The 72,089-nt window shown below is 40.5% G+C and overlaps 2 long non-coding RNA genes across 2 annotated transcripts; one reads left to right on the top strand and one right to left on the bottom strand.

Moving 5' to 3' along the window:
- Window positions 1-17,974: 17,974 nt before the first annotated feature.
- On the bottom strand, window positions 17,975-43,942 carry LOC143685514 (uncharacterized). The gene is made up of 5 exons (XR_013176710.1): window positions 43,773-43,942; window positions 39,570-39,696; window positions 34,840-34,916; window positions 20,432-20,568; window positions 17,975-18,285 (listed from the first exon to the last, which is right to left on the bottom strand). It is a non-coding gene; the product is annotated as an uncharacterized LOC143685514 (long non-coding RNA).
- A 51-nt stretch (window positions 43,943-43,993) lies between these two features.
- On the top strand, window positions 43,994-49,496 carry LOC143685503 (uncharacterized). The gene is made up of 3 exons (XR_013176709.1): window positions 43,994-44,159; window positions 46,771-46,916; window positions 48,326-49,496. It is a non-coding gene; the product is annotated as an uncharacterized LOC143685503 (long non-coding RNA).
- The last annotated feature ends 22,593 nt before the right edge of the window (window positions 49,497-72,089 follow it).

Raw genomic sequence — 72,089 nt, 5'->3', positions numbered from 1 at the left:
GACTTATTTAACCTTCAGCCTCATCAAGACCAGAAGAGCTTCTTCCTGGAGTCCAGAACTCCTGAACCTATGAGAAAAATTCTGAATAAATGTTCATCTTATGTCTGGAAAAAATCCAAGAAATTTTGGTTGAGAATATTTTTGTGTTTAACTGTTTGGATATTTTTTAAGAGTCTATGTATTCATTTCTTATGCATCTCTATTAAATTTAACCCACAATGACCTTGTTCTTTGAATAAAGGATTGTCTTCCAAATATTGAAAGCAGAAGTATTTTCCTCTGTGTCTTTTAATTTTCCATGTCTGGATATCTGGTGTTAAAAGGATGAGTGGTCCAAACAGGTACCACCATGACAGCCGCTGGAAAACATTCTTGCAAATGCAATCCCATCTCAGGATTGCAAACCGATATACTTAAAAGGGGATACAATTATTCAGGAAAGACATGCAGAATGTTCTACAATAATAATGTCAGGGCAATTCAAGTCTTCACTTCTTTCATACCCACAGTCTCCTTCCTTCAAAGTCAGGATCCTGTTGAGAGCTTCTGTGAAAATATAGCTTTCTGCCTACTTTCCTAAGAACTTGCAGCTGCTATATACCATAGCATTCTTATGCCCTACATATTTTCTTCCTCCTGCTCTGTAATTAAAATGTTCAGCATTTAAATGCTTTGTATCACTTCCAGCTTCAGCATGATTATAAAGGTTGTAGTTCTAGGACAGACCTAATTGCATACTCCATGTTCGGTTGTGTGCCAATCATAAGCTTTTCCCAGAATTCTACAGTCTTGAGCTCCAAAATTTTCCATGTGGACATCCGCACACATTGCTGGCTCCTGATTTTGCCTGGACAAGGTGCCAATCTCTCCAACACATAAGGATTTAATGAATATATTTAGAGAACCTATGGTGGGTCCAGACTGACCCACTTAAGATATTACTTTTCTACTGTACTTGTTACTTCAGCCTGAAGATTGAGGGGGCACCTGTGGTTGTTTCTCCACTCTCTATCCACCACAGGCCTTACTCTCCAGCTCCTACAGGTTGTTCCTGGGCTTTATTTACTCATCTCCCTTTTGCAGAAATGGCTCCTGGATGAATGGCTGTAGTTATCAAAGTCACACTAGCTACTGTATAAGAAAAACCCAGAAATCTCAATGGTTTCGCAAAAATGAAAGCTCATTTCTCACTCATGTCACTGTCCACTGAGATTGCTCCCGATTGAGAGGCTCCTCTCCACAGGATGATTCCGGCGCTTTCCCTCTTGTGGCTCAGCCATCCTAAGGAGCTCTGCTCCCAACGCTCTCCTAGGAGTCATTTGCACCCTAATCAGCCTGAGGAGCACTGTGCGTGGATAGGCTGATGTGAGAGGGTTACTCAGCCAGGCCGGAGAGTGGCGCACAGCATGCAGCTTCCGTTTCACAGGCCTGAGTCACCCAATTGCCCCGGAGGCTGGGCCATGGGGTTAGCTGTACAAGCCTGAGCAGGTTTTGGTGATTGCTCAGCAGCCTCTGCCACAAAGGCTTTTATAGCCCTTTTGAATATTCTTTCACTGAAGGCGGATGGCAGAAAGAGTGAGAAATTACTGAAGGGCTGCTGCAGCCACTCTCTCATTCCTAGCTTTCTGACCTCTTGGTAAGGTGTCTCCTGCATCTGCCCATGGAAAGGTCTTCTAAGAGAAGAGAGGAAAGAAAAAAAACTGACAAGAGAAACTACCAAGAAGTCATAGCTCCTTTGTTACTATTGACATGGGTGCATGAGGTCATAACAAGCAGACATGACAAGAAGTTAGGTGTTCACTTTGAGAAGCCCAGAGAAGTACCTGGTAGCGCAGCAAAATGTTAGCACCTCCTTAGTCCACAGCTGGGGCTGGCGAGCTGCTTATAGACCTGCCATGTCACCTGCTAATTCCATTACACATTCTTTCCCTGATCGCCAGTGTCAGAGGGAGGCTCATCTAAGGAGTTTGATCTTGCTGAGCTGCATAAAGCAATTTTCTGGTGTCATCTCATTTGTTAGAATGGTGAGATGTCAGTGCCACGGGTTGGCATGGACCCAGCTGAACCTGTCCACGTGTTCTGGGAGAGCAGACAATGAGATATCTGAAGATCTGTGAGAAAGTTTCCTTCCGAGTAATGGCTCTGTGTGATGCAAGAAACCCAGTGATTTAACAGTCACTGAGGTCCTGGGAGTAATTTGATTTTTATGGTAAATGCTGGAAGAGATTCTTCCTTACTGTTGCTATTTTTAGTGTAACTTTATCCTGTTTGCTTTTATGGACGCTAAAGGCTGGAAACCCTTAACACCAAGTAAGAGTTCTCAGATTAGATTTGGTCATCATTTAGCCAGATTTGCCAATCTAAACCGGATGCCAGGATCCCACATGCACATCACCCCTTCCTCCAAGACCACATGGCCAGCCAACAGAATGGAGGTGGGTCAAAGAAAATGCTGTTTTCTGCTTTTGGTCCAGTTTCACTTCTTAGGAGACCCTAAGAAGGGTCACCATATGTGGGCTTGTCCCCATCTTAGTTTCCTAGGGCTGCTGTAACAAGCTTCCACAAACAGGGTGCCTTAAACAATATAAATGCATTGTCTCACAGTTCAGGAGGCTATGAGTCTGAAATTGAGGTTTTGGAAGGGCCATGCTCTCTCTGAATCCTGGAGAGAAGAATCTGTTCCGTGCTTCTTTACTGGCTTCTGGTGGTGGTCAGCAATCTTTTCTGTTCTTTGGCTTGTGGTATGACTCAATCACCGACTCCATTGTTACACTGCCATCTTCGGTCTGTCTGTCTGTATCTACTCTCCTGTTCTCATCCGGACACCAGTTACATTGGATTAAGGCGCCACCCTACTCCAGTATGATCTTATTTTAACTTGCCTAATTCCATCTGTAACAACCTTCTTTCCAAACAAGGTTACATTCTGAGCTACTGGGAATTATGACTTTAACATGTCTTTTGGGTGGGAAGAGGGAGGGACATAGTTCAACCCGTAACAACTCATTGTCCCTAAACGTAGATGAATTGGATCCTGGAAGAGAATGGGGTTCTGGCAAGTTCTGCTCTCATTGATCTGAGGGCCCACAGCCTTCTGTCCATAGAGAAATGCCTGATTGCTTAGGTGAGAGAGCTCACTGGGGGCCTACAGTCCCCCTGGTGGCAAAGCATCTGGGCCATTCTGTGTGGTGCATAGGATTAAATACTCAGTATTCAAATGTTTGGAAAGATTTTCCACATTATTACAGCTCTCTATATAGTTGAACTGTCCAAGATCCATTTGTATATTTGTGGGTTTCTTGCTTTGCTTCTTTCTTCTCCTCTCTGCCCTCCCATCTGATGTTTCTTTCACCAGTTATTGCCCTCCCAGTCGGTGGGCAGCAACAGGAAATTAAAGAAGCTGTCCACTTCCTTCAGTAAAAAGAGGGCCTCCCCCAGACCTTCCCTGATAGTCTCTCCTGGGAGACATTCTATTCCAAGTTGCTCATGAAGGTCTTAGTTCACAGTCAACACCCCCGGGCCTATAAGGCAGCACTGAAATAGGGAGTTCTCGCATCAGTGATGACTAGGACAGCAATCAGGGAATTTCAAGTTGCTCTACAGTACGGTCAAGGTCACATACTCAAAGGCAGACAGGGGTCAAGGAGGTAAGGAAGAGTGAGGCCTGCTGAGTGGAGACTGAGGCAAAATGAAGAGCACCTGCCCCTTCTGAGAGGGGAGGACTCCCCAGCTCCCATGATGGCTGTCAGGTCAAGTGGGACCCAGGATGGCCAGCTCTACCAATTTTGCAAGAGAAATGGGGAATAAAGATTTCTATGTGAATTATCCCAATTCTGCAATGTTGCAAACCAATTCATACTTTAAAAAATGAAAACTTTGTTGGCCAAACACATGTGCTGTTGGATGCCCAATAGGGCCCCTGGTTTGCAAGCTCTGTGAGTCGACCCCCTTGACAAGTAGTCAAGAACCAGCTATAACTGAGAAACTCTTCTAGTTCATGTCCAGAGCACAGGATTTCCATGAGCAGTAGCAAAATAAAACAACCCATGTTCAGAAAGTATATGGATTAGGGATACAGATAAATTCAATTTACAGGGAGAAGTGAGTTCTTACAAGCCTTAGTTTATTTCGTTTTCTCTAAAAAGATTTCTTTCCTCAACGTAAAAGTTACTTAGCATTACCAGATACACTTTTCATTGAAAAGATATGACGTAAGAGATTCTTAAGATCCAAGAATTTGGTCTTGGAAAGCCAGACCACAAACATGACTAATTAGCAGCCCTGGGCAGGGGTAGAGAATTTCACTCAATTAGAACTCAAGAAAGATCTGTGTTGATTGACTGGAAAATGGAGACTCGCTTAAACCCTGCTTGGGGAGGGGTAGGGAGAGAGATTTTGAATCAAGTTGCTGAAAACCTGATACAAAGCAAAACTCCTGTAAATAGCCTAGAGAACCAAGCAGACAGGCCTGTTTGGTTTCTGAAGGAACAGGACCCATCTGTGACTGCATCCCATGAAGGCTGGATGAGGCTTTCAACAGGGAAACTTCCTAGACACGCCAGTAGCTATATGCCCCTTTGGCTCAGAACCTGGGCCAGACTAGTAGTGCATAAAATTTGGACTTGGGGATTGATTATTTCAAACATAGATACTTATGATACTGGAAGCTTATTCCTTATTGGAAATGGACTCTTCCTCCATCCCACCATGACCCCCAAACTCATCTCTAAATTGGGAATTAATAATATAATTAATTGGCTGAACTCATAGCCATGGGACAAGGTCATTGTACATCAGCTGCTGATTTTATCACATATCTCTTGAAAGATTTTCATTAAACCAGGTTTTAATAGACCACACTTCCTCATACCTAAAGAAATGAAACTGGGGCAACACTGAAAAATAGCAGCAGAGAACTTGATGATTTTCCATCATTTTAATTTCAAGATAATTCATGTGATTGTTTCATAGCTCGTCAGTGGGGATACGTGGGGTCAGGCACCTATAAAACAATGCAATCCTCCCTGCCCCGTGACAGTATTCATTCATACATACGGTATCTAAGTATTCATTTTTATGTATTTCCTGATGGAGAAATTCTCTCCTTTAAGGCTTGTTTGCAGTTCATTTGACTTTGCTGTGAAGTTAGAGAGTCTGGGGAAGTAGGGCTTCCTGGTTCCAGCTGACAGGGGGGCAGCTCCTCTTCACTTGAGATCTGGGCCCCAGCGGTGGGGAGATTTTTACTCCTTCTATTGTTCTTATTTGGGGGTCACGGTGAGAGTGCTTCTGTCTTGTTTAAAAACCCTGATGCAGGGATTTAAAGATACGTAACTAGTTATCACTGTAACAGCAATTTCTTTGAAAAGTTTACAACAGAGCAGAAAGCCCAAAATATTCACAACAATATAAAAAACAAATCTCCCCAAAATGCTTAGAAAAAAATTATTACTAAAGAAACATCAACTATTAATAGCAACTTTCCCTGGATGCCGGTTATAGGAGCTTTTACAATCTCCTTTCTACACCAAATCAAAATGAAATGTCTTTTAACTTCATAGGCAGAGGGTTGTTGTTTTTTTCCTCTCAATAATTATGAAAGCAAAGAATGGAAATTAGTTAGGAGCAGTTCATTTTATTGGGCTCAACTTTTCTATGCTGAGCATCAATTCTTTTTGTAAGTCACACATTTCTAATTCATAAAGTAGGATGATAGGTCACCTCAGCTCAGTCAGCAGTATAGGGGGCTGGGAGGAGTTAGGGTGCCATGAGCTGACAGGACAGGTGATGGTCCTGGCCACCCTGAGGTGGCAGACACGGGGGCCCCTCTGCAGAGTCAGCCTCTGAGCTGCTTGGGCTCTAAGAGGAGTAAGTGATAAGACCATTTCCTTCCACCATTTTTAAAAGCCAAGTCCCTAATGACACAGGGTGGGGGATGTTCATCCCGTCACATTTTCCCATTTTCATCTATCATAATTTAGATCTTTACATTTCTGGAGTTGGTGATTGATAGCCTCCAAACACATAAACACTCTCCACCTGTACAAATGCACCAGGGACTTTGCTCTCACAAAGGCAGGATCAAGGCGGGAGTGAATAAAATGCTAAAACCCTCTCCTTAGCGGGACTAAGTCCCAGGATCGGCTGTGGCCACGGAAGGTGACAGTTTCTGGATGCTGTTAGTTTGCAGCAAATTGAAGTTTTGTAGTTTTATCTATTACCAGAAAAGCCCTCCCCCCCCACCCCCCAAAAATGTAGCCGGTGGGGGAGAAAGCAGGAGCCCCACCGTCTCATTTTTAACAAGGACCAGCTGAAAAATGAAGGCGAGCACCACACAAGCCATCTTATGTCTGCCAATTCATTTCCTGGCCCCAGAAGGAAAAAAAAAAAAAAAACCCGCTTGTTTCCTCTCATGCCGGCCAAACATGGCAAAGCACCAGGGGAATTCTGAATGGAATCAATTGCACTTGTTACTAACTGAGTTTTCTTTTATTCTTATATTACCAAGGGCTGGATACTCAGCTGCAAGCAATTATAATGAAGAGTTACTGAGTAATGGTTTCCAGATTGCTCCATGATGGGGCATTAATTGAAAGGGACAATTTAAGAGCTTAGGCCATGTAAATGCATTTCTTATTCTGTCAGATTGAGAAATTTCTGGATACAAAAGGCTGAAATGCTCAGAACTGATAAAGACTTAATAATGTCCATTTAAACCAGCATTTTCAAAACGAGTTTCATGTTTTTAAGAGAGCATAAAATGGTGAACCTATGGGTTTGTTCATTCAATCAGGAAAACATTCTAAATAGCCCATTTGCACATTGCACTCATATTATAGGCATATAGATTGCTCAAAACATTACTTAATTAGTCTGTTGCACTGCAAAGTCAGTTAAGCTTTAAAGTAAACTTTTATTTTTCAGGTTGTAAGCCATTATAATGCATATTTAGCACTGTTATCTCTCCCCACGCCCATACATATGCTTTAAAATTTTAAACAGCATTTTAAAATCCGTGAGTTTTATATACTTGCTTGTGATTTAAATTTGAAACAGCACTTTAAACAGACTTGCATACATATGAAAATGGACCTCTACTGAAATTAACTATCAAGTCCATACCAGAAGGATTTGTCTTTTTAAAAGTGGACTTATATTTATTTCCTTGAGCCCATTAAATAGCAACATTTTCAAGGAGATTCTCTGATATGTCACATTAAGGACAAGTATCATAAGAGAGTAGGAGTCAAAGCCAAGAAAGAAAGAAACTCTTCACCCCCTAAAAAAAAAAAGTCAGTGCTAGCCTTTAAGGTTTAATTTCAGACTTTTACATTAATCCTATCTTTATTCTGAAAAAGAAGGAAAGAAGGGAGAGAGAGGGAAGGAAGGAGAGAGGGAAGGAGGGAAGGAAAGAAGGGAGGAAGGGAGAAAGATAAAACAGAGAAAGAAAAGAGAAGCAGGGATAGATGATAGATAAAGGTAGAGAATATGGCAGAGTAGATGTAGATAGGTTATAAGTGCTAAATTTAAAGTTGAAGGTGAAAGTTAAGATGAGATGGCCGCCGCCACTCTTTTTCATTCTATTATCTAAATCTGAACTGCCATTTGAAAACTGAACTTTTCCCCTTCCTTCTGCCTGAGCCTCTCTCTTTCTCCTGTCTTAACTTGTGCAGAGGTGCAGAGCTGATGGGTTTCCCCTAGAGCCTTGACGCAAGCCGTGGAAGAGAGGCAGAAGGGAAAAGGCATACACCTTTCATATCCTTTATATATCCTTTATATAGAAAAGCATAGAGATGTCCAATCAAAGAGAATGAGAGGGAAAGTCCTCATCACTAATGCTGTATTATTACAATGCCCATTTTCATTCATTTGATCAAAATGCTATTGTGTGCCTCCCCGCCCCACTGCCACCTCTCCACGGAAGACATATCTTTGTTTATTAGGCAATTCAGAGACTAGTCCTTGGGTCAAAATCTTCCCTATTGGACTAGTCATTCGGAGAATGAAATCCCTGGATTCACATGTGACTCTTAACTTTGGACTGTCGATTATTTGACGACAGTGATGGCAAATTCAGTCAACAGTGTAAACGTCAGGGGGTCCTTTCTGCTCCTCTAATGTCAGGGTCAGACCCCATCAGAATGTCTCACGCAGCAGTTCTTACACCAAGATGCCTGGAGACGAAAACAAAACACTTGGAAAGCGGATGGTCAATTTGGGTCAATAGTGAATACCATCACAGGTAATATTTTATTATCTAATATTTATCTAAATTAATCCCTCAGATGGAACTGTCAATCTAAGATGAGATAGAGGAAAGCATTCTCTACCACACAAAAAAATAGGGGTGTCTTTTGTATTTGCATGGCTATTGCTAACAAACAGCACTTTCTAAAACGCTGCCTTTTTATTCAAAAAATCTACACCAGGTATCTGCCCTTTATTTCGCTACGCTTTCTCCTTAACTTTTTCCAGTCATGGCTGAAATTCAAGATATTAACTGGGAGGTTCAAAACCCCATTATTTATTTCTCAGATTTGAGGGGAAAGATTTCTTTTTTAATATCCTAAATTTAAAAATAATAAACTAAACACGAAGACACAGGCTGTCTATCTCAGTTGCCCTGGTGATTTCTCATTTTGGATATTGTCCTGATAAATTATCTTAAGTCACATCGTGATTTTGCCGAAGAAGTGTAAGCATCTTGGGATGTTTTTAAAATATAATCAGGGCACTCTTTCATCCAGACGGTCCCTGGACGGCTGCTATTCCAAACAGCAGCCAAACACCTGAACAAACGGAGAGAACTCCAGGCCAAGTGGTTCTGACAACTGCAGATCTTGGGCAGGATTGATTTGGCAAAATAACTCCTTTAAAATGCAGTTTCTTAAGTGTCTTTTATTCTCAGTAGTCCAATTAACTGTAGAAAAGAGCGTGAGGACACATTCTCTTTCAGAAACAGAGTTCATGCTGAACAAAATTGGGACGAGTACATACGCACGTGCTCGAATAACACGTCAGCATGATTATTACACAAAAGGGGCATCCTTCTAACCTCGCACCCACCCTGGACATACGCTTCAACAGCTTATAGAAAAGAATTCATACTGAAATCATAGGTGCGCAGCCAAAGTTTAGAAGTTGATTTAGAGAGGCTGATTTTTAAAAAGAAAACTGTTTCAAAGTTGCTAAAATGCAAATAGTCAGCAGAAGAGACCTGATTTTTCTGCATGACCAAAAATCCAGAGTCAACAGCTTCATGTTTCCGCTGAGCAGTTTCGCTTGAATCAGTACCTGAAAAACTAAGATAACTCCTGTGTTTACAGGCACCATTCAAGCACAGCAGAAGCAACATCCGAGAGGGATTAGCAATCAAAAAATTGGAAAATCTACCACGGCTACACAAACTTGCCTTTTCATTTTGTACAGATCGTAAAACATAACATGGACCAGACCCTTGTCCAGCAAACATTCAAATGCTAATTTTTAAAAAAGCCTTTATGCGAGATTGTTCTCTTCTCAATAAAACAAAGATGTGTTTATAGCTACAATTTAATTAAGACCCTTTTCCAAGAGGAAGATCTGGAAACCAGGGTCTTTTTTTTTTCTCCCCCTTTTCCACTCAGCTTGTTTGTTTATTGGTTTAATTTTCCCTGAAGTAAAAATACACTTTGAAATGTAACGTGTCATTATGCAATTTGTAGTAACAAAATGCAGGCCCTTGCACACAGGGCCCCCCCACCCCCGGCTCACAGGCAGTCTGCACGCCTGCCCCCACCTTCCCTGTGTAAACATGCAGCCAACCAGAACACCCAACAGTACACAATTCCGTCAGCCGAAAAACTGCCAGCCCAACACAGACTGGGGGGTTATGCAGAAATCTCAACTTGGGGGAAACGATCAAAATCAGGACAGCATGGACCCAGTGAAGATAGCAGAGGGCTGGCCTTTATTTTCACTGATGGCCCCACAACGGGAGCGTCACCCCCACTGAAAGTGAAATACTGAGTAAGAGGATGGCAAAAAGAAGAGTCTGCAGAAAGCCTGGTCAAAAGCAACAGACCCTTAAAGGAAAATCGAGGGGAGAAAAAAAAAGCTTCTGTTTTAAGGGAAATTTTTTTTTTAATTTTTTATAAATTAAAAAAAATTACAAGAAACAAACATTCCCAACACATACACTCAGCAATTCACAATATCATCACATAGTTGCATATTCATCATCATGATCATTTCCCAGAACATTAGCATCAATTCAGAAAAAGGAATAAAAAGACAACAGAAAAATATAACAAACAGAAAAAAAAAATTTTACAGGCCATACCCCTTACTGATCCCTTTCATTGATCACTAGCATTTCAAACTAAATTTATTTTAACATTTGTTCCCCCTATTATTTATTTTTATTCCATATGTTCCTCTCATCTGTTGACAAGGTAGCTAAAAGGAGCATCAGACACAAGCTTTTCACAATCACACAGTCACATTGTGAAAGCTATATCATTATACAATCATCCTCAAGAAACATGGCTACTGGAACACAGCTCTACATTTTCAGGCAGTTCCCTCCAGCCTCTCCATTACATCTTGTATAACAAGGTGATATCTACTTAATGTGTAAGAATAACCTCCAGGATAACCTCTTGACTCTGGATTCTCTCAGCCATTGACACTTTGTCTCATTTCACTCTTCCCCCTTTAGGTCGAGAAGGTTTTCTCAATCCCTTGATGCTGGGTCTCAGCTCATTCTAGAGTTTTTCTCAATCCTTTAAGGGAAATTTTTAACTGTTTGAGTTGTTTGGAAAAGTCCTTATTTTCTCAAGTCCAGGTTGGAGTCTCTGTATGGGCGTGTTTTCTGTGGGTGCAAAGAAAACTAATATGTGTTCAGATGGTGCAGAAATTAATGGACTTTACACAAAAGGGTGGGGTGAGGCTTTTTTTTTTGTTCCTTGCTATGATTCTCGTTGCTCTTGGCAAAAGAAATTAGACACTTGGTATAATGGAAAACTCAAAATGTTCAACGTAAATCAAATAATTAGTAAGAAACAGGTTTTTAAAGTTTAAAAAAATTTTTTTAAGATACTCTCACAAGATGGCTTACTTGTTTTTTCTGGCTTAGGGCAATACTACATAGCTCACTCTTGAGGCTCTGCAACATCCAACTTTTAACAGAATTGAAATTTTTTTTTATTCCCCTCTTTTAAACATCTCCTGGTGGGAACGGTAACGATGGAATTAACTGTAACAGAGAGACATTCCCTTAGCCTGAGTTCTTCTCCTTCCCACTTGTTTGGCAAATGGTTACTATAAGGAACTGGGGTTCACATCAATTCCTCAACCTGTTCACCTTTGTTCTAGTAGCCCCTTAATTGTGAACCTCTAAACTGCTTGAAATCAAACATGGACACCGATTCTATGTTCCCATCTAGGGTTATCTCCTTCTTTGTTGTACTCCAGTAGTGCTTTCAAAGTGTCTCTTTTTGCTTTTCATAAGAGCCTCTACATTCTATTCTGAGTGGTTTTATGCTAAAGAAATTACTAAACGTTATTCAAGCTCCAAATACTCTGAAAAATGTATAGACAAGTTGAACCTTTTTTTTTTTCCCAGGCACTAGACAAAGCACTTTCCATCTCATTTAATATTCATATAACTTTATGCGTTGGGTATATGAGTTCGGTTTCATAATCTTTTTTTACAGATTAGGAAACTGAAGTTCAGAGAATTTCAGTCATTTACCCAAGCCACACAGCTGGGAAGCAGCCGAGTTAGAGTACTAGCCCAGGCAGCCTAACTCAAGCACCCGCTCACGCCTCCTTGTGGCTTTGGCATGGCCGCCCTCGTCAGGAGGCAGGTGTGCGCGGCCCCTGAGGATGGGGTGAAGCCTGGGTGGAAAGCTCACCACAGTGATTTCCCTCCGGTCGTAAGTGAGGGAGCCTGTTGAATTGAAGGGACGAAGTTTGAAAGCCAGGGGTTCCTTTACCAGCTCTCCCACTGGTTACTTGTATGAACATGCAAACACATACACCTCTCAGCATCTGTCTCCTGGTCCTGTTTTAATGAAGTAACATTTTTTAGTGTTTAACACATTACGGTTCTCAGGCCTCTTTTCTCCCTCCCAAGCTTATCAGTTTCCATCAGTTTGGGTAGGCTTTCATCATTACAACTTGACTGAAAACAACTAAAATCCAATTCCCTGGGTGTAACTTGTTGGAAAGGGTTTCTTATCTTCTGAGGGATGAACAAATGTTTAAGCAGAATCTTTTGCTATGTTTTCGTTAAACTCTGTGAATCACACTGAATCATGTGTATTCTAACCCTAAAAAAATGAGTTGGGCCTTCTAAGTCCGGTTAAAAGACAGACCCTCGGCTTTCACTCCAAAACTCAACATGGTTAATTTTTAACATTCATTTCAAAAGTGTATACTCAGTGCACGTGGGTCACTGTTCTGCCAACAGCTTAAAGAAGAGCAGTGTGGCAAAGAAGTTTCCCCTGTCGTTGGACATTTAACACTCCCCCCCACCCCCCATATCACAGCCTTCCCTTGACCGATTCCCTTTGGTTGGTGGATTACGAGAGGAAATGTGCATAAACTACATGACATACTTTAAATTGTTGCCCCAAATACTTTTCCAATTCTGTAAGTAGCTTAACCCTGAACTATCTTTATAATCACAAGAGATTTTCATCTCTCTGAGATGACAGAATGAAAGAGGATATTCTAAATGAACTTTTCAGACTTAACATCTCTTTCAAAACATTTCCCACTCTTTCCCACTCTGTTCCCCCACCTGCCCCCTGAACACTTGCACCAAGTAGGGCCTTAAATGTTTTTGATGATATGTTAGTAGTCAACACATAGACAAGTTACTTTTCCCAAAGTCTCCTGGGGTAAAAACATATTCTACTTTCTCTCAAAGTCCCTAAAATGACTGGTGCATTAGCCAGCAAATGATTTCAGAAGAAAATTTTTATTCACAAATTCAAATTACATGAATCTGTTGAAAGAAGGGTAGATTCCTAAAGGGGATTTCATATAATCCTTGCCTTTGAAATCATCTGGACTCGCAGCCCTATCTTTATACAAGATGAAATGATTTTCAGATTCAGGCCTGGAAAACTCCACAAGGCAAGAAGCTGTTGCCAAGTCAATCGCTCACCCCTCCACAGAGACTTTTGTAGTCTCCACACCGTTAGGAGACACGGTCCTCCATCCAAGCAGAGGAATTGGTGAGAAGGTGGGGACCTCACAAGCCACACACCCAGTGTGAAGAGCTGGGGTTTTTGGCAGGGCACTTCCACCCCAAAAGCAGACCAAGTCCTGGAAAGACATTCACATAAACAAACCCTGAGACCGTCAGCTCTGCAATGAGGCTCATCCTTTCCCAGATCAAAGCCTGTGCCAGACACAGCCCAGTGGAACAGAGCGTCCTTTCTGGAACATTCAGCTCCAGGGGAGAGACTTGAACTGGAGCCATGGCCTGGCCACCTATAGCCAGTGGCTTAGCCTGCAAAGGTCCTTGTGGGGTGGGGGGCCTACAGCTGCTCAAACAACGGACCATCGATGGAAACATAAGACAATCCAGGGAAGAGAGGTTTTTGCCTTGAATCATTGAATGCTTAGATCTGCTAGCTTGAATAAAAGTTGCATCAGCCAACCCTCGCTTTCCATGCCATGTAGAAAGGGGAGGGAGAGCAGTATAGGGGAGTGGTTAAGAGCACAAGAGATGAAGCCAGACTCTTTGGCTCTGACTATCTATTTTGCTGCTTACTAGCTATGTGACCTTGGGCAGGCTAGTGGACTTCTTTCTGCCTCAGTTTCCTCATCTGTAAAATGGACCTAATAGTGCTTATCCCATACCAAATGACTCTAAGTGGCACATACGCAAGCCTTCGAAATGTTGCAGTTGTTACGTGGAGCCACACAATCCAGGGTTTGAATCAGGTTCTGCAGCTTGGCAGTTTCATGAGCGCGGGGAGATGACAATTTTTGTGTGACTTCCCCATCTATAAAATGGATATGAATACTGCTCTTGCAGTGTTGCCATGGTGATTTTGTTTTGCATGGCACACAGTAGGCGTTCAGTAAATGGTGCCACTGCTGACTATTTTTCCTGGTTTCTAGTAGAGAAAAACCACAGGATTGGTAAGACTGGAAGAAATACAGTCAGTAAAAATTTAGAATCCTCTTACACCTCCAAAGCTTCATCCATATGCAAAAGAGATACATCCCTGGAGATGACTGGATCCTGGGTGTTTTAAACACACCCCTTATTTTATTTGAAGAGGGAAAAGGGAACCTGGAAATGTTCCCAAACTGAACATCTGCAGGCAGGGAGGATGACTAAACATATTAGTACTGAGGAATAACTTTCTCCCATCTTCTCGGAAAACATCTGGGGTATTACCAGCTCCTCCCCCCCACCCCACACACACACACTCATTCTCCACCTTCCACCCCAAAGCTGACTCTTTGCTGATGGTTTATCAGAGATAAATGGAAACACCTGGGAGCCAGATAAGGCCAACTAAGTGTGATCAGCTGAGGAGCCCTTGGGGCAGCATGCCACTCAATATTTCTCTTTCCACACGGCAGGGTGGGAGCACAGTCTAGCCCCTGACAGATGGAAAGGCTCACATGCACATTCATTCCTTCCTTCAAAACAACTTCAGGAGGTCAGCTGGCCCAGCTTCCTGCCTCAGGTAGGGCAACGCCTAAACCACCAAGTGAGGTAGATGGGTTTTGATCCTGCTTTTAACCATTTCAGCAAAAGGACACTCAGAGGCTGACTCTGTATTTTGCTCAAATATTTAATCACTCTCTTTCTTTGTCAACCCATATACTCTCTGGCTACAATTTCTATTCTCTGCAGAGATGCAAGCCCTATTATAGTCTTTTGCACCCTGTGGTTGTTCAAAAATATTTTTATTGACATCTCCACTATAATAATCTCCCCTAACTTGAATATTTTAATCTTCTTTTCTTCCCATGTCCCCACACCATTCTTGACTAAACAATCCCCTCTCCTTTTTCTCACAGATCCTGCTTGCCTTCTGTTTAATTAGCTTGCTCCTTTTCTTCCAATTTATTGGAGCTTCTACACATCATTTAGAGACCAAAACTTGACACTGAACTCTAATACTTCACACAGATCTAGGGGCTCTTACAGTGAGATTACTCCCAGGTGTATTTCAGCACAACCAATACATGGAAGTAAGATCCCCAAGCAAGTTACATAATGTCTCTGGACCTCAGTTTCCTTAGCTAGGACATCAGGAAGACTTACCAGCAATTAAAGCAGACTTTCTAGAACAAATGAATTCAGAAATACACAAAGGAATTAACTAAGAAAAAGAGAAGAGAGCAATCCTAAAAACAACTGCATGTGCAAAGGTCCTGGGGCCTGAACTTGTATGACTCAGAATGATTAGGTCCCAGAGAGCAAGGGAAAGAAGACTTTGAAATGAGGCTGGATAGGGAGATAGACGCCAGCTAATATAGGGCCTTACAACCATGGTAAGGATACTGTTTTTATCCTAAAGGCCCTGGGAAGATTTATTAAAGTTATAAGCATATTTGTTTTTTGTTTTTTTGTTTTTTACAGAACACTAGCTGCAGAATGGATTGGACAGAAGGGGGATGTGGGGGAGTAGGAGGCTTTTGCTATACTCCAGAAGCAAGCTGGTAAAAGCTTGGAGTGATGATGGCAGCAGTGAAGATGAAGAGACATGGACAGATTTAGAAATTGAGAATCAACAGCACTTACTGATTAAACAGATACGGCAAAGAGGGAGGGAGAAGTGTCAAGAATGGCTGCCAAGTGTCTGGCTTGTTCATCTTTGGATGGTGGTGTTATTTACTGAGAGTGGGAATCCTGGGGGAGGAATGGGTTTGGGGGAGAAGGTATGAGTTACGTTTTTGGACATGCAGAGTTTGAAGTGCCTGTGAGATGGCCAAGTCGAGATGTTGGATAGGCAACTGGATTTATGGATTGGGAGCTCAGAGGATAGTCTAGGCTGGAGATATAAATTTAAGAGTCATCAGCATATAGATGATAATTAAAACCATAAGCATCGACGAGCTCACAGAAGGAGGGTGTAGAATGCGAAAGAGAAGAGGGCAGTGGATCAAGTCTTGAAATCTTTCCAACATTTAAAAGTCGCTAAGAGAAGGATGAGCCAGGGAGAGGACTGAGGAGAGAGTTCCAAGGGGTAGGAGAAAATTAGGAGAATATCAGGTCATGGGATCCAAAGCAAGAGGGTGTTTTAAGAAGAAAGACATGTCAACAGTGAGGCTCTTATATTCTCTTATCCTTGATGACCTAATCCAGGTCACATTCCTATTGGATTTTCAGGTTTGTGCACAGTCCTGGGATTTTCCTACTTGGAATCTTGCCATCTTTCCTATGCAAAAAATAAGGTTTATTATTGGGTGTTGAGACGAGACTTTCTCTCCAATGAGAAGATTTTAGCAAGCCTGGGTTACATCTCATTTATGCAGAAGCTTCTGCTAGCCAAGAAACATCATGAATTAGGTAAAAAGAAGAAAAGAAAGAAAAAAAATCCATGAAAAATTCAATGAATTCAATAAAGTCTAGACACTAATATTTGTATATTAACTAATATGAGCCCTTATTTAGTTTTCACTTAGCTCATGTCAACCTTTATTTCATAAGTTCTGAAAAGGTTTTTCAACCTACAGTAAACTGGAAAGAGCTTGGTGTGGAGAGGCCGGGGAGCGGGGAGGGGGGTGAACAGGCAGGTACATTGCAGAGACCTACAAAAACTGTTACATACAGTCCATGATCAGTAGAAGTAGATTAAAATCTGTAAAAAGCAGGCAAGAGAACTAAAAAAAATCAGTTATAGCAGTCTGAATCCATTCAGTGTAGGGACAAATACACCCTAGTCCTCAGTAATCCTTGGGAAAAACATCAAAGTATAATGCCTGATAAGAACAGAGGGATCAAATAAATTTTAAATAAATGTTTGCTAAATTAAATACAAGAGGTGTTTAAAACACCTGGTGTGGTTTGTCATGGACTTTCATCCCTTGCATTTCTGATAGACTGGTAGGGAGGACCCAAGCCTCAATCAAAAATCCAAATTTTTTGAAAGAACTCATCACAGAAGGTGACATGAACATCAGAAAGCGTCTGATGTCACTGGTCTTCTAGTCTGTGATAACAAGATCGATGGGGGGGTTCAGATATCATCAGCCTTATCATCCATTATAAAGTTTCCTAGTGGCCTTTCACCTAATAGTTTTGCACATTGATTATCCTTGTCTCAATTTATTACTTCATTAAAAGTTGGTAAAAAAAAAAAAAAGGAATGTGATAAACTCTACAATACAAATAACCTAATTTCTTCAACAAATAAATAGTGAGGGGGTTAAAAAAAAAAAAGGGAGAGATCCACAGATTAAAAGAGACTTCAGAATCACAACAACCAAATGCAGTATGTAAGCCTTGACCCATTTTAAGCACACAATCTGTAAATAAATGTTTAGGAGGCAGCTGGGGTTGGAAATGTGACCCTGTTTAAAAGGTATTGTCATTTTTTAGGCATGATAATGGCATTGCAACTATATAGTTTTTAGAGATGCATGCTGAAGTGATGACATTTACTAGATGAAATGACATGATGCTGGTATTTGTTGCAAGATAATCCATTGGGTGGAAGCAGTGGGCGGCAAATGTACAGAAAGTGGGTTTGTTGAGAAATGAAAGATCTGCCATGAGCTGTTAACTGTTAAAGCTGATGCCCATTCTTTTTACCATGTTCTCCATTTTGGATAAATGCTTGAAATTTTCCATAAATTTAAAGTAGAATGATATTTTATTATAGAAATTAAAGTCATAGAAAATAAAATAATTTTAAATTTACATAGTTTAAAACTAAGAAAAAGTCATTTATTTTCCATCTTATTAGTTTTGAAGGAACTATTTCTAAAATGTCTTCTCCAGCAGGGTGTACTGCACAACACTTAAGACATTATTTTGGAGGACACAATGGTGAATACCAAGAAAAATTAGAAGAGATATGCCTGGGGCAGCGGAAGCACATCTGTATCTTTATCTCAGTTATTGAAACAACCAAATTAAAGCAAGTATCAGGAAATAACTCGGTTAGAGAGCTTCGACATCTCCATTAGAAACTGACTTCTCCTTGAAAACACTCCTGGACTTCAGGTGAGGAAGCAAAAGCATATGACGTGGGCGGGCCACGGTGGCTCAGCAGGCAGAGTTCTCGCCTGCCATACCGGAGACCCAGGTTCGATTCCCAGTGCCTGCCCATGGAGGAAAAAAAACAACCCTGTGACATGGGAAGCATGACTCAGAACTCAGGCTTCTAAGAGGGAAGGGCTCTGTGCCTCAGTGGCACCCTGTTTGAAACCCAGTTCTGTCATCCATCTCCCTCCTTTGCTCTACATTCCTCTGTTCCACTCACCTGTTTCTACAGCGCTAGCAATGCCGGTAGATATCTGAAGGGAACTTAAGGAAGGAAAAGAAATGTTCATGGCCTCTTTGCAAATGACTTCAGACAGTACCATCAAATCTCTTTTCTCTGGTACTTGTGCTTGGGGTTTCTAGCCAGGTCCCCGAGCACTCAGTCAGCTCCCCTACCAGGACACCCAGGTGGCGATATGACAGGGTGGCCCAGGCCAGGTCAATGTGACTTCATTTTGACCCATTGAGTCAGCTGAGGGCACATGCCAGGGTTACACACAGCCTGAAAACATCAGGGGCATGGGGGGGTGGCAAGTTCAGCAAATACCCAACATCCCCTTGAGGCTTTCTGCACCCATCCTGCCACCCCCCACCTGGGTGCTCTCCTAAGCCACTGCCTGAATTCAAGAAGCCCATCACCTACTGGACTCTACTTATCTCTTAAAAGCCAGCTTAAATGCCATCAAATCCACAGACCTTTCCCCCAACTCTTCATCCCTCCCTTTGATTCCCACAGCCCTCTGCCTGTAGAGCTTTTGTAACACATTGAGGCATCTAGAACCATGACTGGTTGGTTAACTCGGGCAGGGCTGGGCTGTACCCCCCTGGCATCCCCCAAGCCCTGCCCCGCCCCAGACGCCGCCTCAGGGCCTCCTGCTCCTGCGCCTCAGGTGGAGCAGCCCAGCCCCCAGCCCCCAGCCCCCCACCGCAATCCCTCCACCTGTCTCTCCCACCCACCCCCCCGCCCCCAAGCCCTCCTGCCTCTTTCCTCTAGCTCTCCTTTTCCTTACTCTCCCTTTTCCACACTGCTCCTCTTTCCCTGAGCTGAAAACTGAGAGCCTCAGGGAAGACAGGGATTGTTCTCACACCGGGGGCTTTCTGTGCATCTCAGTAAATTTCACTTTCCCAGCTGGAGGCCTGTGGGCTGGACGGACCCCTCCCGAGTCCTCCTGCTCGTGCTGCCCGGTGCTCATGACTGCTTTCTGGGTCAACAACCCCCCCTTTCAGTCAATATGAGCTTTGTGAGCCAAAGAGCAGATGCTGGCAGGGCCTCGAAGGCAAATAAATATGGTTATCCAAGGTTCTAGGGCCCTGCATATAATTCAGGAAATTCAATTATGGTTTCCCAGCAACAGGAACACAACGTCAGGCCTGGGGCACTGGCCTTGTTCCCTGGTGCCCACAGGGTTGACCCTCCCCTGTGGTTGCAGGCACTGCCATCTGGCAGACTTAGGATTGCCTTGAGAAACCTCACTGGGTCCTCCTAAATACTAGGCTTCCAAATTTAACAGTTTTTCAGCGTTTGGTATAAAGACTGGGGGTAAAAAATGTGCTAACTTAGCCTAAGACATGTACAGGTATGGAATGATTAGGCCTCACGGGCACAAATCCAGAGTCCGGATTCATTTGAGACACAAAATGGCAGAGCTAGACTGTCTTAGAATGTGAAGGGGGAGGATCAGGTCTTCCTACCACCTAAGCAGGGGTTATTCTCCTGGAATCTAGGACCCCTTCCCCCAAAAGAGATGGCACGCTGCTTAGAAGCATGGACTCTGGTGCCAGACTTTGCAGGTTCAACTCCCAGATGGCCCATCTAGTTAGCCATATGACTTCAGGCAAGGCACTTAGTTTCCTGTGCCTCACTTCCCTCATCCATAAAGTCAGGATGATGATATTGGTAGGAAGAACACAGGGTTGTTGGTTAGTTTGACTTTGGAGCACAGGGTGTTAGACTTCTCAGCAGAATTTACCAATGACAGCACTGAGCAATTTTTCATGACTCCGCTTGTAATTCTGTGCCTGCGTCAGGCTCGGAATTGGGACATGTTACACATGGACTGCTTTGTGTCGGTTCTCTTTTATTTTCTTAGCAAACGTATTTCTTTTTCCACTCCTCATTTTTCTGTGAACTTTAATGAAGCCCTCTCCCATCTAGAGAGTAAGGCAAAGGTTCAGTTTTGTTTTCAAAAAGACTCACAAACTCACACGGCAGCAGGTTTTTCCACAGTTTGACAGTTCCAGTCCAGCTCCGCACCGCTGATTTATAAGACACTGAGCTCATTGGCTTTATCCTCTGCTCTCCCCCAGTCATTTCTCAACCGAGTCACACGGACTGGAAACATCTGAGAAAGAAATTTACTGAGATGCACAGACAGCCTATTCACATTTCATACTTTTCAGGAGCTTTCAGCAGAGGACTCGGTGGTAGCTGTTAATTCAGGCACAAATCCTAGCCAGTGCCCCCCACCCCATCATTCCCCTCAGTGGTGCAGACAACGCCGGGTCCCCTCCAAGTTCAGCCTCTTTGACTTTAATACTAAGTGATGGGGCTAACACTGCACACACTGTTCTCCAACCTCGCCCGGCCTCGCCTGAGACAGCAGGATTAGACAGGAAAATATGGACGGAAGGCACCCGATGGATTTAGTGATTTAATTGTTAAAGCACTAAGAATTCAGGATTAATTCCACTTTTCAGTGCGGTTGCTTCTTCTCATTAACAGGATTCTGTTTAAAACAATACATTTGAATAAAAACCTAATCCAGGCTCAGAACAATGCCGTTGCATGACTTTTCTACCTCCTCTTTGCCCTTCTCCTCCAGCCAACTCCTCTCCCATTCCCATTTTGTCTTAACATACAGAAACCTCTAATCTAAAACTGGTGTTTCCCACTGAGCTCTCCATTTGTGCTTGAAACAATTTGCAATGGGCACTTTCTGCTTCTTGTTCTCAGACGTGTCTTGGTCAATTAGTGCAATGTCACAGCCATGTGTAGTTATTGTAACTCCAGCTGTGAGCTGTTAATAATAAACTTACCCACAGGACAATCCTGCCATATGGCTGATGGTCAATCAAGACTAAAATATGCATTAGGAAAAAAAAGCTCCTGTCAACAGTAAGTGGGAGGAGGTCATTGGTTGGGGTGCTGGCAGGTACCAACTGAGCTCGAGGCAGGGTTGTATCTCTGGCATCCTTGTCTTGCTCCTACTCTACAATGTTTGTCCTGAGACACAAAGGAGTGATAACTAAAATGACACAGCTGGAATCAGAAGACAAGTAGACAAAACATGGTGAAATGTATAATATGGGTTGGGGAATAGGGATTTGTTGAAAAGAAACATAGCTCAGATTCTTGACTTGGAAAAGGAGACAGAGCTGCATTTTGGTCATGGGAAATGATCTGTGTGCTACAAGACAACTTTTATTTAATGGGGGTTTTGAGACAAATAAAAACAAACTGATTTGTGGCAAATGAGTGAAAGAGGAGCGTTAACCCACTTGGGTGTTTCCAATTAACTTACTCCGCATGACGGCGGGACTTGTTGATTTCTTTGGTTTGGTTTTGAATTTTGGATTTGGGGGGGTGGAAGGAGGAACTGGTTCTCTTGGCAGATAGCTGAGCCTTGACTTCCTGGCCCTGAACTGTAACGGAACAGAGAGCAGATAGCAATGCCAACACAGCATCTGATTGTTTTACTGGCAAAACTAATACTTATACATCTCTGTCAGTTTCATCTGAAATGATGAAAAATCAGTGCAGAAAGGGGTCCAGTATGCAAAAAAAACAATTCTTTCATTCAGTCTGTGCTTTTTTTTGTTGTTGTTGCCTATTTGCTTAAACAAGCTAGTAATCTAGTATCTATATAGATAACCTCCACGTAATATGTAGGGGCCAGATCCAAAACAGAATACAGCAGTTCTCCATTCTACATATTCTAACTGAAACCCCAAGTTAACACAGTACATGCAACTTTTCCTTTGAATTCAAACACTTTTTACAGCATCCAAGAAGGGATCTTTTCTACTTCCTTTTATATTTTTTCCTTTTGGCCAAGAAGTGAAACAATTCCATCCCTACTAACATCCCTTTTCCATATAAAGAAAGAAGTATTTTACCCACTAAAACCAGATCTTTGAATTAATTGCCATTCAAAGGGTAATTACACAATAAAAACCTTAACAAAAACCTGGAAAACCACTGACTTTCTATGACGCCTGACATTAGAAGAACCCTGCTAATGATAGGTATTGGGAGGTGGTTTTCCCTAAGAGGGTTCCCAATTCAAAGTAAGCGTTATTTATTGATAGACTTTTGCCACTGGGGAGGCCAACTGCCCACTTCTCCTTCCACTTTCTTTCTAGATTTGCCTCAAAATTGTTTGAATCCAGGGAAGATGGTTCCATAGGATACACACACACACACACACACACACACACACACACACACGAGCTTCTCCTCTCCCCAATTAATTGGTTGCTAGCGTTTACCAAATTTCTTCTCATCCTGAAGTTGTTTCACTAACTCAAAATTCATGTGGCAATTCTGTCCCGCTGGAAACATTTGGCAACATCTGTAGACTTTTTCTGGTAGTCACAGTTGGGGTTGCACTGCTGCTGGCATCAAGTGGACAGAGGTCAGGGATGTTGCTAGACATCTTTACAATGCACAGAAGCGTCCTCCCACAACAAAGAATTTTCCAGCTCCAAATGCCATTGGTGTTGAGGCTGAAACACCTTGAGCTGCAAACTCAGTGAACTTAATTGAGGTAATAGGGGGTTATGGATTTAAGTTTAGCAGGAGAGAAAAGAAACAGAGGGGTGCCAAACTCCTCTCCTTCACTCACCCCACCAAAGACCCACCCTAATTCTGCCTAGACCAATCTTCTCTGTGATGCTCTAAAGTGAGAGTTGGCAAACTCTGGCCTGATGTGGCTGCCACCTGTTTTGGTACAGCCCACGAGCTACAAATGGTTTTTAGATTTTTTAAATGATTGAAAGAAAATTACAAGAATAATATTTTGCAAAATGTAAAAGCCATATGAAATTTAAATTTCGATGTCCACAAAGTTCCCCCGGAACACAGCCATACCCTTTTGTTTATGTATTCTCTCTGACTGCTTTGGGGCTACAAGAGCAGAGATGAATAGTTGGAATCAACAGAGATCTTATGGCTTGCAAAGTCTAAAATATTTGCTCTCTGGTGCTTTACAGAAAAAGTTTACCAACCTGTGCTATGGAACCTAAAAGCCAATTATTGGACTATGTAGCAGACAGACTAACAATTCCTGGAGGTGTCAGCCACACCTGCAAGTGACTGTGATCTGTGTGTAAATAAGCATGCATTACTTTTGCATATATAGTACTCTCAGATTTGACAGGCTGCTGGGGGTCGCTTAAGTAGAAGTTGTATGTTTTTCTCATCTTCCCATTCATTATAACTTTCTTCCCCTCCAAAGAACTTTCATCATTGTGGGTTCAAAGCTGGGCTTCTCTCTCAGTCCCCTTGCCCTAAGTTGAAGCAGGGTCAGGAAACCAGAGGCAGAAAGCAGGAGGGTCTGGATTATCCCCCAACTGTACCCTTAGCCATGTGTAATTGAGAAAAAGAAACAATAAACATAGGAGCAACTACTAGCCACAAATTCTCAGACATCCCTCGCGTCTGACATCTTACTATTTCAGAAATATTTGGGCATCCAACAAGAGTATCCTTCTGCAAAAATGGGTGTTTAGAGATTGTATTAGTCAGGGTTCTCTAGAGAAACAGAATCAACAGGAAATATCCATAAATATGAGATCTATAAAGGTGTCTCATGCAACCTTGAAGATGCAAGAGTCCAAAATCCGTAGAGCAGCCTGTGAGGCTGGCAGCTCCAATGAAGGGTCTAAACGAATTCCATTGGAGAGGCTTGCTGGCTGAAGAAGCAGTGAAAGTTCTGTTCTCCTTTAAAAGTCTTCAACTGATTGGATCAAATACAGCTGATTGGATTATCCCATTTGCCAAAGACACTCCCTTAGTTGGTAGATGTAATCAGTCACAGATGCAATCAACTGACTGATGATTCAATAAGCCAGCCTTCGGATTTATCAACCAGCCATGAAATATCCTTGCAGCAATGGTTAGATCAGTGCTTGCCTAACCAAACAACTGGGCACCATCACCTGGCCAAGTTGACACCTGAACCCAGCCATCACAGGGATGTTTGCATATAGCCACATGTACCCACAGAGACACAAAAAGCTTAACTAACGTGGGATTCCTCAAATGCAGGGATCATTGCAGTTTAAGCTCACCAATTTAAAAGAGAAAGGAATGCTGTGCAAAGACCATCTCTGACAATCCTGAGTGCCAAAGGGGTTAAGCAGCCACATATACACACACACATACACACACACACACACACACAGTTATAATTTGGAGACATGACATGGACATACATAGAAGGTTGTGGGAATCCAAAAGAAGGTGAAATCATTTCTGGACTTGAAGATGATGAATGATGATAACGATAATGAGAACATCCACTGTTTACTGGGTGCCATTAAGTATTCTGAGGACGTGACACAAATCCTCACAGCAACCTGAAATGTTGATAGTACCTGACCCATTTTACAGACACAAAACTGAGCTCCAAGAAGTTAAGTGACTTAACTCACAGAACTGGTCAGGCAAAGAAGTTAGGATCCAAACCATGTTTGCTGACCACCCTTTCCTCCATGTTGAGGGGATATAAGATGGAAGAGGTAGAATGTGAAGGAGTCTAGGAGGAGTAAGATTCAGATTGGCAGTGTAGAGGGAAGAAAACATTCTAAATAGGGTAAAGAATGGGAATGAGCGAACAGACTCTGGAATGGGTGGTTCAAGGATGGCATGGCGTAGCATCTTGGAAGCACAGAGTGTGCACAAGGCAGATCCTATTGGAAAGACTGGATAGAGGCCCAAACATTGCCAAATGCAATCACTTTTAGGAAGAGAGCTTGCAAAGTCTGGACATTTGATGTTGAGATCATATGGAAGGAATGAGCTATGGTACAAAGATTACTGGACTAGGCCCAGATTGGAGACTTGGCTCTGCCACTAACCAGCCCTGTGACTTTGAGTAAATCACTGCTTCCGTGGGACTTCCAGACCAAGAGATGGACAACCGGCCCACCCAGTTCTGATGTCTTACATAGAGTCATAGCCTAGAGTGGCTAGTGGACTTTTGGCCCACTTTTCTCCCTTGGTTGAGGAGTGAAGAAAGGGTCCAGGCACTTGGGCCCAGGGCTCATGAATTTAAGCTCTGAGAGGGTTTGGGTTTTTGCAGTAAGAGATCAAGATCCATTATTTCACTTCCCTCTTCTGCGTGAAGTCAGTTTGCATTCCAGGGCCCCATCCTCTGGGAGTTAGTGGCTATTTATTTAAAACAGTTACCAAATCCCAATTTCTTCAAGCATGAGGAAAGTGTGGTTTTTCAGTGCTAAGTATTTTGTCGTATGATAGAAACTGGCACCCACAAAATGTGCTGGCTTTAAAGATGGAGACATGAGAATGAAAATGTCTTCCCTTCTCACTCGGCTGCCAAGCTTATGTGCCGAGCTCCCTGACAGAGACTTGGCCTCTGCCAACCCCCCCAGCCACCATGTCCATGTAAATGGCAGCGTGACAGGCAGCTGTCCCCAGGGTGAACTGCATGTACTAATATTTATAAGCTGAGACAGCCTCTGGTTTTGTGGAATAACCTCACGCACCTAGTTTTACTGTCACTTCCTTGCCTGTATCACAGAGAGGTGCAAGGTATGAGCTTATACCAGGGGCTTCCTTTTACCTTCATCCCCCCAAAATCACAATTGTATTTAGCGGATTTCAGCAGGCACAGCATAAACAATAGAACCATTCTTTAAGAATATAACTTATGAAGAAGGAGAATTTAAATGCCAAGCAACAACATCAATAATTTAACTGTAGATAAAAAATACGTACAGAAATATATATTTAGTCTTTAGAATGCGTCTAATTGTTCGATACACACAAACACACACATTTTTTAAACAGTTTGGGTAGAGAAAGTAAAATCGCCAACTTTTTCTTTTGTGTGAACTTTGTATATACAAAACTTAAACAAATGTGTGTGTTTATAATTTTAAAGATGCACATATGTAAAACATTCTATCGTATATTTATACACACAGCTGACTTAACTGAAGGACCCTGTATTTACATCTTTTAATTGTGTGATGTGGGACAGTGCTACACTGTTTATGTATGTGACATTTATGATTGAAAACCAAGTGGCTCGGTGGAAGTCAGCTCTTCATGGGTTTTGAAACCATTCCAGACGTAAAAATGAAGTCGAGTGCCACTGAGGAAAGGTGGTGGGGAACTGAATGCCTATTGATTCCAAAGTACTTAATGGGGGTAAAAGGGGAAAAAATATTTTTTAAAAAGCCCTGCTTCAGACAAATCGCAAGATCTGAGTTTATATTTCCCATTCAGGGAAAGAAAGAAGCTTTCTGCTCCCGTCGACGTGTGATATTTAAAAGAGGAAGAGGCACTGGGAAGGGCCTGGCCTTCTATGGAAGCTCCATCCAGCACTTCTCAATGAGGATTCCAGAAGTCACAGCCTGTAAATGCCTGTATTGTCTTTCCAATCTGCAGCCACAGGCAGCTGAACATTTTGCTTGGTATGTCCACAGAAGTTTTCTTCCTGCATCCAAGAGTTCAGGTTTTAATATCCCCTCTGTTTGGAAAAAAAAAAAATCTCCAAATCAGAAAGGATGTGGTCTGAAGGGTTGAAGTGTTTAGCCACACATGGAACACACAGTTCACGGGAATGAAATGGCACATTTATCAGGACTCAATGGGAGAGGCTCGAGTTCAGGGTCCTGGATGGATTTATTTGAGCCACACTGGTCAGGAGTTACTGAAATTCTCCATCCTCTTGAGGGGCTTGCCTTTTTGTACTGTTCTTTTCAACCGTATGGGTGTCTCTAGCCTTTGGCACATGTTATTAATGCCACTGACAATTCTGCTTATTTTCCCCTCTCTTTATCAGTAATTCAGACTTATGAATCCAATAAATACCAGCCTAGACTAAAAGGACACATTTGCGAATCCTCTGTCTTTCCCTCTGCTGGTTTTCAGCAGCTTTTGGGGTAAATTATCATACCAAGTAAGGCATAGTTTGTGTACAGATTAGCGTCTGCAGGGAGGTGCTGGGAACATTTATTAGGTCAGCTCAAGCCGTTCTGGAAATGCGTGCTGCAGCACTAATCTTCAAATACAGAAAGTAGAGGCTCCCTCAGAATTGACAATCGCCCTCTGAAATTCCAATGGCTATTAAAATCAACAAGTTAAGCAATTTTCTGTTGCACTCGGTGGGGCTGCCAAAGTGTCGGGGGCCACGTGATGGGCAGAGTGGGAGGGTGATGAGCTGGACGGGGACTCTGTCCCTGACTCCCACCTTGAGCACATTTATTCCAGTAAAATCACATTAAAATAATCATCACGGGCAGCCTCGAGGCTTAAGATGACTGGGGAGAGCGTGGGGGTTGGTTGCATGCCCAGAAACTTCAGGCCTCTACTAGCACCAGCTGGCAGATGCACCACCAGCTCCCTCACACGCACCCTCCTCAGTCACAACCTGGAGCACACCCCACCTCCCGCGCCAGGCCATCTCCCCATTTGGGGTCCAGGATGACAACGCCTCGGCTCTGCACACCTAACATCTAAAAAGCCCAGTAGGAAAGTTCTGACCTTTCTGTTAAAGACAAAGTGCATGGTAGAGACCCCAAAGTGGAGAGGGAACAGGGGCATCCAGAACCTGTGTCCAAGGGAACAGATCTCAGTAATAGTGGAAGGACAAATTAGATTCAGAAGGAAGAGGAGGTGCGATGAAGGAGTGTGGCATTTATACTGCAAGAGAAAAATGATGTATCGTCTTGCCCCCCTTCCTTGTCTCTTTCCCTCTGTATCAAAAGTGGGACTTGCCAAGAACTAGAGCTGCTCCCATTATTGAAGCTTTTGTCCACAGCCCATGAAGAGAAAGAGGGGGAAAGCAGGGGGGCCCAACCCACCTCTCCACCATCTACGGACACCACCACCATCATCATTATGTATTGAAAGATTTTCTCTACCCCTGCTAGCAGAAAGGGACAGTTTACCTGCAAGAACATTTTTTAATCTGAAGGTTTTAAATCTTATATATTTTAGGAAGCCTAAAAATCTTAGCTTACTAATGGTGTTAATAATGTGCCCTTGATCATGAGTTTCTGGGGCTTGTGGGAAGACAGTTCTCATTTTCACTTAGGATTTCTCAGGCTACTCTCTCATGACAAATAGGGTAAGTCCACTCAGGGAGGTTTGAGACATGGCTGATCGTTGCTTTGTGAGGAACAGTCGGGCTCTCTATTTCTGTCAGCCTGGAAGAAGGCTCAGTCAGAGATCTTTCTACACCCATTTTATTTGAGCTTCCATTTTAAATTCTCGAATGCCTTTGCTCCCTCATCCAAATTGCAAACCATATGGCCTGCTGTCTTTCCTCCTTTTCCAACTTGAGCTTCAGTACCTTTTGTTCTGTTTGCTTGCCCCATCAAATTTCACCCCGTTACACAAATGTACTGTCATGCACATTGTCGGAGATGGCACCTAGAGATGCAACTGCAGAGTCCTTTGTCCTTTCTATTTCTGAGAAGCTCATGGAGTATGCTCACTAGAACACTGGAAATTTGCCATGGAAAGGGGAAGCATGCTATGTGCTGTATTATACTCTTGGAGCTCCATAACACTCATGAGTCCACAGTAAAGATCTTGAGACTTCTCCCAGTAACAATAAATTGGAGTCACTGAAATTTATTTGACCATAGGACTCCATCTTTTGAGTCATGCCTTCTATTATTTTGCAAAACAGCTTTCTGGAGGAATATGTCCAGTGAAATGCTGCTGATCTGGATGGCAGGTCTATCCACGAACCAAATGCTCATTATGGATCATACCTCAGGAAATAAACTCCCTCTCCATCCTCCTATCCCTCCACCCATCATAGAAGGGTGCAGCAGTTCCAGCTAAGGCTCTAGGTACAGATCCAGAGTAACCAGCCTGGGATCTCAGCCAAATACTACTCATCATGCTACTACTACTAACAATAATAATACCTGAAGAACCCCAAGAAGTTCCTACTGTCCTCATTAAAGGGGAAAGATTGATGGCTGTCCAGAAAAAATCCTTTCTCCTCTTCTTCCTTTAATAAAGGAGCCTCTAAGTTTTTACTGGACCTTTGGCCAAACTAAAACTATAGATCTCAGCCTCCTTTGCAACTTCCTGTGTAAATACAGAAAGTACATGTGCCACATATAGGAACAGTGCTTACAGGGAAGGACAAGCTCTTTGCCTTTTTTTTCCTTTCTGCTGCTGACATAAAGATATGATGGCAGGAGCTTGAGCAGTCATTTTAGACCATGAAGTAAAGGCCACATGCAGAGGGAGTTAGAAGACTGGGTCCCTGATATTAGGGAGTGAGATCAGCTCTAGACTGACATGTCTGGGTTGTTTTTATGTAAAAGAAAAATAGACTTTTTTAAAAATTATTTCAACTTGTTACTTTGGAGTTTCTGCCACTTCAGGAGGATCTAACCCTAACTCTCTTGGCTCCTTTCTTTAGATCTACCCCAGAGATCTTACAAGGGTATGTCAAAAGCACAGATTATTTCCTAGAATGACTTGTCAGGAAGTTATCTTGACTAAGAATAAGTTATCTTGCCTGGCAACAAGTCAGGATGATCTCCCTTTCCCCCCCCCCCCAAGTGGAGTGTCTCTCCTGATGACCATCTTCCTCCTCTACCTTGATCCTCTCTCACCCAAGACCTTCACAAGGAGAGAAGAGTCAGTGGTTGGCCGGGCAAGCCTCCACACCACAGAGATTAGCACATCATCAGACCCAGGCCTGGGTGGTCTAGTCTGAATGGCCATATGTTTTCCCACACCTTACCTAAATGGCCATTCCCTGAGTTTGCCAAACTTTTGGTCTTCATATGTTCACTTGGCTGAATTCCCATTCACTATAAGCACCTTTTATACATGAACCATCCAATTTATTTATTAGTGTATATGCACTAGCTATTCTGCCGGGCTGCAATGTAACTTCTGATTCAACCTCACACACGTTCTCAGTGAATATAGATACCACAGTTCACTGCCATAACCCTTCCAACGTTTGCCATGTTTAAATCCATGGTGCAAAGGCCAGTAAGTCACACAAAGGCACAACTCAGGCTCTGCCACCCACAGACACAACCTGAGCTGGGCAAGTTCTGAGCCAATGACCACTGACTAGTATTTGGCTCACTGTAAGAAACTAAAAGCATAAAAATGAGCAACTGGTTTAGTTTGTTAAAGCTGCTAGAATGCAATATACGGGAAATGATTCTGCCTTTAAAAGGGGGAATTTATTAAGTTGCAAGTTTATAGTTCTAACACCATGAAAATGTCCAAACTAAGGCATCCAGGTAAATGCAAACAAAGGCAACAGGGAGAAGTGCATCAGGCTGGTTTTCAGGGGAATCAGCAAGTAATTTCCCATGGCTAAGGGTCAATGAAGGAGAGGGGGAAAGATGTGAAGTTGGAATTGGAGCTTAGTCCATATTGTGTAAGCAGCAGGGAGCTCACTCACTCAACAAATTCCAATCAACAACCAAAAGAGATGGACAGAGATACCCAGAAAAGGGACTGCATGACATTTACAATGACCCAGTTGTCAAGTACCCAGAGATGACGAAGTTGTAGGGTTCCTGTCTTGTTCCTCAAGCAATATCTCTTGTTCTGGTCTATCCCTTTTCTCCTTCAAATACACTGTTTGGTGTATCTGTTTCCTCAGGAGTCAATTCTCTGCTAGATAATGGTTAAATATCTAATTTTTAAATTCCAGGTTATCCAGGTGCACATTAGTTCATATTATTTATTCTAAGTTATGTGTTTGCATTTAAACACATTTTCTGAGGTAATGCTTTAAGCCAAACAGATAAACCCTAATGGTGGAATTTTAAGTACTAGAAAGTGGTATTTTACCACTTGTGTTAGTTAGAGTTCTCCAGGAAAACAGAGCCATCATAATGTATATATTATGAGATTCATTATAGGAATTGGCTCATGCTACTATGAAGATGGGCAAGTCTGAATTCCATAGGGTTGGGCACAAGCTAGGAACTTGGATGAAGGTTTTTGATGAATTCCCCAGAAGCTGGGTAACTGAAGTAGGGATGGAAATTCTCCCTTCTGACTGCTGAAATCATCAGGTCTCCTATTAAGGCCTTCCACTGACTGGATGAGACTTCTCTCATTACTGAGGCAATCACCTGAGTTGATTGTAGATGTAATCGGCCATAGATGCAATCAACTTTCAATGATTTAAATTCAAGAAATGTCCTGACAGTAACAATCAGGCCAGTGCTTGCTTGACCAAATCATTACCTGGCCACATTGACACTTGAACTTAACTATCAAACTGCTAGTCCTGGACTGTGGAATCAGCTCCTTTCTCAACGTTTGTTGCCAACACAAAGTTTTATAGAAAAAAAAAATAATTTACCCTTACATGGCTGCAAACACATGCAGTCATACTTGTATAATTACATACACTTCGACTCCATCCCAGTGCCTGGCATGTGATAGCTGCAAAATAAATGATGAAAGAAAAGCAGGAAAGAGGAAGGGGGGAAAGAAGAGAAGGAATAAGATCTCATCCATAATGTTTTTTTACATGAACTTAGCAGCTAAAAGCAGATAATTTTCTATTCCTAAGAGGGCAGAACAAGGGGCATAGATATCAAATTTATTGCCACTAACCCTTATATCCTAAAATTTGAAATATTTGAGTGTACAAAAAGCTTCATGTTGTATGCTCTTTATTACATGCATAGATCTATATTTATGGAAAGTTTTAATGGTTGCAAAGTCAAATTGCAAAAATGATTCATTTTTTAGTGATCTTGATATATCCTGCTGCATTCTAATAAAATTTTCAATACTGGCTGTAATGTAGACTATATACTAATGTCTCCCATGGGATCCAGTGATCAGAACTTCTTTGGTAAATGTCCTAGAGTTAAGGTTAACGCATCAAATAGCTATAACTCACTGACATTTAATACTAGCTGATGCAATATGAAAAATCCAGCAGCAAATGCAGGCTGGAGAGACTCTTCTTCTAGCTTTGAAGTCAAGGCAGTTCACAGAATGTTTTTTCCCCATACTGTGAGATCAATATGGTTCTGCCACCATCCCCACAGATACACAATAATTTAAGAAATACAACAAGAAAAAAGGGGAAATAATGGTATTATGTTTTAATGGGAACTTCAAGAGGTAATATTATAACAAGAAATGAAACTTGAACTCTTTGAACTGAATTTTTTCAGAAAGCACTTTCAAACTCTTGAAAGGGAAACATCAAAGTTTGAAGGGCAGATATGAAAAAGGCTCCCACTCTTACATCAAAATGACACAAATTCATTCTGACATGCATTCATAGCAAGTTTTGAGTACCAAAGAAGATAAAAAGAAAAAAGACTCCTGCTTGTCCTTAAGGAACTTATTGCAATTATCTTGCAACTGATTGAGACCGTTTTTTTTCCCCTGAGTTATTGTTCCCTTCTGTCCTCTACCTACTCCAAAAAAGGACTGTGGTAGTACCTGATTTTTAAAAGTACTTTCTTTTAAGTATTTTTAGGATGTTCAACCTCTCTTACTATAGTAGGAAATCACAAAGTCTAACTGCAAAAAGAAAACTTTTTTCACCAATCAGCTTAGCAAAGGCAAAGGAGCCTGGTGAGAATGGAAAGATGTATGACCTTTATAGAAAGTGATTTAGTAACATTTACCTAAAATTGAAATGCATAATACAGTTGCTCCAGCAACTCCACTTCTAAAAGTGTATTGTCCATTGCAAGTATTTTGCACATGTGTGAAATGATGTATGGCATGTATATTTATGGTATCATTGTGGTAACAGCAAGAGATTGGAAACAGTGTCCATCAATAGGAGATATATCAGTAAGTCCACTCATAAATGAATAATGAGAATCTTTAAGTGATCAAGAAAGCTCTGTATTAGTTGATCTAGAACCTATTTCTACGTGAAACAAGATGCAAAAGAGAGTATATAATGTGTTCCCACTTATGTAAAAAGAGGTGAGCTCTCTGTTCCAACTCTTCTCTGCCCCAGACAATCCTCGTCTGTGTAATCAGGTTCATTTTCTCGAAGACCCACTTTATCAATTCACAGAAGAGTTCCTTAATCACCACATATGTTCCAAAATTCTTAGCTTGGCTTTTAGAGATATCTGAGCTCAACCAGTGTTTTCCAGACTATTTCAAGTAAGCTCAAGGCAAGCATGTTGACATATGTGTTCTACTAAAAAAGAACTTTTCTATCTCTGTGCTCATTGCCTGGCACATACCTTGCATAATCATTTATTGACATTTTGCCATCTCGCCAAATCCAACTCAATGCCACCTCTTGCATGAAGCCCTCCCTAATTACATCAGCTGGAAGGGCTCTCCCTTTCCTCTGAAATTTTTAGGTCCTGTTGTCTCTGCTCCCTTAAGTCCTCTCACTTTGTATTACCGGTGCTTTCTAAACACTCTGTATTCTCCTGTATTTTGTATTTTCTGTAACTTGCATTATCTGGAACCTGCACAGTAGTTAGTATTATGCTTCATACATAATATAGACTCATGACGGTTAGACGGGAAGAGGGCTAAGTGGTCCTTGGAACCAGCCTTCTTATTTTACACAGTGGTTAAGTATCTCCTCCAGAGGGATTCTGAGCAGAGCTGGGGTCAAAGCCCCGTCAGTCTCCTAACCTCAGCCCACAGTTCTAGCAAGTATTGTGAACTATCATGGAACGAAAGAGAGACCCAAAGCAATAAGTCTATTTTTCTTCAACATGTCCCTACCGCTAAGCCCTTTTTAACATAGCTACGAAATAACAGACTGAAGGACCAAGGAGACCGCCACTAAGGTTTGAAATTGAGAATTAGGCTTACAAGGCTGCCAAGGATAAGGAGACAAAGGGAGAAGCCTACCTATTTGCTTATGGCGGTGTTATATTACGGTTATGAGTTATGCAAATGAAAACAGAGGCAGGATTCACAGCCTCATGAGATTTCTTGTACCTGTACAAGACAGCGTGAACTAAGCATTTCAGAGTTTCACTTTAAAATAGTCTCTTATTACCAACAGCTTACACTATGAGGTGTTCTACCCCCTCAAAGAGCTTCCACACCCACCATCTAGGGAAATCTGCCCAACATCTAACACAAGTGTTACCATCACTGTGGAGCTGATTAGTCCTTGAACCCCAGTTTCCCTGAGTGATGCAAGCAAAGTTACAAAGCTGCTGAGGGTCAGAGCTGAGATGTGTGTGCGTGCGTGCCTGTGTGTGTGTGTGGCAGGGGGTGGGGGTGTGGTGGGGGTGGAGGGTGATCCCACTTCACTATATACTTAGTATTGCATTCCAAGAATCCCCTCAAACATTCCCATTCACCAGGAGCTGGGAGAGGACTAAACTGCCAATGAGAGACCTGAATTTTAGCCTCACCTCTGTCCCCAGTTCACTGTTGACTTGGGCAAGTCACTTACCTTCTCTGGTTACAGGTTAATTCAACTGTGAAAAGAGTGTGTTGAACAGTTTTGTCTTCCCCTTAAATTAAGATCACCTGTGATTTAAAAAATTTAAACAGAGTTTGATAAAAGATTAGGTCAAGCCAGCTTTCAAAAATTCTAAATCCTGGACCAGATTTCCAAACTCTTCAGGTAGGGAGGGGGTGACGAGGCCATGTACCTACCCTGCTGCTCTACTTAAATGACCCAACCTCAACCACTAGTGCCAGAGTGACCAACAATGCTTTGAAAGGGAGTCAAAACCAAGCATGCAGAAGATCAAAAGCTCTCTTCCACTGAAAGCAACAAAAAGCACCTTCCTCAGACACTTTTCCCTGGTGGAATTTAAGGTCTCATGAGATCCAACCTAATTTAGACCCCAAACACTAGTAATTTCAGGCTCACAGCCCTTGATCAATAAATACCCAAATCATGGTAAAACAGAAAACAATGTTTACAGCAGTAAAGATTCCTTTATCACATTGGAATCTATATTTATTGACTGTATTTACTACTAATAAAATAAGGAGAGGGTGAAGGTTTAATATGTCATTCCATGAGTTCATATTTTTAACACAGACTATTTTTAATCAAATTCAAAAATTGTCTTCAATGATTCCATGTCTTCAGAGAAATAAAGAACATCTATCAAGGGAAAGATTTAAAAACATGTTTTAACAAATGAGAAAGTCATTAGCAAGTGAAGATAGAGTTTTTAAAAATTAATTATTAGCAAGTATCAGTACTGGCTTGCAAATCCCATATTGTGTAATTCTTGATTTTTTTTTTTTTTTTTTCCTGAATGGGCAGGTACTGGGAATCGAACCCGGGTCTTTGGCATGGCAGGCAAGAACTCTGCCTGCTGAGCCACCGTGGCCCGCAAATTCTTGAATTTTATATTAATGCTTGTACATATCATGGAAATTTCAGGGAATCTCAACCAATGGGCTTCTCTCTATCAGCAGAAGCGCAGTAAGAAAACTCTTTAATTAGAAGAAATGAAATTTGGGAGTAGGTTAAACTTTCCACACTTCAGCATTGAGTACCATCTACACAGTATTTTGCCTTTCCAATGGCAAAATAATTATGATATTTTTATGATATTAATAATTATGATAATAATAATAATTATGATATTATTTACTTAACATTTAGCTTTATGTTTATACACTAAACAATGATATCTGTGAAATGACAGGTTCAATATGTGTTACATTTCTTTCCAAATGTATTAAACTATATGATAACAATTAAGAATCCTCATTCCAGAACCCTCTAAAACTACTTCACATTCCACCAGTGGTACAAAATCCTCACTTTGGGAAATATCAGTCAAGGACAGTCTTTCTCAAATTGTCTCAATTCTTTTGTATGCCTGTACTCCCTTCTGATAAACAGTAGCATCTCACATTTTATTATCATCCCAGCCCTCTCCAGGTGCAAACACTGCTATAGTAAAGAAATGTTGCCAATCTCTACTGACAAGACTCGAGTTTTATGTTCTGTGGTTTCTATAACAAAAACAGAGGAATTTTTATTTTCCATGTATAAAATTATATTACAATGAAATTGTAATTATCCTCTCTGCTGAGCCCTTTAAAAAGTGCTAACTGGGACAAGAAGGAACTTGTTTTCCAATGGTCCTTGTAAAGCAAGAGGTTGGTATGCTGCTAATAAATGACAGCGTTTAACCTGTGTGTGGGCTTGGAATAAACCCATACATTAAAATGTGGGCTGCAATGTCTTATTGCCCAATTTAGTTACCTCCCCTAGAAATGTTTCATCAAAATGCATCTATAAGCAGTGAATCCTCTTTTAAAAAGGGTTGTTTCAGATCAAACGTTCACTGTGAGTTTACAGACAAAATGAGCAATTTGTCCACCCCATCGGTCCAAAAAGCTCAACTTTCTGCCAGCTTTTAGCCATTTTACCTCATAGGAAACATATTCACCTGGCTGAGGGCAGGGGATTGAGGAAGGAGACACTGGAAGGCAAAATCTGAAGAAAATTGAGGATCCTACCCACTCTACCAGGGCAGACCTAGGATATTCACCTGTCTCCACTGCCTTCCTGGAGTGAAAGAGGCTCAGGGTCTTCACTAAAACTTAGAAGCAGTAATGACAGGCCCTTTTCATTGGCACTGAGTTTTCAGTGACAATAGTACAAAGAAAAAGAGAAAGCCATGTGAAAAAGAAAGCATCCCTGAGTCATTGTTACAATGGCATTATTAGTATATTAATATTGCTGCTGTTTTAGGTTGGGTTTAGGGGTCATGTATAAGAATACCTAATATGTTCTAGATTCTTCCTCTGGGCCTGGCACCGTTCTGCATGTTTTCTGGTCCTATTTAACCTTGGGAGGAAGGCGCTGATGTTAGCCCAACTGGCAGCGGGTGAAACCGAGTCCAGAGAGCTTGTGAAAGGTCACCAGGCTAACTGGTGGTGCAGTGACACTGGCACAAATTCTGCCAGACGCTAAGGGCCACGTGGGCTGCTGGGCTTCTCTGCCTCTTGCCCTGAGGGATTTGTCCATGGAGCAGTCCTGCTGCTGTGCTGCAGAAGATCTGAAACAAGAGAGTTTTTAAAACAAGTGTTTTCTAACTTCCCTGGGAGACAGGCTTCCAATGGTTTTTACAACAGGTCCAAATTGGTACAATTTTATCATGGAAGTAATACCAGTCAGTACATGTTTAGTGACATCTGGCCTCATTTTCAAGTCTTTATAAGGTCATCACAAAGTGATCACATAAATGAGTTCACAGAATAAGCTCATATGTGCCTACGTGGTCTACTCATCTTAGACATGACTTACACAATGAACTGATATCTAACTTTCAAAGTTTGCTGGATGCATTTGGGGTTTTATCATTCATCTACCTATCAAATACTCAGTTATAAGTGCCCTATGGTGACAAAAGGAAGACTACAACAGCCCCTGTCACGATAGTCACCAGGTGCTGGGAAGACAGACATTAGAATTAAAGGTTACAGTTTAGACCGCTTGTGACACAATAGAGATGTGTACAAAGTCACAGGGAAGCGGAAGAGGAAGTGCTTAATTCTATCATGGGAGCTTCCTGGAAGAGGTGGCATCTGAGTTCTGGCACTCACTAGCTGTGGAACATTGAGCAAATGATCAAATGTCTCTGAACTTCACAGAGTGCTCCAGATTCAATGACACAATACAGAAGAACAGTGGCTCTCAAACTTTTTGGTTTCAGGACCCCTTTATACTCTTAAAAATTGAGTCCCCCAAACAGCTTTTGTTTACATGGGCTCTTATCAGAATTTATTGTATTAGAATTTAAAACTGAAAATTTTAAGCATTTCTTATTCATTAAAAAAACAGTAATAAACACATGGCATGGTGACATAACACTTTTATGAAGAAAATGTGTATGCTTTCCAAACAAAAACCACTTCAGCAATAAGAATGGCACTGTCTCACAGTTACGCAGATCTCCTGAATGTCTAGTTTAACAGAACACAGCTGGATGCTTATATCTGCTTCTGCATTCAATCTACAATATGTTGTTTTAGTTGAAGTATGTGAAGAAAATCCAACAAAACAGATATGTGACTAGAAAAGGGAAAAGCATTTTGATAGCCTTTTCAGATAATTGTTCTATTCCTCTTTCATACTACAATAAAATTCAACAAGTGGTAGTTTCTTAAAGATTAGTTGCAATGCGGAATCTGAAACTATATGAATTAATTTTTCATACTCTGTTATGTTAAAATCCCATGCATGATTTTATAACATTAAGCATTGGTCATTTGGGAAATATTAATTCACTAAGTCACGCAGACCTTCCAAATTTTGACACATTTTATTTCACAATTTCAAAAATATATATTTATTAATTTCATCTCTGATCTCATCATAAAAGCCCTTGAATATTTAGAAGCTCTCAAGCTCATGGTAGCAAATACAAGCTTTCCAAAATTTTAATTTCTCTTGAAAGCCCCACTAGTTTCTATCTCAAAGGAGTGCTTGAGGACGAAATAAGTCTAAGTACAGAACATGCCTAGCTCAGCGCCGTGCTCATTGTCCGCCGCAAATGTTAGCGCCATCTATCGGTAGTGTTAGTGTTATTACCATCGGCTTCTTTCCAAGATGTTATGCATATTAAATGTCTGATAAATGCTACTAAAAGGGTAATAATGTACTTTCTTAGATGATAAGTTTTTGTTTTACCCAAAAAAAGATTTAATCCAACAACAAATCACCAAAGACAGCCTCAATTAATGTTTGTTGACAGAATAGGAAGAGGCCATTCCAATATATCTTTATCTTTAGATATCATACCTGAAATGCTTCAGCTCCTATGTAGGAATGAAGACTACAAAGGTTAATAAAGAGCAAGTGGAGTTGTTGTTTTTTTTTAATTTTTTTTTTATATGCTGCATGACAGGGGTCACATTTCCTTCTTTATCCATGAGTATCCCCTTATTGCAGCACCATTTGTTGAATTTCTTTTGTTTGCTTCTTTTTTTGTTTGGGAAGTGCAGGGGCTGGGGATTGAACCTGTAACTCCTGCATGGCAGGCGAGAATTCTACCACTGAGCTACTCTTGCACCCCCGCAAGTGGAGTATTTTAACGTTGAACATTACTATTCTGAAAGGGATTCTATGCCAAAGGCAATTGTAGCATGAAGAAATTAAAATAAGCAGAGAATCAGAAAACAAAAATTATCCAGGCTACTTACTGGGCATCTCTAAGAGAAGTTGTGATTTTCAATGTTTCCTTCTTTTATTTTTAAAAGGGAAGGATTGGTGGCTCAGTGGCAGAGTTTTTGCCTGCCATGCTGGAGACCTGGGTTCGATTCCTGGTACCTAGCCATGAGAAAAAAAAAAAAGAAAGAAAGATTGTTTTCTTCTGAGAAAAATTTAATTACTAGGAAGAAATCCCCGTTATTCATATTATGTCTCGCTTTAGGCAAAAGTCACAGCCTTTACAACCTATAACAATAGAAACTTTTATTAGAACAGCACAGGTTTTTCAATCCCAAAAACTGTAAGGACCATTGGATTTCAGGGTATAAAATAGCTGAAAAGTTATGACATTCACTGCATTTCAAGCTGAGTGTGTAAATAATAAAGGTCAAACTCAGAAAACAAGGCTGATAATTCCATAGTGACCAGCCAGGCTTCACTTCCCATCATTTATTCCTATATTGATAGACTTCCCCAGGAAGCCTGGGAAAACCGAAGTAACTCAGCTTCCCCCAAGAGAGAAGCTTCATTTTTACTTGGCAGATTCATTCCTAATCACATAGCAGGAAACCATTATTAACATCTGGATATTAAAAAAGAGCCACTGAATTATTAGAAAAATGTTTCAAATCATGAACCTAAAACTCAAATGATCTACAATGTGTACAATGCATTTTTCTCCCTTTAGTCAAGAAGATAAATGGGGAAATTCTTTATACTTCAACTTCCATTACACATTTGTTTTTAATCTAGTAAAATTCATGTCTGCCTACTCTACCTCCATATCAAAGGCCCATGTGTCAGCATTGGCTTCTGCTCCTCCCACCAAGAGTTCCTTTTGAGAGTACAATTTTTCGAATGTGATTACTGCAGAAATTAATTGGTTCAAAGTAGTCATAAGTCAGGTACTAATACTGCGTTAGATTCTCCACTGTAGTTCTATGCAGTCAGAAGAAGAATTAGGCAGATTGAATGTCTCCATATCTAACTCCACCTCCCTCCTTGAAATAATTTCTAAAAATTAATTGTCATGACTCATTACAGATACTTGCAGACATTATAATGCTCTCTGCCAAACGTCATCCAAGTCCTCGGCACTATTACAAGGCAGGTACTATTCATTTTGTTTGATCCAGATGGCAATTTAGTTGGTGGCATCTGATAAATATAGGCCATTCCTCTATTTTAAAATCCTCCGGTGCCTTCCCATTGCCCTCAGGACATAAGATAAAATTCCCATCAGGACCCCCAAGGCTCTGCTTGCAGTACCAGCAAGAGCAGATCAGGCCCAGGTAAAAACTGTTTTTGAACCCCCCAAGCCGGAATGGACTAGCTAAAATCTTTGCAAGCAACTTCTATTTAGGCAAGACCCATTCCAAAGGCTTTGCCCTAGTGACATGCACTGACTTCCCACCCTCTCCCCCGGCCTGCGCACCCACCACCAACGCCCACCCCACCACCTGCGCTAGGCCTCGCTCCCACTACGCTGTTCATTCCTAGCCACGCTGAGCCAAGTGCTCTTCGGGACTATTTTTCCTTGCCAGATCCTACTTAACCTTCAAGTCTCAGCAGGAGTCACTACCTCAAAGAACCTTTGCCCTGCTCCGCCTCTTACACACTCCCAGACTCTGCAGGCTTCTCCCATCACGCTGACCACAACACCAGGTAAAATTACTGAGGTTGGCGTTTTAAAACATTTGTCTCCCCACCGGGCCTCATAAATGCAGAGACTGGGTCTGTTTAGCCACTACTATACCCCAAAGCCTAAAAGGGAATCTACGTATAGGCCCTCAAAAAAGTCTTCCTTCATTGTACTAGAAGGTTCTTAAGAAGGCAAAATCCCTCCTAACCAAACTTTGCTTTGGGGAGAAATTCAGAGAAGAAAATATGAAAGGGTATTTCAGAGGGAAAAAAAATCTCTTCAGTGTGTTGGTTGTAAGACTGAAAGTTGAAGCTGTTGGGGTTTTAAGGCAGTTGCAGATGGCAGGAGGCCAGGCCTTCACCCATGGTTGTGCTCAAGAGGACAACTGGAGGCCCAAAACCGTTACTCTAAACATGTATCAGTTTTAAAGCCAATCTAATAAATAGTTAAATAAAATATGTTCCTTCCTCATACCTTAAAATATATACCTTCATAACAAACTGAACTCCAGGAATTCAAACATGGTACAATGTAATGATTTCAATCAAGTTGGATTTTCTACACAAAATCACCCACATTTTAAAACTCTTGAGTGGGATATAGTCATTTTTCTTCATCTTTTAAATATATACATGTGTCTTTTTCCGTATATGAAATATGTAATATACATATTAATGTAGGTTATCCATTAGGAGTGGTTCCCTCTGTTTTGTAAAAACACTAAGATTTATAGGATGCTCAGAATTCAACTTTATTGAACTGTGAAATGAGTGTGTGTGTACAAATAAATGTTTCTGCTTATAAAGAAATTGCTGCTCTTACTTGTCATCATTCCCCTTTCACATCTATCCCGCTCCCCCACTCCCAGCCCCGCAAAAATCATGCTATGTTTCTCCTTTATTTTTCAACTCTATATTTCATCCTTGGTGTCCCCAAGGAATGATACTATGTACAAGTCTTCAGATCACAGCCAGCTATTAACAGTATCCTGCACTATGATAACACCAAGCATTTTGCAGACCCTCATGGTATGAGGGCCCTGAAACATGAAAAAGGACATTTACAGTGTAATACAGGTGTTTCACGCTTTAGGAAATGGATATGATCTGAAGTCTTTTGTTCCCATTAGTTCCCATTTTCCCTTTGCCTTACATGGTCTGTGTAGAGATTGCCCATCTTCATTTCTGGCAGTGACTTTCACAATTTTACCCTTTCTCATCCTCTCTGTCAGGTAAATTACCATAATCTTCATTCAAATGCTCTGTGAGGAATTGTAATATATTAATACATAACTTATAACTCAGTAATAAAAGGATCCATGAATCCTTCTGAAACAACCTGTTGGGACGTGAATAGGTCCTATTCACGTGCTTGTCTGTGCTTGTTTGCACAATTCTGATTTTTTTTTTTTTACATGAAATATGATTAAAATTCAGAGGAGGGGTTGCTCAGGCTTCTTTTTGCTCACCTAGTGCTGTTCTTACTACTTTTTTTGAGAAGACAAAGACACACACACACACAAACAAACCAACTAACCTGGAAAAATTAGCCCTTCCAGTTGTTTGACTGAAAGAGTAATTGCTTTGAGTGCTAATCTACCTACGCCAATGTGAACTCTGACCCCTCTTACCTTCATAATTTCACTCCTCTTTAAATTTTTCTAAAGCTGCTCCTCAGGCTGAAACTTTGTAGAATAAACAGTAATAGAAGGAAGAAGGATAAAATTCCAGGGTGAAATGTATTAAGCAGGCATATTTTTCAACTCCTTTTGGCTCCGCCCCCAGTAGAACTAATGTGTAATGATTCCAGGAAGTGAAAAGCAATTAAATTTCACTTGGTGTAAAGTTGAAGAAATCGTCCCATGTGAAAAGAATGTTTCTTTGCCACATTCCATAGGTGGCAATAAACAGACTAATTTCTCTGGTTTTGATATAGTAGCACAGGCTTTCACAGGGCTCAGGTTGATTTCATTTTAAAAAGTTGAATTTATGGGACAGAGGATTGAAAGGTTTGTACTGACATGTTTAAAACCCTCTTTTAAAAAGTGGCATATTGCATCGTTCCATTTAAGTGTTCACACCGCAGAGTGAAACATAATCTGTTTACTGAAAAAACAACTTTTTATTGCCCTGTGAATAATTTCCCATTGAAAAAGAAAACAATGTACAGTATTTTAGTGCTTTGTGAAACATCTGGAAATTTTTCTTCAGTTGCTAAAGCTCTTAAGAATTTGCATCCCCATTCAAACTACTGATTTTTTAATGTAACACAGAGGAACTTCAAACATGCTATGGAACAAACTTAAATATGCTCCCCCAAAGCAACAGTTTCCAAAGGCCCACTGAGGGCGCTCAGAGGAACAAAGCAACAAGCCAATCCACCGCAAGGAAAGTCCGGTTTCACCTGAGGGCCCATCAGGAAAGTTTTGCTTCTTTGTCCTCACTTTCATGAATATGGTGTAGAGGGGACATTAGTTAGGGTTGTGCCAGCTACTCTAACAACTAAACCCCAAATCTCAGCGGCTTAATAGTAGTGGAAGTTGTTTCTGGCTCACCTGCCAGATTGACTTCCTTGTGGAAACGCAGGGTATCTGACCTCTCCTATTTATGTTCCTGCAGTCCTCAACTGTCAGCTCTGCCACCAGCGCCGACAGCCCAGAGACGTCCTGGGTTGGGCTTGGAGGGGCCCCTATTACTTCAGCTCGCACTCCATTGGCTCCAACTCAATCACGTGATCGAACTAACCGCAAGGGAGGCTGGGATTGCAGATCACGGTCTCACGAAGAAGAAAAGTGGAGTGGCAGCCAGCCAGTCAGTGTTTTACAAGATTAATTTTTTTCTCGAAGTCCCAGTATATACCGGGCCCAGTATTCATGTATCCAACCCCTACCGTGGGCTCGACGCAGAACACTAAGACCCAAGGTACCCCAGGGATTCCTGAGGTGAGTATAGGAGCAAGAAAGACATTTCACTTTAGACGCTTTCCTGATCTCAGCTCCTCGGCCTGTACCCTGTTATGAAAGTGGTGAAATGAGACTAATTGCGGTGACGGTCTCTCACAGATGTCCCACAGCAAATGAACCAATTCAAGCTTTGGAATAAAAAAATTGCGTTTGAATCAGCAGCAGTGCTTACTCCTATGAGACCTGGGACAGTTTAAATCATCTTAACCTTAATTTCCTCCCCTGTAAAGGAGGACTTAAAATAGCTACTCTTCACGGTTGAGGTCATTAAAACATTAGCATGTGTAGGTACCAAGTACAGTTCTTGGCATTGGGAGTAACTATAATTGTCACACTGTACTTAATTTTGGTCCTGGCTGACAGGCAGCTTTTGAAAGTTTGATTTTTTGCATTTCATTGCAGTTTACTTTTCTCCAAAGACTTCGATTTCTTCTCAAGGGACCTTCATGCAAAATTTGTGACTTGGATGCTCTTTACAAAAAAATAACATTTCTTCAGATGCTTAAGTGCTGATATGTAGACATAATGCTAAGACTTAAAGGGGATACAGTGACATAAGCTAGTTTTCCCAAAGAACGGGCCCATCTAAAAAAGAATAAGTTAAAATATAAATAACTGAAGGCTATCTGTGGATCCTACCTATAAGGTTTAGGAGGCGAAAGAGAGAAGAAGCAGACCAAAAAACCTTAGAGTGAGTGAGTTTATTCCTGCGCTCCCGGGCAGAGTTCACAGAACTCAAGGTAGGGAGTTGTGAGCTCCCCTCTGGGTCCTGGTGCAGGAGGTTTTTAAGCAAGGGGGTTAGGTGACATCTAGAAGGGGTGGCACATTTTACACAGCTCGAGTCATGGTGACCTTCCCTGTTCCCCCGACCTAACACTACCTTCCCCCACTCTCACACTACCTTCCTCTGCCCTAGTCTAGGTTAGCAGCTACCATCAGAGACTACCCCACTTCATCATCTTATCATAATTATTTATTTACTTGTCAGCCTCCTCCATTAGATTATAAGGAGGGGGAATCCTTATCCCCAGCACATACCACAGTTTCTGACTCCTCATAGGTCCTCAACGAATATTTGTCAGATGGGATTGAATCAAATACAAGTTAGAAAAAGATAAGTTCTTTGAAACATGAATCAAAGAGCTACTGGTGTTCAAAAGAAAGAGAATCATGCATCTAGCTGGAAAGAGGAGGGGAAGATGATTTCCTGAAGCATTTGAAGTGCTCTTTAAAGGAAGGGTCAGATTTCGACAAGCAGAATTGCAGACATGACATTCCAGGCAGAAGGAACAGCACAGGTTAAGTGCTTGGAGGTGGGAAATCAAAGATGTTTTTGTGGAATAGCTAATATTCTTATTTACTGTATGCCTGGAGTAAGTGAAGAGAAAGGAATAGACGGGTGTATGGTAGCCATTCTAGAAGGGGCTTTGTCTCTTAGACTGACAAATTTCCATTTGATCATATGGGGAATGGGGAGCCTGGGAAGTCCAGGTACCAAGAGGATCAATTTGCCAAGTGAGCAAGGAATCAAATGGGTTGGAGAAAAACAGGAAGAGGAGAGACTGCTTAGAAGGCATGACAGCAATCCATGTGAGTGGCAGTAAGGCCCTCAATGAGGAAAATGACAGTGGAGAGGGAAGGACAGGAGAGATTTATGGCATAAGGCAGAGCAAAGTCCCATAGCTCTTGATAGGGACAATGACAAGGGAGGAGTACAAGGTGAGTGACAATATGCTGCTGCCCTTCCCAGGAAGAGGAACACAGAGGAGAAATTGATTTGGTGGTTGAGGTATAGCTGAAGAATCAGCTTTGAGACATTTTGAGCTGGAAGTTCTTGGGAGAACTTGGAACAAGAATTGGGAAGTTGGGACATCCAGGTGGAGGCTGTCTGGGAGGGAGCTGGAAGTATACAGGTGAGTCAGGGTGATGGGAAGGGGAGGGATGTCTCTGGTGAGGATGGGTGGTCTGGGGCACAATTTGCCTTGGGAATCTTTCACTAAATTTCTCAAACTGAGACTTCTGACATCGTCTCTAAATGAGTTGATATACATGGGTCATGAATTTGTCTGGGTGTTGAAAGTTTTATAATGTTTGCTTCCTTTCCTAATCAACCCACCTGTCTGAGAAACGGAGTGGAGTACTGTGAAGTTGGCACCATGGTAGCAAGCCTAATCTCTGGCAGAGAGAAGTCACTCAATAAATACTCTGTCAGAGAGGGATAGAGAGAAAGAGGGAAGTCATTTATATTAGAGTAATAACTACAGACATCAAAGTGGAGAACGGTTATATAGAAGAAGAAAATTTATCTTCTTTTCTAAAAAGGCAACAAAATAATCTTGTAGCATTAGAAATTATATTTAACATAAGGCAGTTCTCAAAAGCAAACCAGGAGCCATCTTTTATGTGAAGCTTCCTGACATTGTACTGGAGGTTCTGTCCAACTCAGCATCAGGAACAGAGAATGTCAAGGGGAAATGCCACCCTAGTTCTTTCTAACACCTTGGATTCCACTTTTGAACGTATAGGAGCTTCTCCAAAAGAAGCTCTCTCACCACCTTTTCTTCTTTCCTCTCTCTATTTGGCTCTTAAGTGAGGATAGGTGGAGTGAGATGAAGTCAAACTATGAAAGATTTGTACAGAATTGAAGAGAAGAGAAAACCAGCCTCACTTCTTCCTCACTCTTAAACTCTGGGCAGTCTGCCTCAAGAAGGAAGAACAACACATTGCCCAATCATTGTAAGAATATACTTTCTGATACCTGTTTTACTTCCCAAAGCTAGCTTGATGATCTAAATTTTACCTATGGATAATATACATTTTCACTGAGATCTTTATTTCACCCTGATACCAATTAGCACATGAGTTTCTTCAGAAGAATCCGTGGCAATTTAATACACACCTTCGAAGTAAAGGAGACAGACACTAATTGAAAGGAGGACTTTCCCAAACCAGTTGAGTAGGTGTGCATTTCCATAATGGCTGCACAATTCACCATCATAGGGGTGTTTGCTACTTTTGCTTGTGAAGTGAATTAGTAATCGTCACATACCCTGTCCCAGTGATTGAAATAAATTACTTTGTTAAATTGCGAGGAAGGTTGACCCATCTATTGGCCCATGAATGTTCAGGTTCTCAGAGGGTTTATTATTCCAAATAATGACTGCCATATGCAGCAGTAAACAGTTCCTTGAAAACTGACTGAAGGTGTTGGGTGCTATGTTTGAAGGCAATTTATAAAGCTGTTTGCGTTCCCATGATGGATCTGCCCTTCAGCTAAACTTCCAGCAAAGTTATCTTGTTTGGTTAATCCTGGCTGAGATACCTTGCTCTCTTTGGAGGGGAAAGAGGAGGGTAAGAAAATAAATATATGTTCCAGAAGCACCTACTAGGTATCAGACACTGGCACAGCCAGTAGTCTCCATTCCCTTTATTTAAAAGGACTGAGAGGCTAAGACTGGGCCAAACGCAGGTGTTTGACAGGCAAAGACCTAAAGAGGTCAGAGCCCAAGTACTCAGCAAGAGACCAGAGAAGGGGTGCCCTGGGGGGTTGCCAGGACCTGTGGTGGAGGAGGCTTGCCCTCTTTCAACAGCACCTACCCAAAGGCATCTCTGCCTGGGCCAAAACTGTGCCCTGCCTCCATGGTTGGTCTCCTCTGAACACGGATATGCTGAGCCTCCCAGCAACCCTATGAGGAAATGGAAGGTCAGAGAGGTTAAGTGACTCATCCAAGGACGAATGTTAGCTCAGTCTCAGAACAGGGATTAGAACACTGACCACCTGATTCCAAGGCGCATCATATTATTTCTAGCAGGACCAAGCAGCTGATGGTAAGTGTTTACCCTGGAAAGTATAAACCGCCTGTAGTGGGAATTCTGTGCACTCATAATTCAGACCCTGGGAGAAAAAGAAGCAAAAGAGTATTTATGCTGTGTGCTACCATTCTGCTAGTGCAAACAGCTAATAATGCCTATCCCTTCTCTCTGTGGAATGAGCCCCACAGTTCCCTTCTAGATCTTCTCCTTTAAGGAGGGGAGGCCAGAGTCTTGAACTCCCATTGGCAGGAAATCTTTTAGGATTGTGCAAAAACCTGTGGATTCTTTCTTCATATGTGGCTTTCCTTACTTTAGATTTTCCTCATTTTCAGGTCCCTGAAGGGAATGCATGCTCCACTCACACAAGGTCCATAAACTGCTTGACCACGGTCCATCCGTGATTTGTTCAGGATGTTAACGGTGACTCACTGTGGCTAGATTACAGATGTGAAATGGCTGATGGATGGCCGAAAGCCAGCACATGGCCAGCTCTTCTGGTATTCAAGTGCAGTATTAATCATGTGTGGAGAGTTATTTTTTTTCTCTCTGTGAAAAATGAAATGGCCAATATGCAGTATGGAACGAGTGCCCTGGAACAATTCCTTTCTTAACAGGAAAAGAATAAAGCTATTAAAAGAACAAACTCCTATATGTGACAAGATGACAGTGGGATTTTTCTGATGAGCTAAATGAATAAGCTCATTCTTCTTTGATTTATGCCTGGGCAAAGAGTGTCTCAGAGCTTCAAAAGGCAATGGAGATGCTGGTAATCTCCATTCCCTTTGTTTAAAGGAAGTGAGAGGCTAAGACTGGGGCAAAGGCAAGCATTTGACAGGCAGAGACCTGAAGAGGTCAGAGCTTAAGTGCTCAGCAAGAGAGGGGAGAAGGAGTGCCTTGGGGGGTTGCCAGGACCTGTGGTGGAGGAGGCTTGCCCTCTTTCAGCAACACCTACCCCCAAGGCACCTCTGCCTGGGCCAGAACTGTGCCCTGAATATGTGGTTGGTCTCCTCCCAAGACCAAAGGAATCAGACTTGGTCCTTTGCTGTCAGCTTGAATCCTGAGGAAAAGGCTAGAAATTAAGTTTATTCTTTCCTTCCACCAAAGATGAAGCAAGAAAGAAACAAAACCTATGTTAAGAGCCTTAAGAATTCTAACTTCATAAAAATAAATTCCTGATGTAAAAGAAACAAATGCATTTAACATCAGGAAAGGTCACCCAGGTAATCTCCACTGAGAAAAGAACATGGAATTATGTATTTTGTTTATTCAAATCAAAAGCAACATGATCATGAAAGCTTACAGTGCAATCACAAGAAGCAATAAATGAACCCATATTCAGAAAATCCCAAATTAGAAGTATTCTACAAAATAACCAGGCAGTTCACTTCAGAAGTGGCAAAGTCATAAAAAACAAAGTCTGAGGAACTGTCGCAGCTGGAATGAGAGAGTAAGGAGAGGTGAGAACCATATGCAGTGTGGGGTCCTAGATTGGATCCTGGACCAGAAAAAGGACATTTGTGGGACAATGAAGAAATTTATGGTAGTTAATAGTTAATCTGTGGATTGGTTACTGATGTTCTGTAGATGCTAATTTGCTGGGTTTTGATCATTGTACTAGGATTACGTAAGATGTTAACATTCGAAGAATTCTCTGTACCATTTTGCAACTCTTTTTGTAAGTCTGATATTATTTCAAAACAAAAAGTAAAAAAAGAAAAAGCCAGTGATGCAGAAGGGCCTACGATGGAAAGCAGCAGTCCCCAGTCAGTCCATCTTCCTTCACCCAGCCTTCCTCCCCAGAGACAATCATTATTAACCCTTTTAGATGTCTCTTCAAATAGTTGCCCATGTATCACTAAATAATATGCTTAAAATACTCTGTCTTCCTTTATCAATTTTAGATAATACAACAGACTTCCTGACATGCTGGGTGAGAATTTGACTCCCTTTCATTAGCCTCTACAGTTCTTCCTTATTCTTTTTTTTTTTTTTTAACTTTCTATTTCAAAGTAGTTTTCAACTTTGAGAAAAGTTGCAAAGATAAATCAAGTTGCTGAATACGCTTCACACAGCTTTTCCTAATGGTAACTTCTTAACTGACCATGACACAATTATGAAAACAAAGGAATTAACATTAACTACAGACCTTATTTAGCTTCTTCAGGGCTTTCCACGAATGTCCTTTTTCAGTTCCAGGATCCAGTCCGGGATTCCACATTGCATGCAGTTATGATGTCTCCTTCGGTATGTGACAATTCTTCACTCTTTCCTTATATTTCATGACCTTGACACTTTTGAAGAGTCAGACATTTTGTAGAATGTCCCCAAACCAATTTGGGTGTATCTGATGTTTTCTCTGGATTTGACTTAAGTTTTGGGGGAGAAATACCACAGCAGTTATGTGCCCTTTGCAAATTATCGGGGGTATGACAGCAAAATGCTTTATGACTGGAGATGTTAACTTGGATCGTTTGATTAAGGTGGTGGCTGTGAGATTTGTCCAAGGAAAAGTTTCTAATTTTTCCTTTTCATTAGAAGCAAATCACTCACTAGAGCCCACACTCAAAGGGAGGTTAATTAAATCCCAAATCCTGGAGGGAAAAGATATTAAAAATTGGGGACACGTTAAAACCACTACAGTATTAATAAATGTTTCAGGGAAGATACTTTGCAGCTATGTAAATATTCCATTTGTCTTTAAAGTTTTGCCCACTGTTTTTACCATTCATTAGCAGATCTTGCCTGCAGCAGTTACCATTGTGGGGTTCTAATGGTGATTTTCTATTTCCCTCATTCCTTCTACATTTATTAATTGGAATTATTTGAAAGGAAGAGGTGTCCCTTCTCCCCCATTTATTTATTTATTCCATCAGATATTTATATTCGTATGATTTCATGGATATTTACTTAATTCTTTGGATTATAGTCCAACACTATATTATTTATTTATTTATTGCTCAAATTGTTTCAGTTTTGGGTACTCAGAACTCTTTCAACTTGGCTCCTGTATCCTTTTATTAGTATTATTATTATTATTAGAGAAGTTTACAGAACAATCATGCATCAAATACAGGGTTCTCATATACCACCCTATTATTAACACCTTGCATTGGTGTGTACATTTGTAACAGTTGATGAAAGCACATTTTTATAATTGCACTATTAACTTTGGTCCACCACTTAATTTATGGTTCACTGCTTATATGCTGTAGTTCCATGGATTTATTTTAAAACATTTATTCTGTTACCATACATATAATCTAACATTTCCCCTTTTAATCACACTTAGATGCAAATCTCAGTGCTGTTAATTATGTTCGCAATGTTGTGCTGCTCTCACCACCATCCACAACCAAAACATCTCCATCATTTCAAATAAGAACTCTGTACCTTTTAAGCCTTAACTCCCTATTCTCTACTCCATCCCATCACCTGCTAACCTATATTCTAAATTCTGACTCTATGAGTTTGCTTATTCTAATCATTTCACATGAGTTAGATCAAACAATATTTGTCCTTTTGTGTCTGGCTTATTTCATTCAACATGATGTCTTCAAGGTTCATCCATATTATCACATGTATTAGAACTTCATTCCTTTTTAAGGCTGAATAATATTCCATTGTATGTATATACCACATTTGTTTATTTTCTCTGCATCCTCTACAACACTTGGAGTTCTTTATTTTGATAATAGCCGTTCTAGTGGGTGGCATTTCATTGTGGTTTTAAGTTGCATTTCCCTGATGACTAATGATATTGAGCATCTTTTCATGTACTCTTTGGTCATTTGCATATCTTCTTTGGAGAAATGACTACTCAAGTCTTTTGCCCATTTTTAAATTGGATTGTTTGTCTTTTTGTTAAGTTGAAGGATTTCTTTATATATTCTGGATGATAAACTTTTATCTGATGTGTGGTTTGCAAATATTTCCCCCCATTGTATAGGTTGTCATTTTACTTTCATGATAAAGTCCCTTGAGACACAAAAGTTTTTAATTTTGATGAGGTCCCACTTGTCTGTTTTTACTTTTGTTGCTTGTACTTTGGGCGTGAAGTCCAAGAAACCATTCCCTAACACAAAGTCCTAAAGAAATGCTTCTCTTCATTTTCTTCTAGGAGTTTGGTAGTTCTGAATCTTATATTTAGGTCTTTGATCGATTTTGAGTTGATTTTTGTACAAGGTGTAGGGTAGGTGTTCTCCTTCATTCTTTTGCAAATGAAGATCCAGTTTTTGATATGCCCTCATCTTATTTTGTATTTTTTAATTTTTATTTATTTATTATGCCTCTTCTTTACTTTCTGGCACCAAAGAGCTCCTGGCTCATCTTATATTTTCATTGTCCCGGTCCTGGACTTGGCCATATTTCCAAGTGCATATAGTTCCTTTTATGGAGAATAGTTTGTAGAAACCAAGATTTAGAGGAAGATGTATTCATTGCACAAAGGTGTCACAATTTCTAGCCTTCTCAGTGGACAGAAATAGCATATGCATGTATGAATACTAATCCATGTACACATGCCTGTATGGATGTACTTCTGTATCTTTTTATCTGTATACATATTAGATGCTGTCATGTTTACAGCATACTGATATCTCTGACTCCAATCCAGCACCACAGGGTTCATTCTAACATTGCTCTCTTTACTTACTGGTAACATCTTTCTCCTACCATGAGAAAACCAATTCTCATTATTTATAATGTACTTACTTGTTTGTTCAAATCATACATGTAAAGTTCCTTCAGAATTGTTAACCTCATGAGAAGCAAATTTATCAACTAGAGTAGTGTTCATATACAGTTCTTTTTGTCTTTGCCCTTAATTTGCAATAAATTTTCTTATTTACAATAAAATCCATTCTTTGTTCTATACAGTTCTATGGGTTCCAACAAATACATAGAATCATGTATCCACCCTCATAGCAGTGCATACAACAGGTCCTTTGACCTCAAATTCCCTTATGCTGCCCCTTTGTAGTCAAAATCTCCTTCCATTTTCTGTCTCTGGCAACAATTGATTTTTTTGCCATTGAAGTTTTATCTTTTCCAAAATGTCCTATAAATAGAATTGCATAATACATAGCCTTTTGCATCTTTTTCTTTTACTTAGAAAAATGCATTTAAGATTCATCCGTGTTGTTACATGAATCAATGGCTCATTACTTTTGCTGAATGATATTCCATAGTGTAGATACACACAGTGTGTTCATCCATTTACCTGTTGAACATCTGGGTTATTTTAAGACTGAGGCAATTATGACTAAAGTTGCTATAAACGCTTTTGAATAGAAACATAAGTTTTCATTCCTTTGGATAAATACCTAGGAGTATGATTGCTGGGTTTTATAGAATTTGCATTTTTAACTTTAGAAGAACCACCAAACTGTTTTCCAAAATGGCTGAACCATTTTGTATTCCCTTCGGAAATATGTGAGAACTGCAGTTGCTCTACAGCTCTTTACCAGCACTTGTTTTGTTTTATTTTCTAGTAGGTGTATAGTGGTACCTCATGGTGTTTTTAATTTGCATTTCTCTGATGACTAATGATGCTAAACATCTTTTCATATGTTTATTTTCTGTCTGTATGTCTTTTTTGGTGAAGTGTCCATTCAGATCTTTTGCCCTATTTATCGACAGGTTGTTAGCATTCTTGTTGTTGAATTTTAAGAGTTCTTTGTATATCCCATGTGCAAGTCTTTTATCAGATATGACTTGCAAATATTTTCTCCAACTCTATGACTTCTCTTTCATTCTCTTACTTTTGCAGAGCAAAAATTTTGACAAAGCCCAATTTGTGAGTTTTTCTTGATTGTGATGTTGGTGTCACCTATAAAACCTCTTTCCAATCTCAAGACCACTCAGATTTTCTCCTATGTTTTCTTCTAAAAAGTTTTATAGTGTTACATTATATAATTAGCTCTGTGATCTATTTTGAGTTAATTTTTGTGTAAGCTGTAGGGTATGAGGCCAGGTCCTTTTTTTTGCATATAGATTTTCAATTGTTCTAGCAGCATTTGCTGAAATACTATCCTTTCTCTACTGAATTGCCTTTGTATCTTTGCAAAAGTCAGTTGACTGTATTCAAATAGGTCATTTTCTGAGCCCTCTGTTCTGTTCCATCGATCTATGCCTATCCCTTTGTCAATGTCACACTGTCATGATTATTGTAACTTTATGTTAATTCTTGAAATAGTGTAGTATGGTTTCTGCAAATTTGATCTTTTTCAGAATTGTTTGGGTTATTCTACTTATTTTCTGTTCCATATAAATTTTAATATCAGCTTGTTGATATCTACACAAAAATTTGTTGGCATTTTGTTGGAATTGCATTAATTTATAGGTCAAATTGGGGAGAATTGGCATTTTAGCGATTTGTGACTTCTAATCCATGAGCACTGTATATCTCTACATTTGTTCAGGTAGTCTTTGATCTATTTAATAAGTGTTTTGTAATTTTCAGCATTTTGATACTTTTCATATTTTGTTAGATTTATAAATAAGTATTTCATTTTTCATTTTATTTTTTTGGTAAAATATTCTAAGTTGTATTTTTTATTCCAAATTCCATTTGATCATTGCTGGTATAAAAGAATACAGTTGATTTTGTATATTAATTTTGTATTCTGTAATCTTGTTAAACTCACTTTTTAGTTTGGAGACTCTAGATTTTCTGGGATTTTCTACATGGACAATCATGTTGTCGGTGAACAGAGACCATTTTTATTTCTTCTTTTCTATTATGTATGCCTTTTTTGTTTATTTGTTTGCTCAATTTCACTGAATAAGAATGGTGAAAGAGAGCATTCTTGCCTTTTTCCCGAACTTTGGGGGAGATATTTCAGTCTGTTATTAAGTTTAATGTCAGCTGTGGGTTTTATATTGATGCCGTTAAACAGATTGAAGAATTTTCCTTCTATTCTTAATTTCTTGAGAGTTTTCATCATGAATGGATGATGAATTTGCCAAATGCTTTTTCTGCATCTATTGAAATCATATAGTTTTTCTCCTTTAAGTCTGTTAATGTAGCAAACTATATCCATTGATTTTTTTATTATTAATTAAAAAAATTAACTAACACAACATTTAGAAATCATTCAATTCTACATATACAATCAGTAATTCTTGATATCATCACATAGATGCATATTCATCATTTCTTAGTACATTTGCATCGATTTAGAAAAAGAAATAGAAAGACAACAGAAAAAGAAATAGAACGATAATAGAGAGAAAAAAATTTTTTTAATTAAATTAAATAAAAAAATAATAATAATAAAAATAAATAAATAAAAAAATTATACCTCAGATGCAGCTTCATTCAGTGTTTTAACATAATTACATTACAATTAGGTAGTATTGTGCTGTCCATTTCTGAGTTCTTGTATCCAGTCTTGTTGCACAGTCTGTATCCCTTCAGCTCCAATTACCCATTATCTTACCCTATTTCTTTCTCCTGATGCTCTCTGTTACCAATGACATATTCCAAGTTTATTCTCTAATGTCGGTTCACATCAGTGGGACCATACAGTATTTGTCCTTTAGTTTTTGGCTAGTCTCACTCAGCATAATGTCCTCTAGGTCCATCCATGTTAGTACATGCTTCATAAGTTTATTCTGTCTTAAAGCTGTATAATATTCCATCGTATGTATAAACCACAGTTTGTTTAGCCACTCGTCTGTTGATGGACATTTTGGCTGTTTCCATCTCTTCGCAATTGTAAATAATGCTGCTATAAACATTGATGTGCAAATGTCCGTTTGTGTCTTTACCCTTAAGTCCTCTGAGTAGATACCTAGCAATGGTATTGAGGGGTCATATGGCAATTCTATATTCAGTTTTTTGAGGAACCGCCAAACTGCCTTCCACAGTGGTTGCACCATTTGACATTCCCACCAACAGTGGATAAGTGTGCCTCTTTCTCCGCATCCTCTCCAGCACTTGTCATTTTCTGTTTTGTTGATAATGGCCATTCTGGTGGGTGTGAGATGATATCTCATTGTGGTTTTGATTTGCATTTCTCTAATGGCCAGGGACATTGAGCATCTCTTCATGTGCCTTTTGGCCATTTGTATTTCCTCTTCTGAGAGGTGTCTGTTCAAGTCTTTTTCCCATTTTGTAATTGGGTTGGCTGTCTTTTTGTTGTTGAGCTGGACAATCTCTTTATAAATTCTGGATACTAGACCTTTATCTGATATGTCCTTTCCAAATATTGTCTCCCATTGTGTAGGCTGTCTTTTTACTTTCTTGATGAAGTTCTTTGATGCACAAAAGTATTTAATTTTGAGGAACTCCCATTTATTTATTTATTTCTTCAGTGCTCTTGCTTTAGGTGTAAGGTCCATAAAACCGCCTCCAATTGTAAGATTCATAAGATATCTCCCTACATTTTCCTCTAACTGTTTTATGGTCTTAGACCTAATGTTTAGATCTTTGATCCATTTTGAGTTAACTTTTGTATAGGGTGTGAGATACGGGTCATCTTTCATTCTTTTGCATATGGATATCCAGTTCTCTAGGCACCATTTATTAAAGAGACTGTTCTGTCCCAGGTGAGTTGGCTTGACTGCCTTATCAAAGATCAAATGTCCATAGATGAGAGAGTCTGTATCTGAGCACTCTATTCGATTTCATTGGTTGATATATCTATCTTTATGCCAGTACCATGCTGTTTTGACCACTGTGGCTTCATAATATGCCTTAAAGTCCAGCAGCGTGAGACCTCCAGCTTCGTTTTTTTCCTCAAGATACTTTTAGCAATTCGGGGCACCCTGCCCTTCCAGATAAATTTGCTTATTGGTTTTTCTATTTCTGAAAAATAAGTTGTTGGGATTTTGATTGGTATTGCATTGAATCTGTAAATCAATTTAGGTAGAATTGACATCTTAACTTATTTAGTCTTCCAATCCATGAACACGGTATGCCCTTCCATCTATTTAGGTCTTCTGTGATTTCTTTTAACAGTTTTTTGTAGTTTTCTTTGTATAGGTCTTTTGTCTCTTTAGTTAAATTTATTCCTAAGTATTTTATTCTTTTAGTTGCAGTTGTAAATGGAATTCGTTTCTTGATTTCCCCCTCAGCTTGTTCATTGCTAGTGTATAGAAACACTGCAGATTTTTGAATGTTGATCTTGTAACCTGCTACTTTGCTGTACTCATTTATTAGCTCTAGTAGTTTTGCTGTGGATTTTTAAGGGTTTTCGACGTATAGTATCATATCATCTGCAAACAGTGATAGTTTTACTTCTTCCTTTCCAATTTTGATGCCTTGTATTTCTTTTTCTTGTCTAATTGCTCTGGCTAGAACCTCCAACACGATGTTGAATAACAGTGGTGATAATGGACATCCTTGTCTTGTTCCTGATCTTAGGGGGAAGTTTTCAATTTTTCCCCATTGAGGATGATATTAGCTGTGGGTTTTTCATATATTCCCTCTACCATTTTAAGGAAGTTCCCTTGTATTCCTATCTTTTGAAGTGTTTTCAACAGGAAAGGATGTTGAATCTTGTCAAATGCCTTCTCTGCATCAATTGAGATGATCATGTGATTTTTCTGCTTTGATTTGTTGATATGGTGTATTACATTAATTTATTTTCTTATGTTGAACCATCCTTGCACACCTGGGATGAATCCTACTTGGTCATGATGTATAATTCTTTTAATGTGTTGCTGGATTCGATTTTCTAGAATTTTGTTGAGGATTTTTGCCTCTATATTCATTAGAGAGATTGGTCTGTAGTTTTCTTTTTTTGTAATATCTTTGCCTGGTTTGGGTATGAGGGTGATGTTGGCTTCATAGAATGAATTAGGTAGTTTTCCCTCCACTTCGATTATGTTGGTGAGTTTGAGGAGAGTAGGTACTAATTCTTTCTGGAATGTTTGATAGAATTCACATGTGAAGCCGTCTGGTCCTGGACTTTTCTTTTTAGGGAGCTTTTGAATAACTAATTCAATCTCTTTACTTGTGATTGGTTTGTTGAGGTCATCTATTTCTTCTTGAGTCAAAGTTGCTTGTTCATGCCTGTCATGGTTAGGGACAGGTGTCAACTTGGCCAAGCTGTGGTACCTGTTCATCTGATTGGGCAAGCGCTGGCCTGTCTGTTGCAATGAGGACATTTCATAGGATTAGGTCATGATCACGTCAGCTACATCCACAGCTGATTCCATTTGTAATCAGCCAAAGGGGAGTGTCTTCTGCAATTAGTGATGCTAAATCCAATCATGGGAAGCCTTTTAAGGAGGACTCAGAGGAGACAGGTTGCATTCCTGCTTTGGCTGGTGAGCCTCTCCTGTGGAGTTCATCCAGGCCATCCATTGGAGTCATCGGCTTCGCAGCCTGCCCTGTGGATTTTGGACTCTGCATTCCTATGGTCACGTGAGACACTTTCATAAATTTTATATTTGCAAGTGTTCCCTGTTGATTCTGTTTCTCTAGAGAACCCTAACTAATACAATGCCTTTCTAGGAACTTGGCCATTTCATCTATATTGTTGTATTTATTAGCGTAAAGTTGTTGATAGTATCCTGTTATTACCTCCTTTATTTCTGTGAGGTCAGTGGTTATGTCTCCTCTTCCATTTCTGATCCTATTTATTTGCGTCCTCTCTCTTCTTCTTTTTGTCAGTCTTGCTAAGGGGCCATCAATCTTGTTGATTTTCTCATAGAACCAACTTCTGGTCTTACTGATTTTCTCTATTGTTTTCATGTTTTCAATTTCATTTATTTCTGCTCTAATCTTTGTTATTTCTTTCCTTTTGCTTGCTTTGGGGTTAGTTTGCTGTTCTTTCTCCAGTTCTTCCAAGTGGACAGTTAATTCCCGAATTTTTGCCCTTTCTTCTATTTTGATATAGGCATTTAGGGCAATAAATTTCCCTCTTAGTACTGCCTTTGCTGCGTCCCATAGGTTTTGATATGTTGTGTTTTCATTTTCATTCGCCTCGAGATATTTACTAATTTCTCTTGTAATTTCTTCCTTGACCCACTGGTTGTTTAAGAATGTGTTGTTGACCCTCCATGTATTTGTGAATTTTCTGGCACTCTGCCTATTATTGATTTCCAACTTTATTCCTTTATGATCTGAGAAAGTGTTGTGTATGATTTCAATCTTTTAAAATTTGTTGCGACTTGCTTTGTGACCCAGCATATGGTCTATCTTTGAGAAGGATCCATGAGCACTTGAGAAAAAGGTGTATCCTGCTGTTGTGGGGTGTAATGTCCTATAAATGTCTGTTAAGTCTAGCTCATTTATTGTAATACTCAAATTCTCTGTTTCTTTATTGATCCTCTGTCTAGATGTTCTGTCCATTGATGAGAGTGGTGAATTGAAGTCTCCAACTATTATGGTAGATGTGTCTATTTCCCTTTTCAGTATTTGCAGTGTATTCCTCACGTATTTTGGGGCATTCTGATTCGGTGCGTAAATATTTATGATTGTTATGTCTTCTTGTTGAATTGTTCCTTTTATTAGTAGATAGTATCCTTCTTTGTCGCTTTTAACTATTTTACATTTGAAGTCTAATTTGTTGGATATTAGTATAGCTACTCCTTCTCTTTTCTGGTTGTTATTTGCATGAAATATCTTTTCCCAACCTTTCACTTTCAACCTATGTTTATCTTTGGGTCTAAGATGTGTTTCCTGTAGACAGCATATAGAAGGATCCTGTTTTTTAATCCATTCTGCCAGTCTATGTCTTTTGATTGGGGAATTCAGTCCATTAACATTTAGTGTTATTACTGTTTGGGTAATACTTTCCTCTACCGTTTTGCCTTTTGTATTATATATATCATATCTCATTTTCCTTCTTTCTACACTCTTCTCCACACCTCTCTCTTCTGTCTTTTCGTATCTGACTCTAGTGCTCCCTTTAGTATTCCTTGCAGAGCTGGTCTCTTGGTCACAAATTCTCTCAGTGACTTTTTTCTGAGAATGTTTTAATTTCTCCCTCATTTTTGAAGGACAATTTTGCTGGATATAGAATTCTTGGTTGGCAGTTTTTCTCTTTTAGTAATTTAAATATATCATCCCACTGTCTTCTTGCCTCCATGGTTTCTGCTGAGAAATCTACACATAGTCTTATTGGGTTGCCCTTGTATGTGATGGATTGTTTTTCTGTTGCTGCTTTCAAGATCCTCTCTTTCTTTTTGACCTCTGACATTCTAACTAGTAAGTGTCTTGGAGAATGCCTATTAGGATCTATTCTCTTTGGGGTGCGCTGCACTTCTTGGATCTGTAATTTTATGTCTTTCATAAGAGTTGGGAAATTTTCAGTGATAATTTCTTCCATTAGTTTTTCTCTTCCTTTTTCCTTCTCTTCTCCTTCTGGGACACCCACAACATGTATATTTGTGCGCTTCATATTATCATTCAATTCCCTGAGCCCCTGCTCAAATTTTTCTATCCTTTTCCCTATAGTCTCTGTTTCTTTTTGGATTTCAGATGTTCCATCCTCCAGTTCACTAATTCTATCCTCTTCTCTTTAAATCTACCATTGTAGGTTTCCATTGTTTTTTTCATCTCTTCTACTGTATCTTTCATTCCCATAAGTTCTGTGATTTGTTTTTCAGACTTTCCATTTCTTCTTTTTGTTCATCCCTTGCCTTCTTCATGTCCTCCCTCAATTTATTGATTTGGTTTTTGAAGAGGTTTTCCATTTCTGTTCGTATATTCAGAATTAGTTGTCTCAGCTCCTGTATCTCATTTGAACTATTGGTTTGTTCCTTTGACTGGACCGTATCTTCAATTTTCTTGGTGTGATTTGTTATTTTTTGCTGGTGTCTGGACATTTAATCAGATTTCCCTGAGTGTGAGGCCCAGCAGGTTGAAAGACTTTCCTGTGAAGTCTCTGGGCTCTGTTTTTTTTATCCTGCCCAGTATGTGGCACTTGTCTGTCTGCGGGTCCCACCAGCAAAAGATGTTGTGGCTCCTTTATTAATGCCACTATTGGTGTTTGGTTGGACCCAGTCCCTGCCACTGTCAGAGACTCCCTCCTCTCCCTCCGGGCAGCCGCCTGTGGGGGAGGGGCACCAGCCGCCCACTGCCGCGGCTTGGGGAACTCGCTGATCCGAGACTCGCCGCTGGACCGGGAAGCCACCTGTGGGGGAGGGGCGCCAGTTGCCGGCCTCTGCGGCTTGGGGTACTCGCTGATCCGAGACTCACCGCCGGACCGGGAAGCCACCTGTGGGGGAGGGGCGCCGGTCGCTGGCCGCCGCGGCTTGCGGCACTCGCTCTTCCAAGACTCGCCGCCGGACCGGGAAGCCACCTGTGTGGGAGGGGCGCCGGTCGCTGGCCGCCGTGGCTTGAGGTACTCGCTGATCCGAGACTTGCTGCCGGACCGGGAAGCCGCCTGTGGGGGAGGGGCGCCGGTCGCCAGCCACCGCAGCTTGGGGAACTCGCAGATCCGAGACTCACTGCCGGACCGCGAAGCTGCCTGTGGGGGAGGGGCGCCGGTCACCGGCCGCCGCGGCTTGGGGAACTCGCAGATCCGAGACTCACTGCCGGACCGGGAAGCCGCCTGTGGGGGATGGGCGCCGGTCGCCGGCCGCCACGGCTTGGGGAACTAGCTGGTCCGAGATTCGCCACTGGACTGGGAAGCCGCTTGTGGGGGAGGGGCGCCGGTCACCGGCGGCCGCGGCTTGGGGAACTCGCTGATCCGAGACTCGTAGCCGGTCCGGGAAGCCACCCGTGAGAAAGGGGTGCCGGCTGCCGACCGCTGCGGCTTGGGGAACTTGCCTCTCCGAGACTCTCAGCCAGTCCAGGAAGGAGGGAGGAAGGGGCGCCGGCCGCCAGCCGCCGCAGCCCAGGGAAGCACGCGCCACTCGGGGAGCTGACCGCAGCGGAGTCTTGCAGCTGGTCCAGCCAGTCCAGACTGGGGTACGTTGTGTGTCCAGTCCCTGCAGTGGCCCCAGGAGCTGTTCTGCACTGTTTCTGGTCACCTAGTAGTTGCTCTGGAGGAGGAACTAAGACGCTCGTACCTTACTAAGCCGCCAGCTTGGCCCCTCTCTATATCCATTGATTTTTAAATGTTGAGCCAGCTCTGCATTACTGGAATAAACCACATTTGTTTGTAATGTTTTTTTTATATATATATTGTTGGATGCAATTTACTAATACTTTGTTAAGGATTTTTGCATCTATGTTCATGAGAGGTATGTGTCTGAAGTTTTCTTGTATTGTCTCTGGTTTTGGTACTAGTCAGGGTAAGGTATACAGATGGGAGAGAAAACAATGGGGAAGACCTCTGCAGAGATTGAATAGGATGCAAATCAGAGCAGGAAATGAAATAGAGTGAGGTTGAAAGATACAAATCTAACAATGTGATAAAAATCAATTTTTAAAACTGAGTATTAGATTTATATATGGATTTATACATTTGGAGTACAAACAAAATTCTGTCCTTCTCTGAAGAAAAATGGGGCTTAGGGACAGCTGACTCTGGCAATGACATAGCCCTCTTCTCCTTGCTGTCTTCAATTAGAATAAATTGGCTAAGGTCCTTTTGGATCAGTTACTGCATAATGTTGACAATAATGTCAACTGCACTCTCCTAGACTTACTAAATAAATTTCAAAGTTGAATAAGAAGAGAATACATATGTTCCCTATTAATATCCTGATTTAGTTGGAAGTTGCATGAATTTTAGCTATGCTTTCAAAATAGCTTAGAGATAAGTGGACACATAATAATATTAAGGTCTGGACTCCCAGTATAGAAAGTCAGAAATTAATTGGCCTGAGTATAATGTGTGTTAATAAATATTGTTAGATGAATATGTATATTTAAAACTTGTTATAGTCTTAGAATTCCTATTTAATAGAAATTTCTATTTTTATATCCACCTCCTGAACACTGAAAATTTGGCACCAAATATAGAGTAATGAAAACTTTGGTGGCCAAATAGCATCCTTCATCCAAAAGCCCTATTTTAATTGTACTCAGAGAGTGGTTACAATAGGAGCATAGTTATTAAAACCTATTATATTCAGGCCAGTATTTTTAAGGTTATTTGTTAAAATCTCTAATCAGATTATACAGTGAAGTCTTTGCCAAGAGTTTTCAAATGTAGGCTCCGTGGCCTCAGCACTATCTCCATTGTCTAAAATCTTGCTTAACATACAGCAAGCACACTGAAGATATTTACTGGGGAAACAGATGTTTTGAGGCATATTAAATCAGCATTAGTTTAGAAGTACCATGTGATGTTGCAGTAAATAAATAGCTTTTCCCCTGTGCATATGCCTTCTGACTATCTTAAGGTTAGAACCTGTGAAGGGATACCCTTCCCCAAACTTAGGAGTGGATAAGTGTAGAAGAAAGCACCCCAGAAATAAGTTTACAGTCTAATGCTTGGCACATAGTAGATGCTTAGTAAATATTTGTTGAATTAATTATTGAAGAAGAGTAGCATATATTTAATGCTTATTCTTTATAGGACACTCTACTTGCTGTATCTCATTAAAACATCCTGTGGCAGAAATTGTACTATTTCCCATTTTACAGAGAAGCAAATAAGGCTTCAGGACATTAAGTAACATGGCAAATTCATATAGTTAGTGTGCAGCAGAACTGCATTCAAACCAGGATGACCTGATTTCAGCACCCTCAGCCTGGGTCACCCCACAGCACTTAATAAACCTGGACTTCCATGGCTAACTCCTTATCATTGGAAGTCTTTGCCCCCTGTTACTTCCTCAGAGACCCTCACTGGCCCTTCCCCACCAGTCATTCTCTATCACGGGATCCCATTAGAATGCTATCATAGCATGAACCAACATCTAACACTCTCCTGGTTATGATTTGATTATTGTCTACCTCCCCAACAAAGACTTAAGCAGAAGCAAAATTTCACACGGACAAAATCAAGACTAGGAAGTGCAAGGGTCAAGGCAGGCCTGGCTTCCACATCATTGCCCGACATTCATCTGACCGAAAACTTGTACCATCACGATTTAAGAAAATTGTTGGCTTAAGAGTCCATTTCAGTCACTCCAATCCAACCATCTCTGAGACAAAAAAGGAAATAATCGTGTACCTGTAAAATTTGACTACAGAGTAAAACACGAGTTTTCAGATGTGTCTTGTGGAATGAAGTGCCCAAATGTAGTCAATATTTGGTCATATCACAGCTACTGGGCATGTTAGTGGGCCTTCTCCTAGCAGCTACTATTTCATGAATAAGTTTAAGAACCTTGTCCACCCTTAAACTTATCTAAGAGATTTCACAGGAAAGTAAGTTGGATCAGAACTTGAATCTGGGACCTGGCTAAGCGCTGCAGCATCAAAAACTGAGGCTTTGCACACCAGGCACACACCCTCATCACTTCCAGACTCTCTAAACCACAGGGCTAGTCTGGAGGGCTTTCAGAGCTTCGAGTCTTTATGGGAGGAAATACCACCTCCTTCTGTAAAACATGAAACACTAAAGACATGCTCTCCCACTCTCCCATGCAGGTGGGACATTGGCATATGGTCTGCACTTAGCCAGTCAGAGGCACGCACCCCAGTTTTAAAGTGGGAGCTAATTATGCAAAGAAGCATGAATCCTGAAGACTCTATCCTGAGGTCAAGGTGATGCCAGCCTCACATCCCAGTAAATGTTCAGGGGCAATAGAGGCCTCAGTTTCAAAGTATGGTCTTATATTTCATGAGATGGTGGTAGTACACATGGTGGCCTGGAATATTCCACCAAGGCAGCCTGTGGTCTCTGAATGGCTGGTGGTGAGATGTGGCTGTGGTCATGGCTGCTTTCGGAGGTGCTCCTGCAGCCATCCTAGAGGTTCTATAACCTACCCCCTTATCCTTTCAGTGACTTCCTTTGCTGCTTACTTCATCCAGGGTCCACTTCTTTTGCATGCAGCCAGAAACTCTGACAGACTCAGCATAGTAAGAATTTTGAATCTGATTCTAAATTTATTAGGAAGCTGCTCAAGGGTCATCTATGTAAGGATATGACATGGATGAAATGAAAATACTTGGGAAGAAATTCTGTTTAATCTTAGAACTACAGTACAATTATCCGAAATAATTAGCTGTTCTTGGGCATCCTCCTTTGGGTAATTGATGAAGTTTCTTTTTTTCAATGTCTTCTGCTGGACAATTTAGAGTCAAGTTTGGGGCCGTTCCATAATGGAAGTACATTTCAGTGGTACATTGTCTTCCCGCTTTTCGTTATCCTTTTGTTTCTCTTTTCAGGCTATATTATCTTGTCCTAAAGTTTCCTTCAAATTCTTTCTGGGAAAGCTTGGATATTATACTGCACGTACCCAGTGCAGTGGTCATAAGCTATATCTGGCTATTTAAATTTTAATTAATAAAAAGTAAGTTAAAAATTCAATTCCTCATTCACACTAACCACATTTCAAGTGGTTAATAAACCATGTGTGGCTGGTGACTACCTATTGGACTGCACAGATATAGTACATTTACATCAATAAAAAAGTTGTATTGGATAGCTCTATTGTTTGATATAATTCTCTTACATCTCAAAATTTGTCAGTGGAAGATTGATGTCCACTTACAGACAAGCAATGGCAAGAGTTACAGAATGCCAGTTTAGCCCAAATTAATACATAAGCCAATAAAGAAAACTTATCGTCTCTGGTATTATTAAAAACTCTTCTGACACCTCAGAATGAGAGTACATGGTCATGAGCATTGAAAGGAACTATTCAAGATGCCGTCTCTGAATCTTTCAGAGTGGACCTGTGTCTGGGGCGGGTCTGGGCATTGTATAAGGATGTGGAAAAATATAGGGTGAGAGAGAGCAGAAACCAGAAATGTCCCTTTGGTCTACATAAGACAGTGCCCTTTTTTAGGGCAAAATAAAGCAAAAATTACAGTAACATATAAACAAGAGGTTACAGTTTGATAACAGATTAGAGGTGAGTGACTATCACATTATAATATTGTCTCTTGGAAAGACAGCTGAGGTCTCCATAGCAAATTGGAAAAACAAGGTCATTCTTTTTTTATTTATTAAACAAAACACCCAAAAAGTAATATTTTTTTCATTGCTTCAAGATCAGCAAGTCTTGGAACTGATTAGCAAGAGCAGGCAGTGTCTCTCAGGCACAGGAGGACTAGCCAGATGGAAAACAATATTTTTATGAACGGCAGATTTTCTTCCACCAGACAATCTTGCGGGGAGAGAAGGGCGCTCTCAGGACAACTTTCAACACAGTAGCAGCCTGATGCATTTTCTCATCTTCCCCTGGGGATCTAGTTTCTTTGCAAACTTTCTGTAATTATCATAGGCAGCCATTTGCTCATTAAAGTCATCTGGGAATTTAGTCAGTATACGGACCACAAAAGAGTATAATGTTTAGGATTTTGTCATTTAATAAAACATTTTATAAGCTCAATGTGTACCTATTAACTAATAACCACCCTTCTTGGGACCCACCAGCCAGCCCCATGGCCTGTGATGCCCCAACTACTATTGGCAAGTTACAGAGAGATCTTGTCCCAAGTTCCCATTTGTCTTTATTATGAAATTCAGATGATGAACAGATGATGAGTAATAAGTCACTGTTATATTCAATCCCTGGAAATTTAACCAAGCTTGGCTTCTTATCATTTTCTTACCATTCAAAGACTGCTCCCTTTGGGGAAGGAGATCCTGGGCTTGTGATCTCTTGGAAGGATTTATTACCTGCTAGGAGGAGGAGTGTGTGTATGTGTGTGTGTGGTATCACTGATAGAGGAGTTCCTTAGCACTAGTCCATGAACTGGCTCCATCAGTATCTCTGGATGGGTATAGAAGTGGATATTCCTAAGCCCCAGCCCAGACTCACTGAATTATCTTCAGAGACAAGGCCCAGAATTGCTTTACAACCCCTGCCCCCAGTTTTTCTGATATACAGTCAGATTAGAGAACCACTTATAAAAGAGAATACTGATGAGACTGAAAGACATGCATGTGCCCCTTTGCTGGAATAGTTAAGTTTTAAACCAGAAAAACAAAGACAAGACAAAGCAGAACTAAATCTGTTACACAACCATAGAATATATTTTGAATCCTAACAACCCGTTTGGTGAGTGTTGCTCAGAAAAGTGAAAATGGGGAAGACCACACAATCTAGCATCATGCTTGTAAAACTCAAAAAACACACCCCATGGGCAGACTTAGAATCCTTGAATGTTGTTACTTTTTTGAGCACAACCTTTGCCTCAGTTTACCTTCATTTCCTACAATAATGGGGGGTGTGTGTGGAGACTCACATGCCATAGCTTCCAAATGGAGCTTGACTCAACCCCAAGGAGAATATGGGCAGAAAGGGCAACATGAGGTCTCAAAATAGAAGGCTGGGGCGGGGCGAGGAGTGTAGGGAGGGTGCAGTATTTGAATAACAGTGGGAGTGAGATGGGCAGAGGCCAGGCAGGACCTTCACCAGAGGTAGGAAAGTGAATGCACTGCTACCCTGTGACTACCTTGATTGTGTTCCTATTACGTATTTCTCACGGCTTTCTGTCATATCTTTTCATCATAACCATAACAAATCTCAAGTCATGAGACCTTAAGTTTATTGAAGCGGCATCACCTTTTGAAGATTGTACCAAGGGAAGTGGTTCTCCTTTCACCCCCACACATTGGCCTGGGGCCACTGGGAGAGGATGTAGACCCCCACAACTTCCTCAGGGAAAAAATTGTGACTGAGGGAAATGTGCTATACAAAATGCAGAAATCAACGATGCAAATTGTGAAAACATTAGGCCTGGTTCTATTGTACTGTGAAAATAACACTCCCACACTAACATTTATTTAGGGCTCTACTCAGGCACTGGGCTTGAGTTTTTGCAAGTAAGGTCACATTTATTCCTCACAAATGCCTTATAAACTATATATTACTATTATCTCCATTTTAAGACTGGGGAAACTGAAGCTTAGGGGAGTTAAATAATTTGCCAAAGTTATGGCCAAAATATCTTAGACAACCTATGCTTCTGGATTCAAACAAAACCATCTGGAGTGTTGCACACTGCTAGAAATTCTTTCCCAGAAATGGGAATAGCCAAGAAGGAAAAGAGAATGACATCTCACACATGCAAACACACACACACACGGACACACACTCAAGTTCTCCCATCAACCAAAACCATACAACTAAAACCAAGCCAGTTTAGATGGACAAAAAAAGAAGAGTAAGAAGTGTGAAGAACTGTTTCAGCCCAATAGATTTGTAGACTAGAATTTTGCAGTCCTTCTGGGTTGGCCATGCCCCTCAACAAAAACAAAGTTGGAATAAAAATATCTTCACTTCCTCTGAAGCAACAATCAAGAGTCTTTCTAAAACTTGTCTTCTCCGAAAGCTAAGCCCTCCTGAGGAGCACCTAAGATGGCAGAAGCCTTCACAATAGACAGCTGACCATTGAGGACACAGCCCCTGCATTCCTTGGGCAGCTTTTCTCCCGGGATTCCCACCCACGCTTGAACTTTTTCTCAGCTTGTCCCTCCTGGATCCTGTGCCTCATACAACATCAGCATTCGGCAGGAGGCAAATCTGAGTCCTTCGGCGCTTCTAAGAATCTAGCTACAACCCAACAGCGTACATCAAAGCATCTGACATTTGCCCTGCAAAGACCCTTCATGCCCTTTCCAAAAAACATCCACCCACTTTCCACAATGATTAGTATTGACACTTAGTGAACAGTGACAATGCCCCACAAACAATGAGTAATACAAAAGCTTCTTTACCTTCTACCCAGTGCCCAGTGTCCTGCAGATAAAAATAACAATAGGGACCATTCATTGAGCCCTTACATGGTCTAACCAACTGACATTTCTCCCTAACGAGAACCTTAAAATAGGTGGAAAGATATAGGTATCCCCATTCTGCAGATGAGGAACTGACACACAGAGAACCTTGACGAGCCAGTAAGTGGTATGCTAAGACCAATAGTCTCCAGACCTCAAGCTCATAACTAGTTCCTCCTACTCCTTGATACTATTCATAGCTCTATGGGCTTTGAATGATGCCTATTTCCTATTCACCTCCCATCTTGGCTTTCGTTTGAACTAATAAATCAAGGAAATGGAGGTCAACAAGAGGAAAAAAAAAACTCGTATGAAACTTAAGTGTCTCCAAAAGTTTTGCTGTTAGTGTTTCACTTGTAATTATTTCACCTTTAGGCAAGCTTTCCAAACATTCTAGAAGAGAAGGCAGAGGAGGCAAGAAATACCAAGGAAATGCAAGTCTCTTCTTTCGCATACATAATCACAACATTGTTCTTCTCTAATAAAGTGCAATGAAATAATAGAAGAACCATACAAGGTGGGATCCAGGGTGATTTTTATTTTCTTTTTTATATTTATTGTCCACAAATGCCTTTCAACATGACATTTTCTCAGGTCTGGGTCAAAATGAGAAAAATAAGACTTTGCAATGATTTTTATAAAGCTGTTTGTTCAGCTTAAACGATTATTCTCTATTCTCAGATCGTTGGGTTTTTAGTTTTTGTTTTTGTTTTTTTTTTATGCCACCCTTTCTTCTGAGACGTGAGAATTGTAAATGTTAATTTCTCGCTCTCTTTCAGTTGTTCTTATTTGGCAGAATAGCAGTTGGTTTTTCGAAAAACTTTTTATAAATTTTTTTTTACTCATTCAGAATGTCTTAAGATAACTCTTTCTGATTTTTCTAAGTTTTATATGAATAGCATGTGTTGCTTTTGAAAAACTAGTATAAAATTACTTTGAAAGAAATCAACCATAAGTTTTTAGGAGAATCACATGCACTTTCCTACCCATATGTGTGTCTTTATTTTTAATGTCCATTTGCCCAGCCATTTATTCTTTATAATACCTACCATCACTATTGGAAACTTTAGAAAAGAAATATTGGGAAAGTATTCTGGCAATGTTGAGGCACTTTAGAGGCGAGGGTGAAATAAGTATATACATCAGTGGCACAGTGAAATTAAACAAAAGAATATTTAAAAATTATTTTTATCAAGCTAAATTGATATAATAAATTATTTGTTTGTTGGCTAAGAGAAAATATTTTTTGTCTGCTGCAGAAGTGAAACTTTAAAATATATATATAACTCTACCAATGTTAGACTGCAGCAAATTATGCTAAATATCTAATAAAAATCTTTTTGAAGCAAATTATCTTTGACCTCATGAAGACAACCTGACAATCAAGAAACAAAACCACTATTGTGAACAGACTCTATTTCGAGAGCAGACTGACAGAGGATTTGGCAAAATGAAGTTTAGCCTTAGACTAATTTCACATGCTAATGAGAATCTCAGATAAAAAGAGCTTTATAATGGGTGCTAACCAGTTGGTGGATTAGCAAGATTCAGACCAAACAGAGCAGGAATTAGTCATGTTTCTCATAATACCATATGGCTAGAAAGAAACTGTGAGTGTTGGGTTCAGCCTGTCCTGGAGGATTTGGGGGGCTCTACAGTTCAGCATCCCACATAATCAGAGTATCCTATAGTCTAATTAATGCCTTAGCACAAGGGGATTGTACTTTGTTCATGTGTTACCCTTCACAACATTTTTTGGTGTTGGAAAAAAATTGTACCCATCAAAATCAGATGCTATACATTTCTGCTTGAAAAAAAACAGAGGACTGGCTTAGTTATGTAATAAAGCCCCTTCCAGGCCTGAATTCTGAGACTGTGATTCTCTGTAGTGTCTCATTGATGTCACAGTAGTATGGCACATTAGAGAAAAGCCTAGACTTTTAGCTGATAGAGAACCAGTTAAAATATCATTGGTTTTAGAAAAAATTGGTTTGACTTCTAGCTTTCTTACTCCTAGCAAGTATGTGCACTTGGGCAAATTGCTTCATCTTTGAGTTTAGTTTTCTCACAAAATGAGGATATTAGGCTGAATGACTTCCAAGTTTCCAGCTAGTCACCGAGTTCTATATTTCTACATTCAAATATTTTTGAATTATTTTATCATGCGGTTGTATGACTAACACATTTGAAGCTACTAATTTTATGTCAGGCTTTAAAGTCCGTAATTGTTATCTTTGGGAAATATTATTTGACCTACAGTATGTCCAAATCAATTTGATAAAATTACTTTATAACAGGGGAAAAAATCAGGTGCTAGAGTTTGCATTCAATCCCTTTCTTTCAGTCTTTGGAATCCCTGTACCAAAGAGGGAAAATGTGGCAAAGAAAATAATGCAGTTTCTAGAGTTGTACTGTTTAATATGGTAGCCCTTAGCCCATGTGGCTATTTCATCTTAAATATAAATAAGCTAAATTAAATACAATTCAGTTACATTAGTTAGTGACTAATGGCTGCATGACTAGGGGCTACCCAATTGGACAGCACAGATTGTAGAGCATTTCTGTCTGCAGAAAGTTCTATTGGGCAACACTGCCCTAGAGTCAAAGATTTTACCACATAAACTTAAACTTCACTCAGTTTCCTCTTTTATAAAATTAGGAAACTAATGAGACATGGAAATATTAGGAGATATTGAAAGTAGCAAGAGTTCTTTGGAAACTATAAAACAAATAAATATTAGCTACTTTGATGGTGATGATGATTAATAGCTTCCATATAGTAAGCTTTCACATATTTAGAAATGATCAGCAATCTGTCAGTCTTTGCTCAGAGTGTACACAACCCCAAATGTTGAGGCTTTCCTCTGATTGTGCTCTCTCTCTTTCTCCTTCAAAGTTTCTCCTTCATTATATGATTAGGGGCAAAGAACTAGATAATGTGTAAATAAAAGTGTCCCAGAATCCTATTTGAATCCTATTTGTGTGTAGCGATTAAACTTTTAAAAAAAATCACATCAAGCAGGTAGCCACCTTTTTAATTTCTGTGTAAGCCCTACTATAATTATGATGACATTCAAGTTATTCACCTAAGTTAGTGGTTCCTAAACTGGTATCTTCAGCCCCCGGAGGCCTGCCTGCAGAAATTACGGGTTGGGGCAGACCGGGACAGGCTAAAGGTAGAGGGGGCAGGGTTGGTATTCGAGTTATTTCTGATATTATAAAAGTCTTTCCAGGAGTTGTATGTTTTCAATGATAAAGCTACCTAGGCCAGTGTTTCTGTCTGAAAGTATATTAATTCAGACTAATATTATTTGATTGAACCATTTGCAATTGCCATTTTCATAAGTTA

The sequence above is a fragment of the Tamandua tetradactyla genome, chromosome 1 (assembly GCF_023851605.1).
Source record: "Tamandua tetradactyla isolate mTamTet1 chromosome 1, mTamTet1.pri, whole genome shotgun sequence".
Taxonomy (NCBI): domain Eukaryota; kingdom Metazoa; phylum Chordata; class Mammalia; order Pilosa; family Myrmecophagidae; genus Tamandua; species Tamandua tetradactyla.
This window is presented reverse-complemented; position numbering and strand designations above follow the sequence as displayed.